A 72,089-nucleotide genomic window follows, 5' to 3' on the forward strand; every position below is an offset into this window, starting at 1 on the left:
TGAATATTTTCCATTTAAGGCGACAACTTTAACGTTTTTGTGCTTTCACTGTGACTGCAATTTTAGAAAGCGCTAAGCTAGCTAGCTTAATCAGTTTAGGGGCTTTTTAGAAAATAACAAAGACAGCCTTGTCTGTTTGGTTTTACTCTACAGACCTGACAACTTTTAGCACCATAAACAACTAGTCTGTCGGATGTATCTATCTAGCAAAGATAGCAACAAATTAATATGGATTTCGGTCCAAAATGTTATTTCCTCAATAACTGAGTTGGTGTCTGTGAGACTTAAAGCAACAAAGAGTATTTTGCTTTGTTCGTTCATTTTCTGTCAGAACTAGAAAACTATTTAACTCAAAGCATCTAAATATCTAATTCACAAATATTTCACATTTAAGGCGACAACTTTGGCAGGTTTTTGTGCTTTCACTGTGACTGTGACTAGGAAACACTAGCTTCATTTGTTTGGTTTTACTCTACAGACCTGACAACTTTTTTGCACCATGAACAACTAGTCTGTTGGATGTATCTATCTAGCAAAGATAGCAACAAATTAATATGGATTTAGGTCCAAAATGTTATTTCCTCAATAACTAAGTTAGCAGAAATTATGCTGTGACATGATTGTAAAGACAGCATTTCAAGATGTACCACATTAACTTGGTGTCTGCGGGACTTAAAGCAACAAAGAGTATTTTGTTTTGTTTGTTCATCTTCTTTCAGAACTAGAAAACTATTTAACTCAAAACATCTAAATATCTAATTCACAAATATTTCACATTTCAGGCGACAACTTTGGCAGGTTTTTGCGCTTTGGTGCACCTATCAATCACCCATCTTGCTTCCTGTCTCTTCTCTGAGCGCTCTAAATCAGTCTGATGTTGAATTCTTTCATCTCTTGTAACTTTCTGTTTTCCTTTTCCTCTCTTCCTCCAATGAGTCTCTCTTCAGTTTCATCTAAAGTGGCCAGAGTGTTGATGACATAATTCCATAAATAAAAAGAAACGCAGCTGTCACATGACGCTTTGGGATGTAACACAGAGCAGTTTCTCAGCAGTCCCTAGGATGCTGCAAGGCAATGACAGGTCAAGGAATGTACATAATGAATATGAGTGTGCCATCAAAATGAGTAAGACATGCAAATGCTTTAAACGTAGTAGTGTTGTTTCCAAACAACGACAGGTGAGCAGTCAAGATTATTAAATGGAAAACCAAGCTTAAGAATTATCAGGTCATTGGCTGCCAGCCATTGCTGTAGCAGAGAGCCCCGTGCTGCCTGCATTTAGAAGGATTTTGGCTCATTTTTCAGGACCTGCGGGATGTCGAGTTCTGCAACTGCAGATGTAGAGGGCTGATTTGGCTTGATGTGTGGATTGGTGCATCTTCGGGATGCACACTTGAAGCACATTCACATCGTACGTGGTGCACGCTCAGAGAGCACATTTTGCAGATGTTTTTTGTGCACCTGGCCAAATTCCATGTAAAGAATCTGCAAAAGTGCCAAGTCTATCTTGAAGGAATATCGTGCCTTCTCTTGATGGTTTCAGAGTTGTATGTAGACTCGATGTAAGTCTACAGCTTTTAATAGCGATGTACTTATAACTCCATGACATGAAACACTTTAAATACACAAGCAGCAAATTCCAGATTTCACCAGAGTTGATGCTTTTAGCTGCACAGGGGATTGCGGTCTGACAGCAAGGAGGTCACTAGTTCGAGCCTGGGCTGGGTGCAGGTTTGAACAGTGGCCTTCCTGTGTGGAGTTTGCATGTTCTCACCGTGTATGCATGGGGTCTCTCCAGGTTGTCCAGCTTCCTCGCAAAGACATGCATGCTAGGTTAACTGGTCACTAGGAAGGATTGCTAATGAAATGGTCGTTTGATCCTCTCTGTTGGCCCTGTGATGAAGTCCAGGGTGCACCCTACCTGATGATTGTTGGGATAGACTCCAGCTTCCTTTGACCCTGTAGTGGACTAAGTGGTATGGGCAATATGTGAATGATTGATTTGCATTTTAGATGCAACAAACAGGTTTTCAACTCATTTTCATCTTGTCTTCAGTTTCAAGTTAAAAGATGAACACTAACAGTTAAAGCTGTTAGTTAAACAGTTAAATTTTTTCCAAACACAAAAAACGACTCCAAATTTTAATCAAAATGGGCCTTTTACACACTTTATTTATGAATTAGTAAAAGGGTAAATGAGGGGGGCATTAAAGTCTTAAAGAATGATTCCTAAATGAGTCTTAAAAGAAAAAAGAAGAAGACAAATTGCTTCTTTGCACTCTTGTCTGTGTGTTAAATGTTTACACTCTGAGCCCACCTGTGAGAAGCTTGTTGATCCACAGCTTGTCCTGGGGTCCCTCCCAGACGCCGGGGATCCCCCCTCCTTCTGACTGCCGACAGAGGAGGAGTCTGAGCAGCTACTGTGGACTGAAGGAGAAACAGAGAGAGTATGTGTGTGAGAGAGAGAGTGGTGGCAGTAACAAAATATTGCATATCCTGAGGGTGTTGGGGACACAGATAGATTTTCCACTTCAGCGAGTGGAGGAAAAAAATGGCAAATAATGATCCCATCCAGCATCTGCACGTGATCTGCATGCATGGATCATTTGACTTTTAAAGCCTGTTTATGCTTTTTTTTTTTTTTTAGTCAAAACTATCAGCATCTTAAAAGGAAGACGAGGCAGAGAGCAGGCAGAGGACAAAGACAAAGAAATCTGAGTGAGAAGGATTTTTTTTTTCTCACCTCGTTTAACAAATTTCTAACACCAGGTTCTGTCCCAGAGGACAATTCAAGCAGTGAAATCTGCTCAATGAGACACCTGGCGAGCAGCTTGGGCATTACATGGAGGCATGAATGGGAAATCACTTTGCCTTAAGGGCAACAACGGCCTTTGGAGATTGAATAGAGGGTCTGGAATTTGAGGAATTATACTTCAGACTCTGCTTTTTTTATTCAGATGTGTAATGGCTTAACTATGGGAACAAATGCTGCTCTAGATGTTGTTCATGCAGCAAAATGTGTCATTTTAAGAGCAAGATCGGATTCATGTGGTCTTTTAAGACTTAATTTCCTAAATGTATACATTTTTAAAGATATTTCTCCACACATTCATGGCTGTTTTTCACGCACTTTGCAGAAAATACAAATGTTTTCTCTAAATCTGTGTGACCCTGAGCAAGTGTTTTCTGCCAGAGTGATAAAAATTTTGCAATAAAATGACACTGTGGTTACTTTTGGAGAAGATTCACCAGGACTGAGGGAGTTTAAGTCCTCATTGCAATGTCTGAAACTGGCAACAAATTCTTCCATTTTAACATAGAATCAAATAATGTGACATAATTTGAGGGAATCAGCAGAGAAATATTGCCAAACTTTGACCAAGCAACAAATTAAGGGCTACATTTTCACTTAGAATGGGGTGCTGGGTGACTAATACAGCTCAAATGAATGTAGGAATATATAGGACTATAACATAGGCTGGAAATCACCAAGTGGGTGTAAATGAGCTCTTTGGCAGGTCTGCGCTCTCCGAGTGCTTTTTTTTTCAATTCTTTGATGTCTCTTCATGATTTTTGCAGCACTTTTTTCCATGTGTGAAAGTACAGATACGAAATGGGAGGCGTCAGAGAGAATCAGTAACTTATAGTATGTGCAGTTCAGGTGGCAAGGGAGGTGGTGACAGAGCCAAAGTAGTCCTACCTAGTGTGTGCTTACACACATCAACCCAGCATGACGAAACTTGCCACTCTGATGTTGCTGTTGTCACTCAACTAATCCCACCCTGCTGGCTTGATGTGTGTAAAAACAGACCGATGTGGGTGTGATATGCCTCCGTTTGGCATGAGTGAATTACTAAGGAGCGAAAGCGGCAGGTTAACAAGGACATATTTTCTTAACATTAAGGTACAAATGGTCTGTGAAAAAAGGAAAAGGGTACAGAAGTTCATAAAATACTTGTGTAATTTCTGTCATTTCTGGAAGATTCTACAACCATCTAATGATAGGGTAAACAGGTGAGCGTCATTATTGGGTATAAAAGAAGTATCCACAAAAGCTCTTGTCTTTTGAAGCAAAGATGGGTTGTGGCTAACTGCTTCGTGCGAAACATATTTCTCAATGAAAGATTGTAAAAATAAAAACTGTTGTCTTTTATCATCTACAGATTAAAGAGGTCTGGGGATATCTAAGTGCATAGTAGCAACATCTGTGTTACTTCACAGAGCAATTTTGATCCAATCAAACGTCCAGTCAGAATAGAAAAGCATCATGTCAACATATCAGCGGATTTTTAATCCAATCAAGAGGTGTGGTTTGACCCTGTTAAAGCCTGACCTAAGAAAAAATGGCAATAAAAGTCCAATTTTTAAAACCTTTAAATGGGCCCTTTAAAAACTTTTAATGAAAGCTTTTGAGTTATTTTTTGTATTTTTTTTTTTTACCATTTATCACAATGTGACATGTCAACATTATTACAGTGTAATTTACTGCTTCATGGTATCTATTAGGGGGAGGAAAGAAGTATGAGATTGTGTAAAACAGGGTTTTGAGTAAAGTTTTTACCATAAAGTGATGCAAAATTTCTCAGAAACTGCATGTATCATATGATACGTTTACAAGGTTAAACCTTTTATAATCATTAGGAGATGATAACAATGTACACACTCATTCCAATTGTTTCTGTGTGCTGTTTCTGCGTATGCTTCAACCATGATGAGATTACGAGTTTCAGGGAAGACTTGACAAATGGCAGCAGAAAGACAGAACGAGACTGTAGTGGTGCAATGTTTTCATTCAAAACAGAAAGAGTTGAGTATTATGGAGCATTTAGGTGGTCAGAAGGTTCAAAATGACAAAAATAAAAAAAGACTTCTTTCAAACACAAGCGTTACAATCACAGTAAATGTGTCCATCGTGTAAATACTGATTGGATCCCTTTCTCCAGCCTCTACGTAAACAAGTCAGCTGGAATGTCTGATCAGATTTATTCCAGTCACATAGATTAAATATTTGTCAGTGTAGCTAATGCTTGGATCAATGCGACCTCTGACCCATCAGGTAACACTGCATGTAAAGCCATCACACCACAATGATCAATAAAGTCACCATGGAAAACCGTTTTCACTCAACACAGTCCACATCTGCATTAATGAGCGTAACCTGAAACTGCATTAGGTAAGCAGGAAGCCACACATCAAGCCAAGCTCATTTCAGATTGACAGAGAGATGGAGAATACATGTCCTGTGGTCACATGAATGCATGTTTAAACTGGCTATGGAAGAAACAGACCTTGCTTTTAATGTTCAAAAAAGATGAGAAAGTCTATCCAGGCTGTTAGTGAAGGATGGAAAAAGCCAGTGACTGTGATGATTTATTATGAGAGGGAGAATCAAACCACATACTGCTGAGCAGCTTGAATTTTGTACTCAGCAAGAATGTAGCACAGACTCTTCTTTCAAAACTCTTACAATTAGTATCTCAGTTCCCAAATGATGAAGAAGTCAAAGTTAAACATGCCTCTGTCCTTACTCTTCCAGACTGTGTTAATGGCATCAGATTTAAAAATATTTTCCCATCTCCTCTGGAAATTGGTTTTGTAATTTGAACTTTTCTCCACGGATAAAGTTTACTAAGAAGGTAAAGTGTGTCACTTGCCTTAAAAACAGTTTAAGGCGGATCAAGCAGTGACGGCTGTGCTGGGATTTGATCCTAACTGAAGAAAAATGTGTTTCCATTGTTGAGCTTCTTCATTGTGCTGTATACTCTGTGCAGGCATGTCACACCTCTTCAATGATTCTCAGTGTGAGACAAAAATCAAAAATTCATAGAGCAGCCTGAGGGTTGATGCGTTTAAAAAAACCCAAATCATTTACCACATTATTACCTAGTCACATGAGGAGACTGGAGATACACCAGGGACCTGTTTTGTTTCCTGTCTGTAATCAGAGGGCCGCATCATTTTTGGCTCAGAAAGCAAATTTAAACAATCCGATCTGATCACATAATACTAGAGACTTCCTGAGGCCACAGCTCCAAGTAAAAAAATGTTTGATACTTTAAGCTTCTGTAAAGTAGAATGTGAAGCTGTAGGATTTGAACTAAAGATATCTCAGGTTTATTACTCAGATTTCAGATTTTACCCAGACATCATTGTGTGTGTAATTGTTAGTGTCAGTAATCTATCTGCTGAGGCATTCATTTTTAGGACAAAGGAAAGTATATCTTTTATGAATTTCCACTTCTAATGCATTTATTATTTTCGTTGTACTTTTCAGGATGTTTTTTTTTTTTTTTTTTGTTAGCAGAGATTCATAGCAACACATAATATGCTACATGATCCCACCTCTATCACTCAGGCTGTAGATGGAGTCCACTTCTGAACCTGGAGTTCCTGTCGCATCCAGCAGGAGCTTACTGGAAATTCCCATGCAAAGCGACTCCTTCAGACACAACTCTGAAGAAAAAGAAGAAATCAACAATATAACCCAGATCCTATACCATATACTTTATAGAAATTCTTACTGTGATCTAAAGCTAAAGCTGATTTTAAATGATGGTGAAGTTATTTCTATTCTTGCACACACACACACACACACACACACACACACACACACACACACACACACATATATATATATATATATATATATATATATATATATATATTGTGGATACAAGCTTTGCAACTTGAACTACATTAATGCCTCCTTCAAGGATACTGCAAAGCGTCACGTGCAGGGTTGTACTGAAATCTAAGCCAACTGCAGGAAGCAATGCTCAGATACAAGGAGACATGTGATAGCCAGAAGCTTCTTGTGTTTGGAAAGCTGGGCATAAACACAGGGACAAAAATCAAACAGCAAACTGGACTGGTCCGGGTATTTTTACATGTTCTCTACTCACAGGAAGGGCTATTTTTATCCACACTAAGCTACACAAAGAGAATTCCTCTAGTCTCCACAAATGATAAACCTTAAGCATACCTCCTTTCCATTTATTCCTAATATTGATTCAGTGAAAAAGGAAAAAAAAAAAATCCTTCACAAGAACAGCATATCTGACTAAATGAACCTCTTACTGGTTTTGAGACTTCTTTCTAGATTTGAGTTAGTCTATATACAATTGTATCAGAATTAAGAAGGAATAACATGAACACGACTTTTAACTGGGAGTGAATGTGGGATTTAGTGGCATCTTGTGGCAAAGTTGCATATTGCATCCAAACTACATATTTTTACTTCCCAACATTAAACAAAACTTGAAATATGCCCAAAAAAGCCAAAAACCCAAAACCATGCTAGTATAACAAATATAGTATAACTGTATGAAGCTACCTATTAATTTGTAAATTCATATTTTGATTTCTACATGTATGATGGGCTAAAGTTTAGCTTTTTGAAACTAAAACTTACTAGTGTAGGTTCTGTCTTATTGAGTAATAAGGGTAACATGCACCATGGCCCTGCTCTAACGTTCTGGCTACTTTACCATATATTTTACTCAAAATGGGGACAAATTTCCTTAAATGAATTTTGTGCTTATATGAATAAGACAGTAATGAAAAAAACAGAAATATAGGCATATGAAGAAAATGTTTACTAAGGTAACACATGGAGAAACATTTTAATTTTCTAATAGGCAAATTTTTAAGTCCACCTGTTGGCCTTTCAAGATAATGCAGGTTTAAGGTACATCTGCATTTCCTGAAAGAAGGCTGTATTTATTGTTCCCGATTCCATACTATTGACAAAACATGGCATTGAACTCACTGGATATTTTATTTGGTACTTTATTTGGTATTTTATTATTCTACTAGTTGCTCACACAAATGGCTAATCAGCAACTCAATCAGTTGCATATACATGGTAAAGACAACTTGCTGAAGTTCAAACTGAGCATGAAAAGGAAGACTTGAACTCAGCATGGTTGTTGGATCCACTGAAAGGCAATAAAAACTCAAACATCCACTGGTTCCATTCAGGGTATGCAGACTACCATTTCTGAATGGACAACACATCCCAGGTGCCACTCTTATCAGCTAACAAGAAACTGAGACTATAATTTGCATAGATTTACCAAAATTAGACAATAAATGATTGGAAAAAAGTTATCTGGTCTGATATAGTCAGAATTAGGTGGAAACACCATGAAAGCATGGATCCTCCCTGCCTGGAGTACCACTTCAGGCTGCTATTGGTGGTGTCGGGGATATTTCCTTAGTAAACATTGGGATCCTCAGTACCAACTGAACATGTAAAATGCCACAAAGCTCCAATGGTTTCTTGAGCATGACGGTGCGTTTTCATTACACCTAGAACTGCGCAAAAACTAAATATCGCAATAAAAAAGCTAATGGAAACACCTACATTTGGAAAAGTCTCAAATATCGCTGAAAGGTTTTTACACTCTAATGAGGTGGTTTTTTAGTTGTTTCAAGACAGAAATATATCGTAAAAGTGTAATTGAAACACTTTCCGTATTTACGTGTCCCTGGACATGACGTGGGGGGGTTGTGACCAGTTCATTAAAGATGGCTTGGTGTGGAACAAACAGCAAATTTGAGAGTTTTTGAAAAGAAAATGAGGAAAAACAGCTCTGAAAAACTGCAGCAATTTCTCCACAGCAAGTAGAAAACACCAAAATATCGCTTCGTGGATATATTGCTTAAGCTGCAATTCTTGGAAAATCTCGTCACCCTAACAAGATTTTATGAGAACTGAGGCTAATCCGCTAAACACTGTTCAGTTGAAACACCTGCAAATCGCAATTGCTGTTTGTCAAAACTTAACTTCATATCGCTTTCATTTTGCAAAATTGTAATGGAAATGCAGCTAGAGTTGAATGTACTCAAAAACCTTCTACAGTCATCCAATCTCAGTTCAATGGAACAAATTGGAGTGTGGTGGAATCATCACAGATGTTCAGATACATATAAAACTGCGTGACAATATCATATCAATATAACGAAACCTCTGAGGAATGTTTCCAACCCCTCATTGAATCTATGACACCAAGAATTAAGACAGTTGTGAAAGGCGAGCTAACCTGATATGACCAAGGTGTAGCAAATAATGTGACCAGTGTGATTATTCTACAACAAACAGAATGTTTGTTTGCAGGTGGTTCTCCTCTAGTATGACCATTTTCCTTCTTTACAGCAATTGTTTTCTGGATTTCTGTACAGAAAAAGCTGCATCTGATCTGGAAACAAGGTATTCACACAAACAATGGATAGTTTAAATTGATACATAAACAGCATTGTCCTGTCCTTCCTCTTTTTTGCATTTCACACAATACAACTTGAAAGCAACAGATCTCTTTACATATAAAGAGCTCTGCTTTCCTTTGTGCTTTAAAAGACTATTTGCAACTCATTTAATCCATACACTAATATTTCCAAAGACGTGTAAAATCAGCACCTTCGTGTCATCGTCTAAAGTTGATTTTTTTCATGGCTGGAGGTGTTTTTGTACCTGTGTTATTGATGGCATGTGTCCACAGCAGATGGGCAATGTCATGTGTCCAGGCCTCCCTGCCTTCCCTGTCATGTGCTTGCATCGTAATGCAGTCTCTGGTTCTTGGAGGCTGTCGAACCCAGATTTCAAACTTCACGCCCTCGTCACCGACACTCTGAGTCAGACCCATCTCACCCGTCTGCAAGGGGAAGAAGAGAAGGTGTTACAAATGTAATCACCACACATTTGATCTGCGTTCACAGTCATTAATGAAGACAGCCTCTCCTGATGACTTCTTTGCTATATGTGTGCGTGCATGAGCATCAGCTACGAACCTTAATGCTGTGTTTGTAATTGTAGGTGGTGCGTCCTGGCCCGGCGCTCTTCTGTTTGGTGAAGATGACCACATGCTGGTAGAGGAACACATTCCTCACGCCTGCCCTCTTCCTCCGAGGTCCCCCGCATACAGTCAGCTCACCCTGTCGTACCAACTCACCACGCTCCGCCACAGGGATCTTAAATCACATCGCATTAGACATTGGTACGAGCTAGAAAAAGGCTTTAGTCAGGAAATGATTGCATCATGATTTCTATCCTAAGAAGATTGTTTGAGCTTTTAAAACAAGCTGTCTTTGAGAAATAGGTTTAAATATCCCAAAAACGTAACAAACTAAAAAGAAAAGTTTCTTGGTTGACTGTTTCAACTATTGAGAGCTAAAACATTGGCTTTTTTTGTGGAACAAATTCCACGGTACTGTCTACACTGCAGAGAATCAGACCAGCCCTTTTCCCCTGTCACCTACTGAAATCTTTGATTTTTCTCTATAAGGACTGAAAAGCCTTGTTCACAGTTCAATAAAGGAAAGGACAAAGCCGCGTTATTACTTTAGTGCCTTCAATAGTTGCATACTCCCACTTTACACAGATGCTTTTTTCTGTTGGATCTTCACTCTAAATTGGCCATCTGAGTCATGTCTTTTGTAAAAATGCGACTTTATTGTTCATGTCAATTACAGGGTTGAGGCTTTGTGATGCTGTTGCAACTCATAACAAAAGGCAGATAGACAGCCATAAAAGTAAAAAATTACATAGTGCTCTGTGAAAATTCAATACCAAACTTGCAAAGGGACAAACAGCAAACAGGGCAACATGAGTGACACATGGGGCTACCAGTTAAAGCAGATAAAAAAAAAGGGCTGGCATTTTTACCAGGAACCATCGACATACAAGTTTATTTTTGCAGCTCTGGGGATGTGTGGGTCATGGTATAAGAGATGCTTCACATACATCATGAACACCCACTTCCACACCCACTTTAATAGCTGTGCAACTACACATACAATCACTTTCACTTGGAGAGCAGTTGCGGCGTGATTTGAAGTAGCTCAGTGGAAGTGTTCAGTCGTAATCTCTCTCCTCATCCAAAGGTTTTCTGTGTATGCATGTGTGTAGGAGTTCAACGTTTGTCACGACTATCTCTTAATGATAATGCCGTATTAGATTAGCAATACATAGACCAGGAGGACATGCTTTTTTAAAAAATTCCTCAAAAAAAGAACTCTTTAAGCCTTTCGCCTATGGTTTAGCTCTCTGTTTGACAGCCAGTATGAAATGAGTACATCTCTTCAACCACAAAAGATGATTGAATATTTTTGGAATCAAGAGGGAACAGGTGTTAATTGTTACAATGTTAACTTTTACTATGAGTAATACTTGTGAAGACTAAATGAAGATGGCACATAGCACAAATGAAAAAGGTTTCAGGCTCACCTTAAAAACACTTTTAGGATCAATATGAGTATCAGTGATGGAGATGATGGATGATGCAGATGTATCTTTAAACATCTACCAAATCGTAGCACAATGTGCGAACACTGGGTTAGCAAAGGCCAATTTAGAAAAAGTAAAGCAGAACAAAATTAGGGAGGTTTTGGTACAAACAGTCACCAAAATGGCCATTTTAGTAGCTTGTCACCTAATGTTTTCTAAAAAATTGGGAGAACTCAGGTGCAACCTGTGGGCAACAGACGTCCTGTGGGCGTGACATGACACGTAACATACAGTATGTTACTCAGTGGGGAGGTTCCTCCCAAGTACATGTTATACACCATTGGAAAGTTAAGATTCCTCAGACTGATATGTGCCATTCCACGCTATAATCAGAACTGTAGATTAAGTAAAAATTTATTTTGGACCAGTTGTAAAGGAGGCCCAGCAATGGACTGGCGAGCTGTCCAGAGTGTACCCTGCCTTTCGCCCAAAGACCGCTGGGATAGGCTCCAGCTTCCCCACGACACTTCATCGGACTAAGCGGTTAGGATAATGAATGAATGAGTTGTAAAGGAAATCTCTCTTTGAAGCCATACTGTTTTCTTGTAGCAGATGGCAATGCTGCAAAAATGGTCCTTTTACATCAACAAGGGTCCAGTTAAAGTAGTCTTGTAAAATATTTGGTCCACAAGAAGTCTTTGGTCTGAAAGAAATTGTTTTAGCTAGAGAATTTGAAGATTTTAAGGTGTTAGGCAGCACTGTGTAACTTTCTGACCTTAAAAATATGTATTTTTGATTAATTTTGATGGCACAGTTACATCTTTTACAGTTGTGCTCATATTTATTCATACCATTTCCTTAAAGAAGGAAAAAAACAGTTGCTGGTAAAATAAGCTCAAATTGACTAAAGTAATTATAAATTTTTTTTAAATGAAAACCATTTCATTATTTTCCAATTCTGGTTCAATAGAAACATTTTTTTTAAAAAGCAAATAAATAAGATAATTTATTACATATTACATCACTCATAAACTAATATTTAGTTGAACAATCCTTTAATGTTTCCGTTATAGTCAGGTGTTTTCTGTTCCTCTCAGTCAGACTTCTGTACCTGTTGACAGGTATTTTGTCCCACTGTTCAACAGAAAAGTGCTCTAATTTGTCCAGAACCAATTTGTTTGTTTGTTTGTTTTTCTTTCTTCAACTCAATTAAATGAAAAAAACAGTGTCTTATATTACCAAAGTTTCTGCTAAATTACATTTTTGCAAATCTGTAGTCATTGTTCCTTTTTTAAGTCTCCAGTTATTTGAGTGACTGTTGTAAATTCAGCCTTTTCTTTCATGAAAGGAGATGAATACATATGAGCACAACTGTCTGTACGTTCCCAGAGCAATCGTTCCCCAGCAAGGTCCAGAGGCTGAGAAACTGCGCTTTGCAACCATGTGTTCCAGCGTTGAGCATCTTGTTACAGATACATAATGCACCGCATCGTACACCTGTAACTGGATGTCAACACACTTGGCATGTTGAACGCACAAAATGTCTGATTCATTAAAGATTGCGAAAGGACTTCAAGGACAGAGCAGATCAGATTGACTTTTACTCACTAGAGAGAGCTAAGAGTACAAATAGGATGCAAGATGAATGCCAAATTAGCCATCAATAAGGCATAATTTGCTGAAAAAACCTACTAAGGTCAGTAGTGCTTCTTCAAAAGGTTACAGATGCTTCAGATTTCAACAGCTGATGTGAGATCAGTACCAAAGTATGTTCTCCCTGTGTTTTTTTTCCAGACAAAAACACTTATGCCCATATGTGACATTATTTGACTATACTTTCCTCCATTTTTAAAATCTCAAAAGTACCAACTGAGAAAATTTCATAAAGATAAAAGCACCCTCTCAATTTTACCTTCACATTTTGATTGATAAAGACCAAATTCTTGTTTTCATTTTCCTTCAAGCATTCAAATAGTATTTCTTCATGCTTGCTCATTCTGTGTCTCTAGTATGAACCAGTATATGTGCCACTCTTTAATGAGAGTAAAAACCAATTTATTTCCCTTCATAACTCTAAATAATGAGTCTTGTGTAGAAAATAATAATATTTCCATTTTTTTCTGTCAGCCTGACCTCATCAAGTTTCATTCCCTCTAAGAAAAGAAAGTGGGACTTGACAGTTGCAGACTCATAAACTGGGACAGGCGTTCTCACCGGACATCCGACGATGAGGTCGCCGGCCCTGAGGTCCTTGCCGTGCCGCTGGGCGTGTCTCAAGATGGAGAGGGCGGAGTCTGAGGCTGGATTTATTCCTCCCAGCTCCTCAAGGGCCTCACAGTACTGCTGCAGTCTCTGAATGGGAGCCTGAAGACAGTGGGGGAAGGACAGAGGGGACAGGGGGGAGGCCTGGGGGAGTTTGGACTTTTAGGTTGGGAAGAAAAGAACAAAGTTGTTGGAGAAGTAAAAATCGTAGGCTTAGTATCTCCGCTGGTGTTGACACATTACATTCAGACACTTAACTGGTAGCATTAATCTTCATGTCAATTTCACACATCCATCTAAACTGAAGAATATTTTAAAGAACGTTGTGACCTATTCAATCTTTTGGCTTGGCTTCTGACCTTCACAGACATCAGTCCCACTAAAAACCAGTAGGATGTGCAGGAAAAAGGAGGCCTCACCCAGCAAATGATAAGATCCAAAGTTTCTGCTAAGGGCTTGGTGCCTGATATTTAGGGCACCTCTAAAGGGTCTTGTGGAGTCCATAACTCAAGAGTTTATCTCTTTGGTGTCACCACAGAGCCTCTGGCTCCACACTGAACATCTTATAATATTGCTAACATGACATCCCAATATGTGACCTCTACTCAAGATTTATCTTCAGTCACATTAAACCAACAGCAATAAAATGTATTTAATTATCTACTCATTTAATTCAGAATCGGATCATGTGGCATTTCTTCAGTGAAAATGAGGATTATGAAAACATTTTAAGGTAACTTTCCTTCTGATGTAGCTTGCTCTGAGAATTACCAGGTGACTCTAGAGGATTGAGCTGATGAGAGAATTCAATGTAATCCATTGGGGTTCTTAGCTAAGCTATTCGTTTATATTTATCACATTACATTCCACAGTTAATAAAAATGGGACTATTCTGGATTATGCATTTGAGTTGATTTAATTGGATTATAATTGGACAACAATGAATTTGACTGGATTATACCGTGATGATGAGATGAAGAGACGCTATACTAATAATAAAGCTGAATTGAATTGAAGTAAATCAAATGAAAGTGCACTCTGACTTTCCACATGTAGAAGTTAAATGACTCTGACCTGATTTTCTATAAGAGCTGGAAGATTATTTCAGCCTTTGGTCTGTTGCATTTCCACTGAGATTAAGGTTCGTAGTAAATTAGTGCTGATCAGAGCTGCGGACACAAACTATTAAACCAGGATGTTCACTTCATTGACTCAGATATTGTTCATGTTGTACATTTCTGCAGTGGTAGATGTTTAATATGTTGGAGAATAACTTGCGTGAAACAATCAGAAATTAATATTTCAATTCTCTGATTTGACTGCTTTCTGAGCTTGTTTGACCAAATCAGCTGACTAAAGCGGCATGATTGGTTTAGTTTAAGATGTATTGTTCCATAAAAAATCTGGGGAGTAAAATGCCAAAATACTCAAGCTGCAAGCCCCAATCTAAAGGTTTAAGGTACATTATATCTCAAAGGTACAAGGTCCACACCAGGATAATTTTGCTGGATAAAAAGTCATTTTGTTTAGGCCCTGGTCTAGTTCCTGTAGTCATAATGGTGGGTGCAAAAGAAAAAGCCTCCTTAAAAGACTCTTAACAGGAGAAACAAAATACCAGAGAATAGGCTGTACATTGTCTCCACAATGTTAATGTGTGTGATATTTTATTATATGTAAATAGAAAGTGTTATGTGATGTGTAGTCACGCAGGAACCATTATTTGTTGACACAATAGCAATTGACATAACACATTTGACATCAGGAAAACTAAGGTCACTATTTTTTTTATTTTGTTTGTTTTATTACCGTTTAGACATACCATCTGTTGGACTTAAATCTGATTTATTTAATTTTAACGTTTATTACAGTTTAAATCTGCTGCTTTATATTTAGTTTTTCATCCACTTATCACAGATGTTGTGAAAGCAGTTACCAGTGAAGCTCCTGTTTTAATTGCCATAAGAAACGTCAACATCCTCCCCATCAAACCATTGCCATCATTAGGCCATTCGGCTTTTGTACTAGTTTCATGGCAATCAACATTATCATAAATCTTCCTGTTCCTACAGTCCACAAGCCGGCTTGTGATGTGAGCCCACGCTGCCTCCTGGTGGTTATCTGTTAGAAATCCTTCACCCAGAAACAACTTGTGCAGCTTCAAAGATCTTAAGCAGCACCATGATCTCACTACATAAAGTCCTCATACTAATCTCATCATGCTGTCGATGTATTAGTTTTAGTTAATTGTAGCTTGGAAGCTCAAATTACTTTCTCTATAATCTGACTTTAATTGGCTTTTCTACTTGTATATTGAACATGTAATTAGTTTGACTGTATACAGCTCATTTTTAATTGCCGCCACTGATGAATAAAGCTACTTTAATTGGTTTGTATTTGTGATGTGCTCAAAATACATTCAAGTTGATGCTCTCGTATTACGATTTAGAAGATTTTCTGAAAAACAAATGAAAACAAGTAAAGATTTTATGAGCCCTAACACTTATTTTATGTGTAAAAACATGAGCTATGATCACAAAGAAAGCCAGACCTTGTTTTCTGACTGAAACTGTGAACTGAAATGAGTTGACAGCAGGAAACGTGGGGAAACAAGTGAAAGGTGGAATCTGTTCCACTAAAATCTTTTTGGGAATAATTTATGTTTTATAGACCCCTTGTCGTTTAATTAAACAAAGAGAAATCCTACCTTGAAGAAGTCAGAGGCCTGTGTGACTAATGGAGAATCCAGTTCGGGTTTGGACCTGATGTAGTGGGAATACTGCAGAAACTGTTCCTTCTTTATTCAAACAGACAAACAGAAAAACAAATCAAAAGAGAGCAAAGAGAGAGTAAATGTACAGGATATTTAGGGCAAATTAAATCCACGTTTAGGAATCACATGATGACTATCTTTTAGCTAGCATTTTGGTATATTTAAAGTATAACTTTGTCTTATTCACAAAGCCTACACATGTAATATTCAGTGGAAATCTGGGGTTGAACACATCTCGAATGAGAGGAAGTATCTGATTTACTGATATCACCTCCATCACTCAATCCAATATCTTTAGCACTGTCAAACTAGCATAACTTAATGTTCAACACAGTGTGACAGAATGAATAGCTTCTTGTGCCGCAAGCTAAAAATGAGTAAAAATGACCTTTTTTTTGTTCCTAAATACTAATCCAACATCAAAATACATCTAGTTTGGTTTTACTGTGATAAGTGATGGTAATTGTAGTTTGAAAACAACACTAGTGATTGCTAGCAAACGTTAGCAGTTGTTAGCTTAAGCTAGTGCAGCACATTAATTTCCGCACAAAGCAAATTAATTTCACTTTCATAGGTGTTACTTCTCCAGCTTGTTTTTCCAATAATTTTACAAAAAATGTCAAATAATTAAATTGCAATAAATAAATAAACAAATAAATAAATAAATGCCTCAGTCCTATCAGACTGATTTGAGCTAAACTAAACAGAATTTATAATTAAAACAAGTGAGATAGTATTCTTCTTTTGATCATATAAACGACAGGAATAGTGAAACCAAATTGCTATCATTGTTTCTTTCTTGATGGAATATCTACAAATATTAGTAAGGTGAGAAGTTAAACTAAAAAACATTCTTGGTAAATTCAATGAGAAACCACAGGTTTTTGGCCTGTTCCTGAATGAAATAATAAAAGGCCACCAACTCTGTGCTTATATGTAAATAGCAGGAAGGATAGGCTTGTGAATTTTGAATAGGGAACAAAAAGTCAGAGTACCGTTTGTGAAATGATTGACATTTACTCCAGATTTTGAACTTACATATTTGCTGAAGCAGTCTTGTTGTAACAAGCTCTGAACGAGCGCACCCTCCATAGCAGGGAGGAGGTTCTGTGAATGAAAGGCTCTGAGGCTGGCCCAGTTAGGGAACAGTGAGTCTCCCTTTCCTCTGATGGATGCTGGGGTGTCTGACAGCTCCAGTAAGGGGATGTATGTCTCTTCTACTCCTTTCAGGACTGTCACATACTGTCTCTCTGAGCTCAGCATCCTGCACCAGAGCAGGTACAGCTTACTGGGAGGGAAAGAATGAAATTCAGTGTGAGAGTAGGATGGGAATGAGAAGACATAATGTAGACTGAGAATATAAAAAAAAGTACATTTGCAAAAATGAAATAAACATGTTAAAAGGCTGAAAAGTGGGAGGGAAGCCAGCAGTAAGCAATGGACAGGGATCAAAGACCTGCTAATGAAAAAAACTTATCTAAGACGGCATGCTGATAAAATCATTCTGAGAGACTTCATTTGTACTTAAATTCTCCAAAAAACGACGTATCACTTTTCTCTTTCATCTCAGCCTCATCTGCTCTAATTTAATTTATTGGTTGTGCGTTGGAGCTTTAAGCCTGCTGAGATTTGCTCCTTCTTATTTCCTTACAGGCAAACTCCCACATCGCCCCAAACACAGAAACCTTACAAAACAAAAAAGAAAAACTACAAAAAAAAAAAATGAAAGCATACCTCTGTGCAGTTGATCCAGCCCTATCTGACCCCATTTCTCTCTCAGTCCTCCCCAGCAGGACATGTTGCCGTGGTGACCCAGTGTGGTCCACCACCTCCTTGCTGCTGACCTCCACTCCTCGGATCAACACCCCTCCCCCCGTTCCACTACTGCCCCATCCAGGGATGGCTGCAGCCATGCCGGTGGCAATGACCGGGTCAGCTAACGCCCGTCGCCCTAACCAGGACATGGGGGAGTTTCGACTTGCCCCGCCCACTTGAGACTCCGCAGATTTGGGGGTGGCTGTCCCTCTACGAGGTGCAAGGAGAGCCTGGAGGTCAAAGCTTGGGTGACGCTTCCTGGGGGGCTTGGGAGGCAGCGGGGCCTCTGTAGGCTGCAAAGAGATTAAAATTAGGTGCATCTGGATTGAGCATGAACGTATTTGTCAAACAGTAAACATGGTTTTCATAAACACCTGGGAACAAAATACAGATACACCCCCTTCCGATTTGAATATATAGTGATTCACATTATGCAGGCAGAGAGCAAAATTAGAATACATCTGAAGTCATGCTTCAAGCCATCTTTCTGTTTCCATCATCTCCTAATGGAAATATCTGGCACTTCTGCAGCTAAATGCTCAAATATGTTTAATGTCTCATCCTTAGACATGTTCCTAAATGATAAGATGAACTGAAGTGAAGAACATTTTTTAGAAAGATGCTAAAAAGAAGATTAAAAAGAAAGGCAAAATACCCAGTTATCTTGGCCATATCCAATGTCAATATTTAAAAAAAGTACTTTGGTGAATTCTTAGTGAATTGGATATGCAGTCACTATACTTTTATATGAGCTAGAAGTTACCCTTTCTTTGTTCTTTAGGAGAGTTAGATGTCAGATGGCAATGAGTTAGATGGCAAAAAGAATTTAAAAAAGGTGTTCTTTTTTATTGCCCATTATCAATGACCTCTCTTTTGGCTTTTTCTCTTTTCCACACTCATGCAATATTTCTGAAAAGTACATTTACATATATGTATATATATTCATTCATTTTCTGAACCACCTATTCCAATTCAGGGTTGTGGGGAAGCTGGAGCCTATCCCAGCTGGCTTTGGGCGACAGGCAGGGTACACCCTGGACAGCTCGCCAGTCCATCGCAGGGCCACACACAGAGAGACGAACAACCACTCACGCTCACACTCACTCCTAGGGGCAATTTAGAGTGACCAATTAACCTATCATGCATGTGTTTGGATGGTGGGAGGAAGCTGGAGTACCTGGAGAGAACCCACGCATACACGGGGAGAACATGCAAACTCCACACAGAAAGGCCACTGACCAAACCAGCCAAGGATTGAACCAGCAATCTTCTTGCTGTGAGGCCACAGTGCTAACCACTGCGCCACTCAAGAAAAAAAAAACCCGGTAGCCCTATATATATATATATAGGGCTGCACCCTATATATATATATATATATATATATATATATATTGATATATATATATAGGGTGCAGCCCTATATATATATATAAATATATAGGGCTACCATGCAGTGCTAACCACTGCACGGTGGCGCAGTGGTTAGCACTGTGGCCTCACAGCAAGAAGATTGCTGGTTCAAACATATATATATATATGTATGTATGTATGTATGTATGTATGTATGTATATATATATATATATATATACACATATATTAAAAACACCAACCTTCTGCAACCTAGACCAAGAAGATAACACTTATCTTGCAATCTGGAAAATCTATATTTTATTGTGAAAAAGGTTGAAATTCTTCTCTGAGTTGAGAGAATACTACAGGGAATGCTAAAAACTAAGGTCTCTCATGTGACATGCCTCAAGTACCAGCCGCTAAGGCAGCAAGAAGTATCCTGTTCTAAAAAAAAAATGACAGTGTCTTTTTTTCCTCCCATCATTGTTGGGTAATTGTTTTAATTTATATTATTTTATCTTTTAAACAAAAGATGACAAGACCGAGTGGAATAGTGGGACAGCATGCCAGAATAGTTGCTGCTTATGAAGGGCTTGTAAAGAGAAATTTAAAGTATCCTATTTGATCTGAAGTCAACGGGAGCAATCAGTTTACATAAGTAACCCAACAAACTTACAATAATATTGAAAGGTCAAGTAGTACCAAACCAGACAACTGTAATAAAACCTAGACTAAAAGTAAATGGTTAAAATGTTATTTTCAATGTGTGGCCAATTTAAAAAATAAACCAATCCAACTCTTCCCTGTTGATGTTGTTTCTTCTGAGAGCTGTGAGAGCGACAACAAAGCCAAGAAACTAGCCCAAAAGTGACAATTACAAACTTACACTCTTCTTTGCAGGATTCAGAAGGTTCTGCAGGAACTTCCCACCTCCAGCTCCTCCTGCTACACCTCCATTTTCTCCTCTCGCTGCCTCCTTCTTATTCCCTTTATCCTCCCCTATCTTCAAAGTGGAACAGGTCTGAGGTCTGAACAGCGATGCCAGGGATCCCCATGACTGCAACCCCCCTTCACCTCCTCCAGCTCCCAACCCCCAGTCACCCTCTCCTTCAGGGCCCATTAGGTCCCACAAGCTGCTGGCAGAGGGTGTTTTGGGCTTCCCGTGGTTCTGGTTCTGTGTCCTATCAGACTGGAGGAACCGGGGTTTGACCTGTGCCACGGTCCGCTGGTAGCGCTCGACTGTCTGGGTCCAGAGATCCAACAATGCCCCTCCACCCAGCTCTATGGCCAAGGACCGTGCATCTTGGAAACGTGACGGGGGGATGGGAGGCAGAGAGGCGAGAGAACAGGTAGAAGAAGAAGAAGAAGGTGAAGAAGAGGAAGAAGTCGAGGAGACTGCATCACACCACTGGGTGGCCTGTACAGGAAAAAGAAAGATCACCATTGATTTCAAATCCTTATTTTATGCATTCCATAACATCTTGTCCTGTACTACCTCAGTTAAAGTAGACAACAGCCGCTGTGTGTTGTCCAGAGTTGTCCAGCAGTCTGACAGACAGTGGGACATGTCTCTCAACTTCTCCCTGACTGGAGGAAGACGAATCTGGACATCGCTCAGGCCTGCCCAGTTCAGTTCACACCAGCCCTCCAAATCACTGAGCACCGAAAGAGTCTCGCCATGAAGCTCCTAAACAAATGCAAGAAGATCCACCGTGAAGTCCTTTCATGGAAAAACATTAATATTGTAACTTAACATACACTTTAGAATCAGGCATTTCAAGGACCAAGTCATAATAATTTGTGTATATAGGATGTTTTGTGGGTTTTATAAAACCAAACCCTTGTTGTTTGTTGGGTAAACTTAACCAGCTGGGAAAGAACTGGTCCAATGAGAAGCTTCAGCTGATTGCAGCCATACAGAAAGGGCTGAGCAGCAAAGATTGCAGTTGAAAATAAAGAAAAGATTACATTAATGTGTTAGTAGATATCACCAACTAAGACAACTGTACATAAAAGGCTGTTTAGAGCCAGAGGACACGGTACTGAAGCAGTGAGAGAACATTTGTGCGCTATTAAATACACTCAGCATGGTTTAAACTCACAGTAGGCTATCTCGTTTCTGCCACCAGAGGTCTCTAGATCAAAACCATAAAAAAGAAAAACAACCAGTAGTTTGAGGTGACAACTTTGTTTTAGTTTTTTGCAAATGTAGTCACAAACATCACGTATCAAACTTTCATTAGCAATAGATTATGAGGGTAAGTAGCAGTCCGATGCTGCTTATCAAACTTACTGAAATATTTTGTCATCAGATCAAGTTTGAAAGCAGAGCCTTTGTTGGTTTGCTGGTCTACAGAATTTGGATGTGTATCCATAAATATTGAGGTGGAAAGACATCAGCAAAGACTTGTGCAGTGCCTACAGAAATTGCAAAACACCTAAGAGCCACATCTACAGGCATTTAGTATGTTCACCGCTAAGGTTCATGATCAGGCAGTTAGTAAAAAACTGAAGAAGCAGGGCTTGTTTGATGGCGTACTCATCTCTACATTTTTGTGTGAAATGTCGGCAAGGCTTCCAGAGCATTTCCTTTGGATGTAAAAGACCAAAGTGGAATTCTTTCATTCATTCATTCATTCTTCTAACAGCTTAGTTCACTGAAGGGTCGCAGGGAAGCTGGAGCTTATCCCAGCAGTCTATGGGCAAAAGGTAGGGTAGCTCACTAGTCCATTGCAGGGCCAAAGTGGAATTGTATGGTCATAATTAAAATCACAAGTATCAAGCGCGGTGGTGGGCGGGTAATGATTTGGGCTTGTTTTACAGCCTCAAGATCTGGATTTCTTGCACCTTTCTGTCCATAAACTCCTCATTAGACCGAAATATTCTCCTAATAGTTAGGGTTTATGGAATTATTTGTAATTACAACATGTTTGATTTCAGAGCTGCTTACAATTGATGTTCCCAACTGTTTTTCATTAAAAAAAAAAAAAAAAAAAAAAAAAATACAATCAGAAAAACCCGAAGCCATCAGATAACGACTTTGTCTCTGAGTGGCACTCAGAAGGTCTTCCATCAGATTTTCGATATACTTTAAAAACAGTTTTAAGACTTTACATCTCTAATAAATTATTCCTTCTCATTGAATAACTACTGGAAATCAAGCAAAGCCCACTCATACGTGATTGGTCGACACTTCTCAGTGTCCCTGTGCACTAAATCGTGCAGAACACATTTTTTTTACATTTCTTGAGCAATTCTGTATATATTCATATGCAGATATCTGTCATTAAGACTTATTATAGGATGATGCCAAGGTCAGGTCATTTTAAACTCCATAGCACAAATTGTGGTTTTAATTTCATGACCTGATAACGGGGGTGATCTGCTGTACTGAAGAGGTGTAGTTACTAATGATGAACAATCTTCACACCCACATATGTGCTCACTGCATGCAAAGAGCTTGGTGTTTGCCACTCACATTTGCTGTTTCTCTGAACGTCCTGAACTTCTGCTGTTTGAGTGAGAGTCTGCTGAGGGAGAGAGGAGGGTCCTTGTAGTCCTCCAGCTGGGATTGCACTTGCTCAATCTCCTTATCACACTGGGAATTAAAGGTCAAATGGGAAAAAAGGGGGTGAGAAGAGACACAAGAGGGTTGAGGAATTTACAGAAAGCATACAGTTACTGCAGTCCCTACTGTATGCATTGTATGAGTCACACTGCAAGCAGGACAAGGAGGTAGGATGATTATGATTCTGGGAGGAAGTAACAAAGAAATTTCTCAGAAGAAGTATGTCTGGGAGTTTCCATCAAGTCTATTTTGGGTGCAAAGAGAGAAGTAACAGACTCAGAGAGCTAAAAACAAGACAAACAATAAAAAATAATCCATAATCCGGATGAGTAAAGGCTTCTTTTCACCTAAAGTAGCATACGTATCTGACAGCATGTAGTAGTTTGTATAAACTTTATCTTTAAATTCAACTTTTAAAAAAAGAAAATTTCAACCTACACAGGTGGAATGTTAAGATTGTTTCTGACATTGTGGAGTTTCAGGGCAAAGGTGAACCATAGACTGTATATAAAGAGATGGACGGAGCCTCTGTGACGTCACCCATAGGTTTCTGAAGAGCTGAATTGAAGCTCGGTGGGCGCTTCCTACGGTCGCCATCTTGGCAGCGTCATGCGCGTCGTCTCGCCCGGAAAATACAAATATGGGCAAAGAGGTGGAGCTGAGAGGGGCGCTGTTAGCGTCATGGTGGATGATTGACATTTAGCGAACTCCGAGCTTTCTGTAGCTGAATGCTAACCGAGCTAACCTGGAGATAACAGGAGCTAACCAGCTCATGGAGGTAAGCAGGCTAAAGCTAAGTCACGTTGTTAACTGGCTAAAAACCGCGGTTGTTCTACGTTCTTCTGACTTAAAGTCGGAGATTGGGACCTGTCAATCAAAAGGACACGCCCCTAAATATGCCGAACTTTGAGATTAAATTACTTTTAAATGGGCGAGTTAGAAAAAAACTCACTCCCCCCACAGTTGTCATGAAGGTAAACCTGACCTATTAAACCGAAAATTGATTTTTGAACCAGGCTGTAAACATGTTTATTTCTGCTGTGAAGTTGGTCTTTTTAACATGGGAGTCTATGGGGATTCGCTCTGTTTTGGAGCCAGCCCCTAGTGGATGAAGGGGGAACTGCAGTGTTATGCACTTCCGCATAGGCTTCACTTTTAACTGCCAGAGGTTGCCGCTTGAGGTGAACCCAGATCAATGTGATGAATGTTTCACATAATAAAAACAAACAACTACAAATAATAACCTTCCTCCTCTCACACACACACCTTTTCCAGTTTATCTACCAGCCCAGCCAGTCGTCCAAGTGCTTCTAGATCACGACCTCTCTGGTTGGATGCCCGGACGAGATGATGAAGAGCGTCGTCCACGCTGTCATAGAGTTTTGAAGTAGCAGCAAGAGCAGCTCTATGGGATGCAAATAAAAAGATGACTGTTTTCCCCGTTATTCAATTAACACTCCCTGACAACAGAATCTTGCCAAAAGTAATAATAATCATAATTTTCTGCAAGTAGGAACGATATAATTATGAATAAACTGCCTGGTAAAATACCAATCTGCATGAACAAACTCAGCCAAAATTCATTACTGAGTAAAACAAGAATGTCTTCAGATCATCTTTAAGTGCAGTAGAACAAAAATTATTTGCATCACTCTTCCCTCAGTTTGATGTGAAATCCCTTTTTTTCCTCCCATATCTGCTTTCATCTTTTTGTTTTTGACTGAACACAAACAACGTTTTCATCCTGATGAGGGATAGATTTAATTTAACTCTTCTTGGAAAAATAATACTTAAATAAAACACAAGTCATGGACCTGTAAATCACATTTTGGGCCTAATGACCAAGCCACTTGTTTTTTTTTCTATGTACAGCTTTTTATTTGTCATGACTTAGAGATCATTTTAATGCCAGCTGGCATGCATTATTTTTGTATATATGCACACATAGTTCAGCAAGTTAAATCACTGTGACATCACATGGGCGTCACCATAGCAATGTATTATTTACTGTTTCAGATCAGTTGGCTTTTGACAGGTGAATGAGAGAAACGCGCTGTAGCTTGACAACAGTTATTCACCACAAAAAACTACATCAAAGTTTTGTAAAAGAAAATAAACATGTCTTATTAAATGTTTACTATGTGGACAATATATAAGTGGATTTAACAACTTGAATCCATGCATTACGTAAGGATTAAACAATGAGAAGCCGTGCATTATGTGAATTTAATGCACACCGTATAGTAGTCTCCAGGAGAAAAAATATCTATCTATCTATCTATCTATCTATCTATCTATCTATCTATCTATCTATCTATCTATCTATCTATCTATCTATCTATCTATCTATCTATCTATCTATCTATCTATCTATCTATCTATCTATTTTACTTTATGACAGGTACTTTATATTATATCATACTTTACTTTAATGTACTTTATCATATACATACTTTATGATATTATACTATTAGTGAATTATGGTAATTGTACTACATACAGAATTGTCTACTTGGGTGTAGCTAACATTAGCATGATACATTTCTGTAATGGATGTATCATATCCTTTTTTTAAACTATGACTCTTAAGCTCATGTAGCAGGTTTTGTATTATGTGTAGCTTGTGTAATGAGAATGTATTTGACAAAAAGGCAGCCAATCATAAAAGTAGCTCTAAATTTTAAAACTGTAACTTTGTATGAAATTTTAAACCTCCCTCTTACACATAGGCCTACTATTTCTAGCAAGTGTGTTCATGCAGCTAAGTTATGTCCAGTTCTCACTGAGTAATACTGGGGGAAAAAACTGTGCATGTGTGAGCAGCTGTGTGGAGCGGTAAAGCTCAGAAAACTTCTCCAAGTAGAAAGAAAATGTTATCAACACTTCAACACTTACTATGCTAATGGTAACAAATGTTGACTTTGACTATGTCAGACAGATTTTACATGTCAATGTCTCATCAGCATCAAATGGTGAATATTCAGAATCTGTGGACAATTACATGACATTAACTTTGTCATTTCCGAGCACTACCCTGCTAAAATTCAGGCAACATGGTGTAAGAGTAATCATATTAAAACTGAAACTAAATGTATGACTTTTTTGTCATGTTAGCAGTTTATCGAGCATCTACAAAACTAGCCCATAATGGTAACATAGTTGAATTCTACCACAATAAAATATTTCAAGATGGTTAACTTGATGGTCATGTCTGATTATTTAACAGTCTCTTTTTTGATGAGATCAAAAAGAAGCTAATGTATTAAATAACCAATGCTCTGCTAGATAAGGTGGCTAACGTTTATTCCTCCCATTATGTGTGTAAATTTCACTAATATAGAATCATGTTGCTCAGATTTATTAGAAATAGGTTAGCTGGTTAAATCTAACTGAGCCATGTGTGAGATCATTCAATTAAAACTTAAACTACTCAATCTTAAAGTGGTATATCAGCCCATAATTAGTGTATTTCTCACCACTTGTTAGATGCTGTTGTTGTAGTTTATTTTAGTTTATTTTCATTAATGGTTTTATTTACTTTTTATTCAGTTTATTTTATTGTTTTAATTCCATATTTCTTGTATGACCTATTGTTTTATTGTGTTATTTATTTGCATTTGAACAGTTTAATTCTGTTTCTATTTTGGCTGATTGTGTACAGCAGATGGTGTTTCAACTCTGGTTGTTTTAAAGGGCTTTATAAATAAAGTTGAGTTGAGTTGAGTAGTTGAACTTGTTTTGTCAGGTTTGGTTGTGGTGGCAAAATGTCACCATTAACATGTAAGTTGCTGGTACCTGCAATCTGCTGACTTCTGTGTTAGTCCAGATGAACAGTTTGTCAATCCTGCCAGCCAGGCTCCGCCTCTCTGCTGAAGTTCAGTCAAGCGCTGATCATCCAGGACACTCGCCATGAGCTGCCGGTGTTTGTCTATGCTCTGAGGAACAGCCTGAAGAAGATCAATGTCCTTATTAAACTGGCAGTCTTTTTTTCTTCATTGAAACACACCAGTCATCCCATTATTAATGGAAAGCAATGTAAGAAACGACACAGTGGGCAGAAGGAGTAATGACCATGTGGTGTTAGACAACCTTTATATTATCTGGCATTGGCTCCGTCTCCATTGCCTGTAAGGCTTCTCCGAGCAGTGAGAGTGCACTTTCGCAGCGCTCTGTCAGACCCTCCAAACTCTGAAGGGAGAAAAAAAAATATAAGCGGAAGCAGGGACTTTAACGTTAGCATGTAATACATTTAATCAAACTGACCAAAACACAAGCAATAAGCCACAAAGGCATTGGAAAAAGATGATATAAAACCCAATCTTTGTTTCTGTTTCTTTCAGTCTCCACAAGAGAGGTCAGAAAAAGTGCAGAGAGCAGGAAAAATGTTTTCATCTTGTTTGGATAAAGTAACATAAACTGTCTGGGGAAAGGCCATTAAAGAGTCCTTGAGAGTCTAATGAAGCCTTTTCTTCTGCTGGTTAATCCTCCACACCCAGTTCTTCATGGATGTCTGAAGTCATCGACCACCATCAGAGGACGCTCAGTCGGTTTCCTGTTATTTCATATCCTTCAAATCATTTACTTTCCCTCTCCCACGCCTATCATTACAACTACTCCCTCACTTTTTGTGAAATTTAGTTTACAACGGAGATACACAAAAACTCCAACCACTTTATGATTGACCTCAGCATCACAGTCACTACTCTGTGCTGAGAGAGCGTTGCTAAAACACAACAGATGAAATGATCACATCCTAGTTCTAATGTTTCCTGTTGTGATCCTCACTACTCGTGAGATCCATGGGAAGATAAACTGCTGGTCTTGATATGTGTTTGGGGATATGTAGTCTATATTGATCAATTTTAAAGGTGAGCTTCCTTAACCCTCTGGGGACCAAGGATATTTTAGAGAAATAAACCTTGCCTGACTTTTTTTTAGTTTAAATGCTAATAAACACCACATTTCAATGCCCCATAATGTCCTATACCTTGTTTTTTTTTTTTCATTTTTTATTTTGAATCGAAATATCATAAACTTCTATGTGCTTGCTTGAAATAAAAACTATAATTTTGAAGCATGACTAAAGGTACTGAAGGAGACTGAAGCACCGCAGCTTTCCAAAATCACTGTCAGCTGCACACACTGTATCTGTTACCAAGTTATACATCTGTTACGACGCCGTCGTGTCGTTTATGTTGAAATAAACTACTTGAGTAATGCAAATGTTTGTTTGAGCAATTACGCATGGTATGCGTGCGTAAAAGCTGTTGTTTTCATAATTTATCGGCCTTGTAAATACAGAAGGCAGCTATCCGACTGCTAATGATGCCGATGCATAGTGATTGACACTGTTTGGAGGCGTTTCCTGAGGCATCATCGGCTGTGACTGGACAAACACGTGTCATGTGCCAAAGACAAAGGCTCTAGTTGGAACACCTATTTTGACACAACACTGTATCAACTATGAATGGGCTACAGTGATGCCGGAACTACCGACTGAAAGCCCGGAGTCTCCCGATTAAGAGGGGGAAAAAGTAAGTTTCTATCTTTTATGGTTTGACAGCTATGCTCTATTAAACACAACATGGTCCCTGGCATCGCAGACGTCCCCAGAGTATTAAACTTTGGTCTATATCCAAATGTTCTGGATAACAAAATGTAACAGGAATAAGAGATAAAAATAGATTAAGGACAAGTGTTTATCAGTCTAAGTAGACAAAACAAAGTCGTCCTACCAGTCTGAAGGCCAGCCAGTCTGAGTGACAGTGACTGAAATCTCCATCCAACTCTTTCGGTAGCTGTTGCTTGTCTACATATTGCTGAAGGACTCCTGTTCCCTGTACTGTGTGGACCTGAAGAAAAGAATAAGGGGAGTGTCAAATCACATAGTATTCTGGTGTACTTGAAATTATTGATACTTAAAAAATACAACAGAAGAATAAGTGAGGTTATAATGAAATCAAATATTTTATCTTTATTGCATAAAATGAACAGAGCTGATACTCTACATCTTTTTATTCAGATAAAACTTATATAAATACTCTTTGCTATGTTTTATTTTAACAGGAATAAAAAAAAAAAAATGACTGAAGAAATTTGAGGTGGGCCTACAGCAATTGTTTTCTGTCTCTGTGTGTTAAGATCATTTGGGTGGGATTTTCCTTAACATGCAATGTTCCAGGGCTGCCAGGTTGAAATCCAAACCACATGATATGAAGGATTTGAACATAAAAGTCTGCATAAACACAAGAAGTCTGCTGACACTCAAACTGCTAAATGTATCGGTTCAAGATTCAAACACATGCATGTAAACAGCTAAGTGCATCTGACACTGATCTCACAGCAGCAAGGAATATTAACAAATCATGATTTCCAATGTTTTTCTATGGACAGTCATCCGTGTTAATTTGGTTTAATTTAGCTTCACTCATTCACTGAAGGTGAGCTTTGACATGCATTGAATGGTCCCATGTTTGTGTGGATTTCAACGTTCAGACTCACAGATAAAACAGGTAAAACCATGTTAAACAAAAGTGGCAAAAAAGCCCCTACAGAAAACTTTAATGGGATGTTGATCCATTTAGTGTGAGCACACAATCTGTATCAGTTCACCTCTACTCCATCCAGATTATAAGAAGGGGATTCCTGCTGCTCTTCCACCAAAAACAGGACAGATCCAAGACCCCCAGGAACTAACACCTAGAAAACACACAGAAATGCATCTGAGCTACAAGCACATCTGCAGGAGACTTAATGCATACAAAAGAAATTTTAACACATTTGTCTTTCCCTCTATCCCTAACTCACCTGGAACAGTTTAATCGCAGAGAGGCAGAGAGCAGAGGGTGGCGAACGTCTGCTGTCCGTTAACACCGTTAGGCCTTTTTCTTTGGCTGCAGGTCTGATGAGATTAAATAGGGGTGGATGAAAGGTTAAAACAGGGGCAATCAAATTAAGAAGGGGCAGAATAACCTTTTTATTTCTTTGCATTTTCACCAAATCAAATCCAAACTAAAGTTTCTACAACACTTTTAACCTACAAGAACCTTGTGGCGCATATGATACAAACAGTTTCTAAGACATTTGGCATCACTTTATGGTAAAAAATTTGCTCAAAATCCTGTTGAAGACAATTTGATTTTTGTCTTAATGGACACCAGAAAGCAGGAGACTACATTATAAAAACTGACAAATCACATGGTAATAAAATGGTAAATATCCATAAAATTAGGCAGTTTTTTTTTTTTTATTTTACATTTGGTTAAAGGGACAAATAAAGACCTCATATTAAAAAAAAATGGGACTTACCGTTTTTTCATGGCTTGAGTTTTTATGAGTTCTAGTTATATTACCTTGTCATTCTTATGTAATCATACATTTTTACCAAAGCTGCGGCTAGCAGACCAACAATGAGTGACTGTGCTAGGTAAACTTGCAAACTAAAAGATGTTTGTTAAACTGACTTCAGTTTGTTGTTTTGCTCAGCTCTCTGGCACATGCTACATTTGCTTTACCCCACCATATGCTGCTTTTGGCAAAGTCAGCAAAAAACTAAGTTGAGTCAAATAAAATTATGAAGCACTATTGGCAGCTAAAATAATTTGGTCTGGAAGCAAATGACTCATGCCTAAATATAAATACCAGAGAATAAGGTGATCAAAGATTCTAAATAAATGGAGTAAAAGCAGGATGTAAATTAGAAAGCATTGGACATGAGGAAGAAAAAAGGATATATTGAATGTGAGATTTCTTAACTTCACATTCATTCATTTTACATATGGAAACATTTTGTTAGGTAGAAACTAAAGCAAAATCTAAATAATTTGTCAGTTCATACAAGAAAACACACAGGCTCACTCACCGAGTGATTCTGTGGTAGCAGGCCAAAATCCGGGCCATTTCCTCCACACAGAAACCCTCCTCTGACACATCTGCCTCCGTGTATACCAGAGCACGACCCAGCCTGTCCACTGTACCTGTGGTGGGTAGGCATCAAGTTATACATGAGGCAGAGAGAGCTCTCCAATCTACCGTACCACCAGCTATAGTACACTGTTTTCACTATAAGTACCGGTACTGCAAGAATGTCACTTCTGATCAGTTCTGTTCTGAAAGTATAAGTAGCTAGAGTTGTTATTTTCAGTTTTGGTTAGTTAATGACTATGAAAAGTGGTGTGGTTTTCAAATACAATTACTTGCTTGTTCTAATGTTGGTAGCTGGAGTCTATCCCCTATTTAATCACTTCATAAGTACATCCAATTCTGATTCTAAATCTTATTTATTTCATCTCAAGTCAGTTTCTAGTTTGGATTCCTAAATTTTTAAAGGTTAATGTCGGAAAATGAGAATATTTTCAATCTAAACATTCATACACATGTTAGTTTCTGTATTATTATTATTAAACCTCTTTACATAAATTAGCTTTTTACTTATTAGCTGATTTGGCCCTGTGATGGACTAGCAACCTCTTGCCCAATGATTGCTGGGATAGGCTCCAGCTTCCCCACAACCCTTAACTGGACTAAGCAGTTCAGAAGATGGAATGACTGACCTATTAACTTATTACATTTAATGCATGTTGTAATGATCTAGGCAGGTCCATCAGGTCCTGACAGACAGGTACCCTCTCTTTGTAAAATATCTGTGTTTCATGTCAGGAATTAGAGAGCCTACATAGGACTCTTTCAGGACCTGTCAATGTGGGTATGGGCATTGATTCCTATCTCAATTAAATTTTATTCCCAATCTTTATGGGTATCATGTGAAAACAACAGAGTCACAAATATTGGAGAGGAACCTATAAAAGTTGTATTTTACATAATATTTAATTATCAACTGGATAATTTTGTGACTTAAACACCTAATTTGGTTCATTTTAATAGTTTTTGCTGATGCGAATGATTAAAAAAGCATATTTAAAGGAAACTTGCCTGTCAACTGTAGCTTCCCTGTTTGGAGTAGTTCAGCATCCAGTTCCCTTAGAAGAGCGGGCTCTTTGTAGGTAACACCATTTTGTTGGTTAGGACATGTCTCTGCTGACCCAGCATCTTCAGTAGAGTGGTTACAAAGAGATGTGCCAGACTGGCCATTACACACAGGCAAAGATTCAGTTTCTGCTTCTGTAAAGAGATGGAAAGATCATTGAAAATGCTCTGGATGTAGTATGATTTAATGTAAAAAATAAAAGAGATTGTTTTCCTCAGACCTGCACTGCTTTTCTTTGCGTTTGCTTTCCCTTTACTAGTCGCATTGGGCAATCCATCGGGCTCATCGGCCTGTTCTGTTTGCTCAGACTGGTCCTCCTTATTTAATGGTAACTTGGTTGATGGACAGCAGGGGTTGGGGTTTGGTTGAGTAGCCTTAACCTGCTGTTTCGAGCCCTTCTGATTTGTACGACCACCAGACTTAGCCCTCCCTTTGGCCCCTTTTCCCTTTCTTTTCCTTCTGAAAAAAACAAAACAAAGCAGATGGTCATTGATGTTGAACATAAAACAATAAACATTTTTTTAAAAAAGATATTTTTAGATAACTTTGAAGCCATCTATTGCAGCCCTACATGCAGGTTTGTTTGAACAACTTTTCCCTTTTGTGAGGAGTTGTACTGAGGTGTAACCAATTTTGACTCTCATATAACAGTGTGGAAAATGAAAGCAAATAGGATAAGAAATGTGATTTTTTTTTTTTCCCGTACCTTGGTCCTCTGAATCCTGCTATTTTAACTTCTTTTCCTCTGGGGCACACTCTGTCCTCCATCTTTCCGTCAACCTTTTCATCTGTTTCCTTTGGGGTAGACAAACTTTTTGGATTGGACCCACTACAAGTAATATCCCTACTTCCAAAAACTCCAGTGAATGGTCTTTCTGGTGCTTCTGATGTTGGGGTGACAGCATCACTGTCACTTAGTGGTTTATCTGTATCCTCAAAAACAGAGTCTGAATGAGAGCCATGATCTGAGTAGCCCTCTGCAGCATGCTCAACTTTGTGGTTTGTTACATTGTGGACCTCACTTGTGGCCAAGTTGTTACTGCTTTGGGAATCTTTACCTTTGTGATCATCTCTACATGGTTGTGTAAAGCCATTGCTATCCCTCTCCTTGCCCACTCCTGGCCTTCTCTCTTTGAACAGGCCATCATAATAAAGCCGGTGGTTTTCTGTGCCTTTACTTATTTTATCTCCTTCATCACAGTCATGAACTGAAGGGGAGTAAGACCGCCTTGCTCTGCTAGGTTCTGCAACTCCCGGTGAAGGCTTTGGTGGCCTATCATCCTTGGAATCATACTTGGTGCCAAGAATAGCCCGAAAGCTTCCCGACTTCTCCATCTTTCCATATCCCCATGCTTTATTTTTGCGAAGTTTGATAGCCTTACCTCTCTTACACAAGGGCAAAGTCTTGGTCTTACATATTCCATGCATCTCTAGGTACCTCTGCCTTAGATCAACCCCTCCATCAGGTCCTCCTCTGGGTTCCAAAAGCTCCACATAATCCCCATCAATATGAGACTGCCTTGCAGTTCGTCCAAGCCCATCTTCACTTCGCCTTCGCCTGAGTGCAAGGTCAGAGTCCAGTCCATTTGGTGGTAGATCATCATCTTCTTCCTCATCCCAGGACCAGGAGTCCAGCTCCCCGGAAGATGAACCACCCCATCCCCCAAGGCTGCTTCCCCCTTCACTGGGTAGGCGGTTGGATATCATCCCTTCATGGTTAGCCATCAGGCCAAGCCCTTCAGATGGGTCGTGGATAAACTTTGGATAGACTACTTCTTTCCATGGAAGTCGTACCACACCATCACATGTACTGACCAGACAGGTATCGAGTCCTCCACCAACTGTGAAAAGATGTGATAAGACAAGATTTATGTCAAGAAAATATGTATATTCTGTATGCTTCAGGTGTGGTCTTCTTGCTCATAAAAAGCAATATTAGCTATATTAGGTTAGTTAGCATTGTCTTTCTGCAGATCTGTAGTTCTTCAGTCAGTTCACACTTGAATCAAACATTTACATTTCATCACGGCTTTCAAAGAAGAAAATATCAACAAAATAAAAACAAAAGTTTCCCTTACCTTCTCTCTTGTGACCCCTTTCTTTGTTGACACTATGTAGCCACTCAGAGGTGAACACAAGAGGATGCTGTGACTCTGGCACCAAGATTTCCTGAACTGTGCGACCCCCAGGGGCCAAACATTTCAATGCCAACCTGGGACACCGTGTAGAGAAGGGCACCACTTGCAGGTAGAAGTCATTACTGCGAAGAAGCCTCCAGTCCAAGGTGGAAAGCTGGACTACCACCTTCTCGCCCAAACAGAGAGGCCAGCCGGAGTGAAGGAACAAGCAACCTAGGTACTGAGACTGAAACAACAAGAAAAGGACAAAGGTAGTGTTTAACGCATAAAAGCAAAAAATTAAACTTTCCTGCATGTAAAATCAAATTTTGGGAGGCAATTCAGCTCTCTGACCTTCTTTCAGGTTGTTAAGTTCACCAACTGACCTTTAGAGTTTTATCCTTTAAGGCTTCCTCTTGCCTTATGCAATTCTGTTTGATGCACAATTATGCCCTCCCATTCACAAATCACAGCTTGCATAAGCTTGCCTGCCCGCTTCTGTTGAATTTCTAGAACACCAGTCAACACTTTTTGCTGGTTTAGCTGGCCTGAGGCCCACACCACATACAAATGTCAGACATGTGACTCACACAATGTTTTTCAAATTGTAAAACCACTTCTATGGACAGACACAATGAGAAGGCTCCGGAAAGCGGTGAGTCACACAGAAACTTGCAGATGACCAGCTCTTCACAACAGCTGGTCACTGCCTAAACAGAGGGCTGCTTCATCAGAGGAAAACACATCACATGGATTTATACAAAGAAAATCAATATAAATCAAACACAAAATCAGTATAAAGGTAAATTACCCCACAAGAAGCATATACCTAGGAACTGTGAGGGATTTTGGCAGCAGAATTAAACACTCCCGTAGTTTCCTGTCCACTACTAATCAAGTGATCTTTTAAGATAATACGCTATTCCCACCTTAATGAATGCCGTATCAGATCTAAATCCCCTTTCTTGGTGTCTGAAGAGTAAAACTTATCCGAAACCTCTTTCTGCTGTTCTGTCATGTCTAATGGACTGACACGGGGCTGCTCCCTCCCCTCTCTATGCCGCCCAGACTCATGAGACGTGATCAAATTAAATTCCTTACTCAACCTCTCTTCCATCTTCCCTTTTCCACCTCTCTGCCCTTTATTCAATTTATGCCCCATAAGCCTCCCTTTTGTATCTTTTTGTGTCGACACTGAAGTGGCAAAGCAGGAAGGAAGTGAATGATATGTGTCTGAGTGGATGTTAGAATTAAAATGTATGCATGACTTTTCTTCTTGAGTTTTGGGTCTGAATTCTGTAACTCTGAGTTCTCAGGTCTTCTTTTCTCCTCCCACTTCTTCCTCAATGTAACCCAGTGTTTGTGCCTTCTTCTCCACCTCCCTCTTCTGAAAAAAAAAATCCTCAATCAGTCTACTATAGTCTCCAACTTCCAGCATCTTCTCTTTTTTTTGCACAAATGTGTGCGCACCAACGCACACAAGCACTGTGAATAAAATCCATGTCCATTCTCTCCATTTTCTCCTCCCATCTCCCATCTCCCTGCTCTGTAACTCACTCTTTCTCTCATAGCGGTAACACACTCACATATGGAAGGAATTATTGTCATGACTCACAGTTTAACTCCTGTCCCAGGCAGCTCCACTAAGCGACAATGAAAACATAGTTTGCTCACAATCCCTGCGTATGTGTATATGTGTGTAAGTCTGGGGAAAACTGAAAGGAGACAAATGAGAATGGTCTTGCCTCTGAGCTTGATCTAAACAGCATGCGCTGTTTGTCTTTTTTAGTATCTCATAAAGTAAAATGAAAGGGATGCTGCTCTGTTTAAACATCAGAGATCTGACTTAAATATATGTTGCATCACTTAGAAACCTGCTTGTTTGTCTAGATTTCTGTGTGAGAGCCATGAATCTAACAGAAATGGAAGAATACATGATGTAGCCTGAACCACACAGCTTTATGTATGCAAATGTCTGAACATTACAGAGCTCATCTTTTTCCATTTAATGGAGCTTTTTCTTTGCCTGTGGTCAAAATGCCGATTCAACAATTGTTTTGTAGTGACCATGCAAGTTCAAACACATCTCAAATTAGAAAAGCTTGAAATATTCCCTTTGCACTGGAGTTGTCATGTCACTTTGCATTGATAAATGGGACTGAAGACTTGGGTGGCACGAGTACAAAATTGAGTCAAACTCACTTGCCTGTCATGAGGTTTGATTCTTCTTCAGGACTTGAAGACACATGACTTGACAAAGACTTGGGAACTGACTTTGACTTCATTTAAAATTGACTCAAATGTCTCTAGGATGAACTAAATCACTTGGCTCTGTGCATTAATGGATTAAGGGATTAAACAGGCCGTTGGCTATCGACCAAGCAGAAACCTCTGGAAGTAAAAAGTGATGCCTATGTGGAAGTGCGTAAAATTGTGACTCACTCCTCATCCGCTAGGGGCTCAGAAACAGCAAATCCCCATTGACTCTCATTTTAAAAAGGCCAACTTCACAGCAGAAACAAACATTTTTACAGCCTGATTGAAAACAAAAAACAAAAAAAAACGATTTCATAGGTCAGGTTTAACTTTATTGTAACTGTAGGGGGAGTGATTTTATTTTTTTCATGTAACTCATCTGTTTAAAAGTAATTTCATTTCATAATTCAGCCTAATTAGGGGTATGTCTTTTTAATTGACAAGTACCCAATATCCCACTACAGAGGCTCTATCCATTTGTAGAAATCAAATCCTTGTGAAAAATCAAGTGAGCCCATTACTTCCTCTTGTCACTACAGCCTCCCTTTTGATGCACTAACTTGCTCTTTCTCATTGATAGACCCGATAGTCAGATCAACATGTTAAATCAGCCACAAAGCAAATAAAACAAAGACAAATGAGATCTGGTAATAATGTTGAGACAGAAGTACACTAGATGTTCTAGATGTTCTGCACAGTTGATTGTCAGTTCGGTGTGTACAGGCTGTGAAGCTTTTCCTCCAACACGGAGGATAGACATTCAGGTGTAAACAAGTTGCAATATGCCTTTCTAGATGGATTATGTCATGTTGTATGTTCTTGGAGTCATACTAGGGTCAGTTTGGGTCATTTTTGTGTACCTTTCATGAAATAAGTAACAACTAAAACAAACCTTTATGCCCCAGAGATGGAAACCTTTCTTGATAATAGGGCGGGGTGATATATCGAATATACTGGAGATATCGTGGCTAGTCCCCTGTGGGATATAGGAAATGTCTATATTTGTCATATTCGAGTAACCTGTTGTCACGCAGTTGTTTTTAGCTGTGGGCGGGTTTTCTCCCTCCTCCTCGACTCTCTACACCGCTTTGCTCAGAGAGTTAAAGCAAGCGCACTTAGTTGCCTACATAACGTGAGCTATGTGCTACATCATGAGAGGCAGCGTGTAGCAGCTTTTCTAGCAGAGAACTGTGGTAGCGGTAGCAGCGCGAGTTACAAAAAATGGCGGAGGAAGAATTTGTTTTGAAGAAAAATAGTACAAGATCCATCATCTGGCGGTGGTTTGAATACCGGAGAGAGGATGTTGACCAAACAACTGTCGTATGCGAAGTATGTCGCAAAAGTGTCGCCACAAAAGGTAGTAGTACCACAAATTTAAAATTACATGTTTCTGCTACTGCTTAACTGTTCAATAAATACAGTTTTGATCAATTTGCTTAGTTACAATTTCATCCTTTTGGCATGAATGTTTAAAATCAGCTTATCTTAATGCAGTTTGAACAATTATGTTTTAAAGTCGACACAAAGTCATCTTACTGATGTGATTGTATGCACCAAAGCATTAATTCAAGGCTAAGGTAAGTATCGAGATATATATTGTATATCGTGACATGGCATAAAAATATTGGGACACGACTAAAAGGGTCATATCGCCCAGCCCTACTAGATAATATATACACTGTACATAGGTGTGAGCTGCTGGGAGACACATTTTAAATAGTTATTGCCTCCTAATCGTTGCCCTTAAAGAATTTAAAGTAAAGGTGCAGTCACATCAGCCTTTTTATATAAATCAAACTCTGTTTGCTCTGCAAGTCTGCTTCATTTAGGGTTTTGTGAGTGCACAAATTGTACTAAGTTTGGTATTGTCTGATTTATCTTTAACTTACACTACAATGATTAAAACACTTTAGGAACGCAAGGAATAAAAACCCTAAAAACTGCTTTTCCATAAGAGCTTGATTGAGTGTGTTCTTGTCTCAACTGACTTGAACTGGCTTCAATATAAGCCTTGCAAACAGAACATAAATTTTGTCTTGGATTTGTCCGAATTGACTTCAGACCTTAAACTTATACCTAAAGACTTAAATCAAAACTGCTTTGGGTTAGCCATAAAACTTGAGGCTTGACTTGTCTTGATAGGCCAAAAAAATTGACTTGAAATTGTTACTTATAAGGCCTATAAAAATAGAAAAAACTCTCACAGCACCAGAGAACGACTTTCACCAAAACAGTTAAGATTTCCCTCAGCATAATTCTTGCATAGGACAACTGATCCTGTTTCTGATTACACAGCCATGTGTGTGTTCGGCAGTGTATTTGCAGCTTAGAACTCACACAGGCATGCTGCTGGAGTTTGTGCAGGAGGTGCTTGGCAGGTACGAAGTAGTCCAGGAGGTAACGAAGACTGTCATGTTGATATGTTGATTCCAGGACTGAGAAAACCTGGAGAGGCAGTGCAGGATTGAGTAAAGACTTCAAATAAATTACAAATAAACTCCTCATGAACCGAAAGCAACCTTTGTTAGAGGCTTAAGAAATGTATCTTTGAGTATACAGACCAGCAATCACTAAATCTGGACCTCTGTCCAGCTGGCCAGTGTCCTAATAGGCTGCTGGGTTCATTCAACTCGAGTCAGATGTGTTGGAGCAAGGACACACTGAAAAACTTCAGGACAGTGTCCCAAAGGTTCCAGATTTGGTGGTCCCTAATTCCTGATTGACTGAGACTGTGTTTCATTTGCCCATGAGTGCAAGTTTCCTTCACAAGACTGTGTAATCTGATATTATGGTAAGGAAATGACAAGGCTGGCACATTTAATCTTGCATAACTATGACTCAAATGCAGAAATCATGGGCTGTGTTTGGTAAAACAAGCCAATCTGAACCACTGGTTGGAGGAAAAAGGTTTGGCCATAATTGACCACGTGGCTAGAACTTGTTTTTGTTGGCTTTCAGCAGGAGTTAATATTTCAGGAAGCCATGTTATCTGCACAAAACATGGCTTTTACCATGTTTCTTGCTGCAAATGTGTGCGTCAGAAAAAAATGTGCATGGGTGTGTGATATACCTGGGATAAGAGGGGTGGTGCCGTGCTCTCAAAAGGAGGGTAAAGGGATGAGAGGGCCCCCTGCACACAGTCTTCCATTGCCTCCGAACCCTAAAATAGACAAAGACAGTAAGAAAGGGTTAATCCATAACCGGACACTGAATCAACTCTAATGTCTGTGTTTGTGTTTAACAGCCGGCTTGTCTCAATTTTTGCTGACAGACACACATACAAATATACACACGTACTCCACTTTCAACTTCCTGCTTTATGGTCTGGGGAGTGTCAAACATTTCCTCCAAGGGCCAGCAAACGCAGGAGCCCCCAGAACAAAAGAGAGTGTTAACTCTCTAATATGAACACATGCATGCACAGCTGCAAGCACACACACACACACACACACACACACACACACACACACACACATCATAAGACTGGGCAAGCCTGTGAGGTGGAGGGTGACAGAGCAGAGCAACGCTGAGTGTTTATTTTTCTACACAGCCTGTTGGCATGGCAACCTGTAACTTTTCCCTCTCCCTACATTTCCCCTCAGACCTTCCATCAGGCCCTTTCCTTGTTTTTCTCAGTTTCGTCCTCATCTACTGGCCTCTTTTTTTTTCACCCCTCATCGCCATTTTTTTTCCACCTCCAATGTTTTACTACCATCCAACTCTCTGGATGTCATCTGACAACAATTACATCTGGATTCCTCAGCGCATTGTGCTGAATAACTACAGCAACCAAGGGGATAGACCAAGAACGATTGGTTAAAAAAGAAAAAGACTCATGGATAAGTATGGAAAAAGTAGTGAGCGGCTAGCTGAGAGAGCCAGGAATGAATGGGCTGAAGGTGGTGTGGGGCCATTTACGGTGGAGGAACCGGGTTCAACAGTATTAAGAGTTATTTTTTTGGATTTGTTTTTACATACAGAAGGGAGTTGAGGTTAGCCACAAAGGAGGACAGCGCAGGCTTTGCAAATAGGAAAGTATTGCAAACAAGCTTTAGTTTTTATGTGGCTGCCTTCTTGCACAACGTTCAGCAGAAGAGCAAGTTCGTGACAAAATGTCAAATCTTTTATGGAATTGTTTTTGTCAGATTCACTTGAGAAAAGTAAAGAAATTGCAAAGATAGTGGTAACTTGAAGCTTCTTGCTGAAAATCAAAGAGGAGGCAGTAAAACTCTAGTGTGAGACGTGCCCTGTTGAGGTTACACATAACAGATAAAACACTGTTTCCTACCAGCCATACTGGCTGTAAAGCAAATGGTCCCAAGAGTGGACTAACATTGCGGTTATTTCTCCAAAGTAAACAGGAATTTTGACAGGAGCAAACGCTTGGATCTTATGTAATAGAAAATTAAGGTGAACTACAGAGATTGGGCTGAACACTCAAAAGTAAGCTTATTTCTTTGGTTTTCAGACAAGAGAAAATCATCCATCCACACTACAAGAAAAAAAGGTTAAAAAAAATGCTCATAATAGTGTCTTTAAAGATCTATAATTCCTGTGTACAAGCAAAGGCACATTGGTGTATAAACTATGGTCAATAAAAGTCTGCCAGAGAACATATTGTAAACAGTGCAGAGGTAGTAAAAGAGGTTTATACAGCCTTATTGCTCACTGACAGAACACAGTGAGTAGAGTAAAAGCACAGCAGGGGGTTGGGGGATTGCAAGGAAAGCCAGCAGGAACTTCCTTTTAGACTCAAGTCTCATAAAGCATCCAACAGAAGGTGAGCTAATGCAACACTTAATTGAATTAAAAACATGACAATGGACTCTGATGTTGTTTCATTGCCCTTTTGCCATCTTTTCTCCAAGACTATATTTTTATACATTGCCAGACTGAGTTCATTGTGTCTTTGCAAAACCTCTGTACTTAAAATACTCTAAAGACTGCCACCATGACTTCATCTGGCTAACAAAGCCTCTTAGGGTCAAGTATGCTACTTGTGCTGGATTATCTAGACACAGGGCCGTGTCCAATGTATCACTGATGAAGATATACTGCAAGCAATCATGCAAAAATGAAAAAATACTTTCCCTCAACAAACTTGTATCAGTTTATCATGCAAAAGTCATCCGGTATCCAGCAGGATGTTCGATTAAATAACTACGGACTCAGATGAGCAAGAACACATGATATGTTACATCATGTCATCTAAAAACAAACTAACCCAAAATGCAGAAATATTGTGTGGAAAACCAAGGACACTTATTTCAATATCTTGTAGATCCACTTTTAGCAGTTAGTCAACGCAGTCATCTTTGTTATGACATTATCAGTCATATACCACGGTGAAGGAAGTTTGCGCTCTCCTTTACAATGCTGCTTTATTCTACTGAGATTGGCAGACATTTATTGATTTCTTAAGGTATTACCACAATATTCCTATGAGACTGAAGTCTGGATGTTGCTTCATTGCAACAAGCTTCATAACAAAAACAACAACCTTTTTACCATTTCTTTGGACGGTTAATATGAAGTCTTTTGCTAAGTGCTGTTTGGTACACATCTTTGGTCTCATCTTTCCAAAGTACAGAAGTCTTGTAGTCTGTTCAGATGAACATTTGCAGATCTTCTTTTTAGAAATAATGAAGTGGCTTTTCTTTCTAAACAAGTCATGTTAAATCAGAAAAACTGGTAGAATGGTTCCCGTCACTGTAGCTTACTTTGTGAGCTAGCTAGCTTGCAACAATATTTAGCTTGGATGTATCATGTGCTATTGTATGCCACCAGCAACTTTTCCTCCATTTTTTTTCGCAACAGACCAAATCTCTTTGTGTTCACATGTCTGTGCACACAACATTTCACAGGATACACCAGTGTTGACATTCAAAGAATTGAATTTTTTTCTGGAAGCACAAACATTCAGATACACTGGAAGCTAATGGAGGAAAAGAGTGATGCTTCTTATCTAACACGCTGAACTGTCAAATCAATGCAATATATAAATGTTGCCTATTTTCCAGTTAATCCTTAACAACATAAAAATGAACAATTATGTTTTCTTTGAATTAGCTCGACGCATACAGTGCTAGTACTTCTACCAAAATTGTCAATATTGACACAACGAATGGCACAAGGAGGTACTGATGTAACCTATAAATGAAAGAATTTGTCAGTAAGAATGAGACTTTATACAAAACCCAGTGTTTCACTGTCTACACGTGTAATTTGGTTACTTTTCAATAAAAGACAATGTTTTCCAGTCATTCTTTAGATGACCATACACTGCCTGCATGTAACTGAGCATGATATTGTCGCTGAAATAAAAAGGAGGGTCTATATAATGCAATTTTTTCTAGGAATTCATCATGTCCCTGAGAACTTTGCAGCAATTATCACAAAATTAAATTAAACAAAGCCAAAATAGGTACTTGTTTCTTTAAAGGTCAACCTTTTTTGATCATAATGGTCTCTTTCAATTCTCTCAGTTATGAAATACACTACCTGTCAAAAGTTTGGACACACTTTCCCATTGAATTTAACAGAAAAGTGTGTCCAAACCTTTGACTGGTAGAGTAGTTTACCATTTTTACCTTGTTGACGGACTTTGCCTGACTTTACCTCTAAAAATGCTCTGTAGCTGCAGATAGTTTTATCCTTGTAGCTTTTACCAATCTTAACAGCAGAGATACAGACAAACAAAACAGCTTACAAAGAAGCATAATAATTTATCTTAGGCATGCTGGGCATGCACAAATAGCCTTGACAACAGAAGGTCACGAGTATGAGTAAGTTAAAGGATAATCAAACCAGTGCATACCTTTCTAATATACTTTGCTGTCTTGCACATGAGATGTCTTAAGAGTCAAACTATTGGGTTTACAAAAGAATACAGAAATCCCAGCTGGTGCAGCAGCTTCAGATGCAAGTATTAGAGCTTCAAAACTTCAAACTGATATAAGACAAGTCACTTATTTTGTCCTGTTGGAGTTTGTACTGGTAATTTGCAGCATGTGTGTTTTAGCATGGCAATGAAGGCTGCCTATCAAGTTCCCCTACCATGTTTGCATGAGTTCATTCTTGCATCAGGTTTCCTTTCTTTAGATGAAAATAGAAGAAACACGTTCTCTTCTGCTAAAAGAGAACAATAGAGAGACACAAAGAAATACCTAGAAAAGAGAAAACTGAAAAGGTTTGATCAAGACAATAACAGGGAAGCCAATCAAGCAGAGAAATCTCCGTTGAGTAAGTTGAGAAACAGACTGGGAAAGTCTGAAAGAGACACTTACAAAACCAGACAGATTTACAGAGACCGAGAGCTCAGACAGAAAGAAGAAAAAAGAGAGAAGAAAGGAGGAGGAGGCTGACCAGCGGGAGAGATCGATGGGAAACAAGAGCAGCAGCAACCATGATGAAAACCAGATGGACATGGAGGACAGAGAAAGAGAGGAAAAGCAATGGAGCTGAGAGGATTTTGCAGAATGTGGAACTGATAGAGGACGACATGATTAGGAGAAAAAGGAGAAAGGCACTGACTGGGAAAGAGGGGAAAGCAGAAAAACAGAGTGGAAGTGGAGGGATTAAAGAAGGGGGGAAAGGCAAATAGGAGTGGGCTGACACTGACTTCCTTTCCTAAATCAGCCTTTAATCTAAGTAATCTAAAGGTCCTGCTGGATTTTTTTTTACTCTAGTACTTATTTTAGACAAATCTTGAAACTTTCTCAATTCCTGATTTCCATAATTGCAACAAAGACAATGAGAAATGTGACACTGAGCACAGCAATTTGTCACAGTTACTGCTTTTCTTTGTGTCTAACAGTTCCTCAGTTAAAAGCTCCAAGTCACGTTGACTTCACCAAGGAGAAGCAGCTTTTCTGCTTTTCCCCTTGTTATTGTGTAGGTGGTGCACCCTCATAAATTTGCTTAAATCCCTGTGGTCCATTGAACAGAGCTGCGGTGTGCTGAGAGTTTCCGTTTGTTGAACCCTGACCCAAGCTGACCTTTAGAGATCGGCCAATCTCCTTCGACCAGTGCCTAGAGTTAAATATGAGTTCACTATGCATGAATAAACTGGCCTGGCCAATTTAGGACCAAAAGCATCACACATACCAGATTCATGGTTGAGATCTGATAATATGTCAACAATTTAGCAATGCATTTCATATGTGCAAGATATGGGGAATCAAATATCAGAGCATTCTGACCCCGACTGTTCATAAAGTGCTGCTTTGTCAGAATCTCTCTGCATCACTAATCAGCATTTTTTTCTTGCTCCTTTCCATCACCATGTGGTAAGATATTTTTGAAAGGTGGTATTCTCTGTGTAAACTTTTAAAGGCAATTTCTTCCAACCCAAACTGTAATCTATTCTTAAATGAAGGCTTGTCATGTTGCTCCAAAATGTAACAAGGAAACTGTGTTGCCAAAACCAAACTAAGCAGTTGGTGAAACAGTGAGCGAAACTTAAATTTTAACTTAATGAGTTTTAAGTTCTTGCTTGTTATTTCTATGTGGTTTAATATGTGGATAAATAGTGTTGACACAACATTTGCTAAGGCTTTTTAGTTCGTAAAATTGAAAAACAGAGCATGGGTATACCACATGCAATAAAAAAAAAAAAGACTGTCACAATTACCATATAACCAAGTTTGTGTCAAAATTTAAATAATATTTTAAACTTTGTTACAGCAGCACACAGCAACATGTTTTGCAAGTTCACTTCTTCAGGGAGTAACTTAAAACAGATTTCAGATATCACATTTTTTACCCCCTGTGCAATGACTTTGCAAAAATAAAATCACATTTATGATGCTGTTTTAATTCAAAATAATGAAAGGGTATGAGCTAGCGTTAGCTTGTTTGAGCTAGTGTTAGCTTGTTTGAGCTAGCATTAGCTTGTTTAAGCTAGCATGGAGATAGCCATGCCTCTGCCTAACAACAAGTTAAAACAACTATTACTTTTTAAAGAGGAAATCATTCAGAAGTATCACTTTGCCAATAACATTTCTGTCACAGTGACTTAATGTCTGTTAAAAAATAAATACAGCTGAAATACAAAGATAACGTATGCAACTAGCACGCACACCAGACTTCCTTTTAGCAAGAATGTTAAGAAATAAGACCATAGCTGTCTTTGATTGCCCAAATTATTATCTAACTTCTCATTTACTACACAGGTCTACACCATATAGTGTACTCTTTCTGTTGGCGATTTGGACACGACGCCAGCTTTCTCCTCGTTGCAGATCACATGACTAACGGCTGTCACACCAAAAACTTAAAGTGGTCAAAATGCCTCAACTGACATTGTGTCATGACACATTTTTATTTTTTTTAATTAATATTTATGTTATTGTTTTACTTTCTGTGACACTTTCACCAATCACTGTGTGAACTGTTAGCTTGTCTAGCAGGCACAACAGTCTGTTTTTATCCCCCCCCCCCCCCCCGTATGTCTCCTACTGTTTTCATCAACACACTCCCACATCGACATTTAAGAGCATGTTATTCTCAAACTGAATAATCTCTGCTCTTCTTGTTGTTCTGATGTGAAGTTCCTTTGCAGCTCCTCAGGGATATGTCTGTATTTTTAGCTAGAACATGCCCCACTCAGCTTTGCTTAATTGGTAACTGTTGTTTGCTTTGAACTAGCATGCATACAGTAGGCTGCACTGCCATACTGGTGAGGCTAAACCAAAACACTGAGCTATAACTTGCTAAAACATTGAACAAAAAGGAACTGTGGAGTCAGATCTATTGTTCTTCATACAACCACATGCCTGCTTCTGAGCTGAACAGTAGCTATCCCTGCTCTGCCTGCACTGTACATGTCAGAGGCTGCAGACAATTGCAGGAAAAGCAAGATTCCTGTGATTGACAACATGATTCTGATCCCGTCTGGCTTGTTATCTCCACCTCTGTGGGCGAAATTGCTTGCCCTGTTTTTCATAACACCATTCTCTAGCTAGACTCAGACACTGGTACGTCCCTTTAGCTTCAAAAGTTTTCCATATGTGTGGAATGGAAATACCCTGTGCCACACATACTTAGCAAAGGCGTGCTGTTGTGTGCATGTTTTTTTTTAGCTCGTCTGTGTGTGAATGCAGAATACCCTGCTGGTGCATATTAACACCTATGTGCGCAGAAGCCATGTTGGTGTCTGAGTGGGTTTGTATGTGCACAATAACTCATCTACTGAAGGAATCACGCTTTGTTAAAGTGTTACCTGAGCCTGCATCTGGTGGAAAACTCTTTTTCTCTCTATTTGTGACTTTGCTGTGACTCTTTGTGTTTTTGTGTCCACATCTGTTACTGATTTCCATTTGAAGCTTTCCAAACTGGGCACAGGGAGGGATGAAACTGTGCAGCACATGTTCTTCCCTCTCTTAAGTCCATGCCATCCCTTGTTCCCCTTTCTCCTTCTTTTTTTTCTATCCCTTCTTTCCCTTTTCTCACCGATCCAATGTGGAAAATGCGGCATCACCGAAACCACCGTTGCAGCCGTCCAAGTCTCCTAAAATAAAAAAAAGTAACCCTACCCTTCTCTTTTATTCTACTCTTTCACTCTCCAGCTCTCCCTTTCTCCCCCTTTCCTCTCCTGCCACACTGCTCTACCCTGCAGAAGCTGGAATATGATCATGATCTTTCTGTTCTCATTTCTTTTTCTCTTAAATTAATTTAGGCTCTTCCATATTAGCATGTGCCTGCCATCTTGCAGCCTCTGTGTGCCACTGATCAGACCATAAGTGGGCGGGGAATGTCAACAAAATCCCAAGAGATGCAACAGAGGGCTCTTTTACTTACTTCTGCAAGTCGGCCACAAAAATCAGCGGCGTCACACAACTGAAACTCTGCCACAATTTACAGCCTGTGGGATTTGACAACTTTGCTGGCAGAGTTAGAACTGATGAGTTATCTTCATCTCACATAAAACACGGGTCTTTCTGAGCTGTGAGAGATTAAAGCATATGTGGGGATTTAGGCACATTTAACGCAGTCTGGCTGACAAAACAGGTAACAAGAACCTGGAGGAAATGTTTAGTTCAACAGTTTCCTCTCAGAGAAGTGACTTTATCTTGAACATTTTCAATACAAACTTGCCTTAAAAGCTGTGGACTTACCATGACTTCAGTCAGGAATTCCTACATAGGGTTAGGGTTCGCTCCTCAGCTCCTTTCCTGGCTCCGCTTCCTCTCCACATTCTCCATAAAAGTTTCTCTTCTCACTTCTGATCAGCCTTCATCGGATTTCATCTCCAGTTTAGATCATCCTCCCCTTTCTTCTGTTTTTCCTTTTTTCTAAATTTTTTTTAAAAAAATCTGCATGTAAATCAAACACTAGTCTTCCTCCTCTCTTCTCCTCAACAGCCTCTGTTGTGTTTCCCAGCCTGGGAATGTCCAAGCTCCCTCCTTTTTTTTCTTTTCCCCTCCTCTCTTCGGCAGTCCCACACACTCCCCCCCCCCCCCTTCACCTAACAGAAGCAGTACAGTCCCTCTTCACTCTCAAACTTTCCATTTTTTTTTAACTTCCCTCAACTTTTTCTCAAATGAATAGACAATGAAAAGCGCTACCCCACCCAGCCTGCGACTCCAAAGAAACCTCTAACGTTTTACTGTCAGACTATATTGACGCAGTCACACATTATTTATCCTTAACAAGAGATAGTTAACTTGGTTTGCAATTAAACTTCATTTTATAATAAGAACTACATCAGTATTTCATTTTGCTTAAATATAAAAGCTAAACTTAGCTGCTTGTATTTGTTTTCTAGTCACTTTGCATCTCTTAATGGTCACAATGCACCAATTCTTGTTGTCATTTGAAGTCATTTGTTTCTTTCTTGGGTGTTTATGTTGATATTATATATATTATAAACTTGTTTGTGCCATTTATTTGTTATTTTTTATGTTACTTTTTCTTTAAAAAACTCCTTTTATCTGAATTCTGGAGTAGTTTTGTACATCTATTTGTATTACTATAAAAATGTTTTGTCTTTTGTTTTTGTTGTGTTTTAAAGCCATTAACTGTATTTATCAAAACTTCTTGTTGTTTATATTGAATTTAAGCTTTCTTTTTATTGTTTTCTGTGTCTTTAGTTATGTTACATTATTCTATAGTTGTCATTTCTGTCATTGTTTGAGATCATTTTGTGTTTCTCATAGTTCTTATCTATATGGATGCCTGTTGTTTTCTTTTCTTTTACACCACATTGTAGTCATTTTAATTGATCTATCATTGTTTATCCAAAAGTCTTCCATGCCATATTTTAAAGGTGGAAGTCACAGGACTCTACCATTTTTTAGCTGCTTTCTGTTTTCTCTAAAACTTCAGCATTTCTGCTTTGGTGAATAAATTCAACCTGAACAGTAACACTACTACTTCACGCTTCTTTGAATATCTAAGCATTTACCTGCCGTGTGTTTGGTAGAGCAAATGTTTCATGACTATCAGAAATCCCATCACACATAAGTGAAAATAAACCTGATTGATTCATCTCTGCCACTTGGTTCAGGTATGTAATACAAATAGTAATAACACCATTTTGTTATTTGGGTTCGGGTTATTTTCTACCATTTTCTTGACTTTCATTCCAAAAATTACTTTAAAAAAAAAAACAACAACATTTATTCTTACTATCATTATCCAATATGAAAAAATAAATGCAAAGAAGACGTCCAAAACTGTTTGTTGTTTGTTTTGTAGTCCCAGAAGAGAGGTCTCTCACTCACAGCCATTGTAGATAATAAGTAGATACAGTTAATATATATTATTATTATATAAGAAAAGCATTCATACCTTCATTGATACCATAGCATTGATACTGCAGTAGTATTGAAATATTAAGCATCTAACAGATTGTAGAAGGTTTAATATTAAAAAGAAAAATATACATAGAAACGTTAATGCTTCTGTCATGTTTGGGTTTGCACAAAATGAGCAAACTTTGTTATCAGATACGATGATGCACTGAGTACCCTGCTGGTGTGGAAGTGGGGCTGTTTATTGCAGTCTGGTGGGAAAAGCCGAGTAACACAGCAAGGTCAATTTGTTGGTCAGTTTTAACCCAAGATCTTGTAGCCAATCAAAGACCAGCACTGACTTAAATCCCACCCAGGTGTTTTTTTTTGTTGTTGTTGTTGAACAGACTGAAAGCAAAGCAGCCAAGGAGAAGGCAACTGAGGGAAATGTTTGAATTACCTTAAAGTTTTCAAAGAAATCTTTATAAAAGTCAAACTTCAACGCCCAGAACATTTCAAATTTAGTTTTTTTGGTTGTTATTTTTTCCCTGTGAAATTAACTTTTTACCCATTTACATTCTCCTCTTTTGAATGCTTTTCCCATAACCTGATGATGCAAGGTAATTTATCACCTGGATTTGCACCATTTGCTAGTTTTCAATGAAAGCAGAGAAATATCAAAAACCATTCAAATGGTTCTGAAAATAATTTCTTCTTTCCTTTTAGCATGTCGTCTCCATTAACATGTGACTTATCAGTCATAATTATAATCCAATCAGGGACGAGCCCATTGGCAGCACAAAGAGGATCGATGGGTTAATCAGATAAATTGTTCTCTAAAGTTAAACCTCAGTCTGATTAAATACAAAAATATACATCAGTGGATAAAACATTTACATTACACTATAATAAAATGTCATATTTAAAATGTTTTAGTTCAGAGGTTATCCATCTATGAATCTACAACTCTTTACTCATGACATGAACACTCTTCAGTACCACCTTCCCTGATTGTGAGGAAACTGGAGTTTAGAAGTATTGTTCTACAGCGCCCCCGTGTGGTTGATGGTAGACATGAGCTTTTTCCTCAAAGCAGAGTAGAAAAATGCGCTTGTTTGAATTAAAATAAATACATATAATATACAGTTGTGCTCATATTTATTCATACCCTTTCATTAAAGAAGAAAAAAACAGCTGCCTGTAAAATAAGCTGAAATTAAGAAAAGTAATAATAAATAAAAATTTCATGAAAATCATGACATTATTTTCCAATTCTGGTTCAATAGAAATATTTTTTTAAAAAAAGCAAACAAATAAGATAATTTATTACATATTACATCACTCATAAACTAATATTTTGTTGAACAATCCTTTAATGTTTCCGCTCCAGTCAGGTGTTTTCTGTTCCTCTCAGTCAGACTTCTGCACCTGTTGACAGGTATTTTGTCCCACTGTTCAACAGAAAAGTGCTCTAATTTGTCCAGGACCAATTTGTTTTTTGTTTTTTTTCTTTCTTCAACTCAATTAAACGAAAAACAGTGTCTTATATTACTTAATTATATTTTTGCAAATTTTTAGTTATTGTTCCTTTTTTAAGTCTCCAGTTATCTGAGTGACTGTTGTAAATTCATCATTTTCTTTAATGAAAGGGGATGAATACATATAAGCACAACTGTAGATACATATAATAAAAAACACTATTCAGAGACATTTCTTTTTATTTAAATGTAAACTTTTCTATTCTATTATATTCTATTCTATCGAGGCCGGCTTTAGGCAGGGGCAAGAGGGGGCAATGCCCCCTCAAACAAATACTCTGTCCCCTCAAATAAAATCCCCCCAAACTGCCCGAATTACCTAAACTCTCTCTGCACAGATCTGCGTGCCGGTTGTACAGCATTGCATTACCTGACCCCCCCCTTCTGCCCCAGTGAACAACCAATCAGCATTTAGTATGCAAATGAGTTGACAAGCAGCCTGATTGGTGGGTGTCAGGTTTCTCCCCTCGCTGAGGCGCCGCAGCGGTAAAATTATAAAGAAGTGAAACTCAGTTAAATACCTCGTAACGATTTATATCGTGAGATAGGCTACTTAATAACTAATTAACAATAAATACAGTAGTATATACCATCTATATGTTGTGTCAACAGGTTATTGTTGCTTTTTTAAGTGTGTAAGCCTGTCAGTGGGAGCATTACTCCATCACACATGAACACTGGATGCGTGGGCATGGTCTGGCCTGGGCATTCCCGGCCCGAGCCCGAACATTTCTCATCAAGCCCCGAAGGATTTTTCAGCCCAGAAGAAATAAGTTTACATCAATTCAGCCGCCTTATAATATTAAATAAGAAGGTAGTTTTTTAATTGCCTGGCTTCAGTGAATGCAACACAGGTACAACAATGTGACCAATCAGAGATTGGGGGACACCTCCGTGTTTTATTGGCTGATAGTCCGGAGTTTTAGTCCTAATCTCAACTCTGCTGTTATTTTGATTTAGGGTGGACATCATCAGGGGTTAAAATACACATCAGATGATTCTTTTAAAGAGAAGCAACTCTTGGCTTCCAGTGGACAGCCACTGGGTCTCTGGGTCAACACATGAAGTAGGTAAACAAACTACTCATTTTAATTAGTATGTCTTCAAAGTGACATGAACATGAAGCAGATCATTCATGACAGTTTTGATACTTCCAAGGTTAAGCTAGCTATGCTAAACCATTAGCCTGGTATTTGTCTGTTCCATACATTTGCATTAAATCCAGTGGGGAAGTGTGTGTGTGAGACTGGAAAACGTCCCGAATTTCCCAAAACCACTGAGGAGGAGGAGGTGCTGCTGGGAGAGTGCATGTGCGTGTGTGCACGTGCGCGCGTCGTTTTGTAGTAGATAAAAACAGCTTTAAAATCAGTGTGGAAGTTTTGTTTCTAGATGCAACTTCAGTTCAGATGTAGATAGAAAACAAACAGCTTTATAATAATATTTACTCATTTGTTTACCTGCAGGTCTCTGGCTGTTCAGTTACAGTCCAGCTGTTTGGTTGATGGATTTTACATCTTCTGTTGCTTTACAATATATTTGGAATAGAAAACCAGTCTTATCATGATCTCAGCTTTTTGGGTGGTTATGTATTAATGAGGATGGTGGTTGGTGTATGTGTGTGTTGCTCCAGGATGGGCTGTTGGAGACTGGGAGAGACACAGTAGGCCACTAGACTGAGCTGTATTTGATGTTTGCAGTTATTCATGTAGAGATTTGTCAATATGATTATTACCTCTACTACGACTGTCATTTAGCATTCTTTGTATTTTAACAGAGGTAATATTGTGGGGTGGGGGAAAAAAGCCTGTTGCATTACATGTCAGCAGTCCACCAGCACCTCCCTACGATGTCCTCTGTTTGATTTCTTGCTTGCGTTGTTCTCAGTATCAAAAGTAACTCACTTTGGATAAAAGCATCTGATAAATGACAATAGAATAGAATAAAATAGCAGACATGACATAAATAACACAAGCAGTAAATCAAACAGGAGGGTGGATGAGTGCTGGTCAGACTGATGGGAGTCCAGTTGGACACAGGTCCTGTCATGCAGTGTGAGAGGATTTTTCTTTTTGTTTGTTAAGATGAGGCTGCCTGATAGAAATTGTCAACATTTAATTTAATTAATTTGATTTACTTTGAATACTTAACTACCATATAACTGAGTGACCTGTCCTGTCGCTTTGCATTCCAAGATTTACTCTGGAAAATAAAAGGCTTTTATTAAGTTTGTATTCTAGATTTATCATATACACAAATATTTTCCTGCAGGCATAATATCCAACTATCCAGAAAGGATAAATTTAATACATTTAAACTGTTGAGTCGCATATTTAATAAATATACTGGATTATTGAGCCTATATCCCCAATAAATGACACTTGAGTTGTGGGCTCAGCCCCCAATGTAATTATTAGTTAGTTTATTCGTGATTATTAGTTAATGTAAAGTAGGGACTGAGTTTTTAAAAAAAAAAAAAAAAGTGGAGAAAGTAAATAAAATTAAGAAAAAAATGTAATGTTCTGTGTTGGTTGTTTTTGTTGTTTGCTGTATGCCAGCTTAGTTCTATATGTTAGTTTATTGTTATTTGGCTGTCTAATGAGACATTTTTTTATGTTGTTAGATGTTTAAACTTTGATCTTTGGTATTTGATGTATCTAATATTTGTATATTTTGTTTCCCCTCTGAGGGAATGCCATCTTATTGTGGTTTGATGTTCTGCCCTGTTTTTGTTGTTTGTGATAGGCCTAACTATTTCAGCTTAGCTTAATAGTTTAGTTTATTGTTATTTGGTTATCTAATGAGACATTTGTTTTGTTGTTGGTTGTTAAAACTTTGATCATTGATATTTCTCTTTTTTTTAATTTTTTATTATTTTAATGCATCTATAATTTTTTTGATTCCTTTCCCCCTCTGAGGGATCGCCACCGTATTGTGGTCGGAGGGTTTGCGTGCCTCAGTGGCCCTAAGAGCTATACCAGCAGGAGCTTTAGTTTCTGGTGGGACACCCAAGCTGGACAGGTCTTTGGTTCGAGGCCTGACAAAGTGCAATCCATTTCTTTACAGTGTCAGACTCTTAACAGTCCCATTAAGAAAACACTTACAAAAAACAATAACAACAAAAAGAGCACAAGCGTGATGTGCACACATGATGCCCCCTTCACATATCTGCCTGCCCCCTCAAGTATGCATTCCTAGAGCCGGCCTTGGTTTGAATTAAAATAAATACTATACAGTTGTGCCCATATTTATTTATACCCTTTCATTAAAGAAGAAGAAAAGAAAAAAAAAACGGCTGCCTATAAAATAAGCTGAAATTAACAAAAGTAATAATAAATAAAAATTTGATGAAAATCATGACATTATTTTCTAAATCTGGTTCAATAGAAATATTTTTTTTAAAAAAGCAAACAAATAAGATAATTTATTACATATATCAGTCATAAACTCATATTTTGTTGAACAATCCTTTAATGTTTCCGCTCCAGTCAGGTGTTTTCTGTTCCTCTCAGTCAGACTTCTGCACCTGTTGACAGGTATTTTGTCCCACTGTTCAACAGAAAAGTGCTCTAATTTGTCCAGGACCCATTTGTTTTTTGTTTTTTTTCTTTCTTCAACTCAATTAAACGAAAAAAAACAGTGTCTTATATTACTTAATTATATTTTTGCAAATTTTTAGTTATTGTTCCTTTTTTAAGTCTCCAGTTATCTGAGTGACTCGTAAATTCAGCCTTTTCTTTAATGAAAGGGGATGAATACATATGAGCACAACTGTAGATACATATAATAAAAAACACTATTCAGAGACATTTCTTTTTATTTAAATGTAAACTTTTCTATTCTATTCTATTCTATTCTACAGTCATTCAGCAGACGCTTTTATCCAAAGCGACTTACATATGAGTGAGAACAACACAAGCACAAAATCAAACAGTAGAGGACATCGTAGGAAGGTGCTGGTGGACTGTCCACTTGGATGCAGATCCATGTATCCAATGTTTTTTTTTTTTTGTTGTTTACTCCCTTCCCACCATATAATGTCACCTATGTTACAATACAAAGAATTAATATCATAAAGTTTGTTGCAAAGAACTGGGCTAAGTTCTCCAACTTTCTAATAAATACAGCTATACTAAGTGTTGAAGTGCTCCTTGAGGAGCTGAGTCTTAAACTTATAAAGCTTTCCATTAATAATCTGTAAAACCCCACGAGGAGCAGACGTGGTGCTGTAAGGAGCAAGACGATAATAAAATACACACATTAAATGTATGTATATCAATCCATTCACATGCTTTCTTATTTATAATTGAATAGTCATTCTTTTCCTTTCCATCTTACTTGTGTCATTTTTGCGAAACATAAGCTGTCAGTCAGAAGCTGGGTGTCTTTTTCTTTCCAGCCAAAGAAACTTTGAGGAGAAGGAAGATTTAATGTAAACAAGACAAGAGATCTTCTGTCAAGAAAAAAAAAAAATTAAACAGATCTTAAAATTAGAAAATTACAACCAAAGAATAAAAACAAAACCATATTTATGGCATCATTATTTGACAAAAATAGACAAATTGTGGAAGTAATGTCTAAGAAACTAAGGAGACCCAACAATTCAGCCGAGAGCCACGTCTTACTTGACGTTCTAGTTTTCAGCATTATGTTGTGCATTTCTGATTCCATGGAAAGTTTCTAGTGAAGCCTGTCAGGGTTGCACATGTTATTCATGCTGCCTACACAATGTGCAGCTGATGGATCGCTGTTAGATTCATGCATGCGTTCTTGTAAAAATGTACTTTCACAATCAATCACCACTTAGGTGATCATGTTATTATTCAGTTTTCATACATTGTTAACAGGACAATAGGAAACCGTAGCAACACGACCTACTTCTACAGGTCTGGCTGTATGACTTTGACACATTAACAAGAAACACAAGCTTTATGTTTCCTTTCAGGGTGTACAAATGACCCATGCAGCTCAGCTTCTTTGTAATCCCATAAGGACAAAGAAACTTGTAGCACTGCTCCTATTGGCTGAGCCCATTCAGACTCTCCTAGCTGGAAATGGTGCTGTTCTGGATTTTTTGTCAAATTATTGCTTCATCTTAGTGCTTTATGAGACCTCTCATCATGAGGCCAAACACCAACTGGAACATAATGACTTGCACAGATTTAAGAACAGAGTTTGTATACTATAATCTCATTCAGGCAGTAGATGTAACTGTAATCTATAATCTGAGTATTTCTGTAGATGACAGTGTTTGTAAAGAACAGGAAAGGTGAATGAATGTGGTGACTCAGTCCACAAAAATGTCAGCAAGTGGCCCAGGAAGACCTAGCAGAACCAGGTAAGTCACTATGAACCTCATGGGTGTGAACAGTTGGCCCTGTTTATTTTGCACTTTTGTTAACCCTGTTAAGATTACTGACCCATTAAATCTCTCAACAGACGGGATTGTTCAGCCACACCTTCAGCCCCACTTATTTCAACATATGTGTGCCTTATATACTCCTGTAAGTGTAACACTTTACTATTGATAATAGTAATTTAAAGGGTTAATTATGCACAATTTTAGGATGGGGTGTATGTATAGCTGGAGGGGTGAGATGTTAGTGGTGCATTGTCTGTAATTAATCTTAATCAGTTCCTTTATTCATTTCTACACGATTTACTATAACCTGACTATAGCACATCACGGCAAATTTGCTCTATGTTGAAATATTTTTTATGTTTTTTTCTTTTTTTTTTACCTCGTGATCAGTGAGACAATACAAAACATGGAACTGCTCCATTTCCCCTCGCCACTATGTCTTAACTAAGTACAACCAAGGAACATTGTCAGTGTAAATAATGTCTGGAAGATTTGATCAGAGATCTTTAAGCCCTTTCTGTCATTAAAATGTAGCCTGGAAAACACATTATTATGTTTTCTCATCTCGCATCAAAACTGAAAAGTTTGATTTGTTAGCTGGGAAAAAAAACGTGTGTAAAAATTGTAGTAAAACATCACTAATTTGCAATAGTTGTTCCTCTTTTTTTCCCTCTTTTTCTAAGCAGACTATGTGCACAAGGATGTTATTTTCTCGTGCAAATTTGTTGTAAATGTATGTAAATTCTGAACAGTACTGGTGAAATGTTGATTCAGACTATGACGGTCATGCATAGCACATGTGTTATTATAATTACTATTGAATTACATTTTGGGGATTAATAAGGTGTTTTTCATTTAATTTTATTTAATTTCATTTCATTTCTTTCATTCATTTAATTTAAGACTGGAGAAAAGTTTTATTTTCATCATTGCTATATTTTAGATTCAACATTTACATGCATTAATGATGGTATTATAACTTGTTTGACATCCTTTAACTGCTATGCTGGTGAGAAAAACAGGGAAATATAGTCGAATGAAGTAACATAACAGAGGAAATTTGGTGCTTTGCATAGTATATCGTGACATACATCAGATAATATCTTTATGCAAAATTTGGTGAGGACACAGGCTGCCGTTTATACAGTTGTGCTCATATTTATTCATACCCTTTCATTAAAGAAGGAAAAAAACAGCAGCCTGTAAAATAAGCTGAAATTGACTAAAGTAATAATAAATAAAAATTTTATGAAAATCATTACATTATTTTCCTATTCTGGTTCAATAGAAATATTATTTTTTTTAAAAAGCAAACAAATAAGATAATTCATTACATATTACATCACTCATAAACTAATATTTTGTTGAACAATCCTTTAATGTTTCCGCTACAGTCAGGTGTTTTCTGTTCCTCTCAGTCAGACTTCTGCACCTGTTGACAGGTATTTTGTCCCACTGTTCAACAGAAAAGTGCTCTAATTTGTCCAGGACCAATTTGTCTGTTTGTTTGTTTTTTTTTTTCTTTCTTCAACTTAATGCAATGAAAAAACTGTGTCTTATATAACTAAATTATATTTTTGCAAATTTTTAGTTATTGTTCCTTTTTTAAGTCTCCAGTTATTTGAGTGACTGTTGTAAATTCAGCCTTTTCTTTAATGAAAGGGGATAAATACATATGAGCACAAGTGTATACACACACACACATATATATATATATGTATATATATATATATATATATATATATATATATATATATATATATATATATATATATATATATATATATACATATATATATATATGTATATATATATATATATATATATATATATATATAGATATAGATATAGATATAGATATATATAGATATAGATATATATAGATATAGATAAAGATATATGAGAAAAAGAAAACTATAGGATTACTGAGGGAAACGTGTGACAAATGAATGCGAGCATTCACAGCTAAGACAATTTACTGATTTATATATTTTTTTTGTGATCAATGCACAGAAAATACCTGTATATTTCCAGGTATATAGCTTGATAAAACTCTCGCCTTTAATGCTCATTTGGAAAGTCTATTGAGTAAAAAACAAAAACTCATTCCTGAACCTCAAGTGATTAAAAGTCACTGAAAAAAGAGGCAGAAAGGTGTTTTCAGACATTTATGGGTCACCAGTGTCACAATACTTTTAATTAATTGTCATTGAGTTCCTTTTCATCTTAATCCAGTTTCCAGTGTTTCCACATCACAAAGTGCTGAGAATGAGTGCTTACCTCACTTCATTGTCTCACTGCTTTTACACATGTGAAGTGCCAGAAGGAGGTTTGATCAAACCTTCATACGGGCATTAAACTGGTATCTGTGCACACATCTTTCTTCCTGAGAACAAACTTTGACTTATGTGTTTTTAATTTGCAAAGCACTTTGTTCTGCGTAGAACTGTATGAAAAGTGCTATATAAATAAAGTTTAGATTGAATAACTGAAGCAGATTGAAAGCAGTTTTCTAACTCATCTTTTTGAAATGTTAACATTTTGCTGTGGATTTCTTGAAGACATTTCGTCAGTGTGAAAGTACAACTAGTGAGGTTGTATAAGGCTGTTAACGTAGCAGTGATAATGTAGTTACATGGCAGCACTAGATTCGCTTAAAGATGCTCTACAGGACTTGAAAAAGACAATCTTATCTTGACTCTTGTCTTATCACCTGTTTGTTTCTTCTCCTCCTATGGTTGTGTCTTCTTGTCTTTTTTTGTTTTTTGCCTAAATGAGCAGTGTGTTTATATAAGCATGTGGCTCACCTGCATTATTTACCAGCAATTTTTTAGTGACTCAGTGGGGAAAAGTTGTGCAGCGCAGTTTCACAGCCTTAGGACGCTACTGGGCGGCGACGGCTCCAGAAATGGACGTTATAAATGTCACCATGCCAACAAACAGGTCAGGAACACACAGTTTGAAAGTAGGAAAGTGACATAGTGTATCTTTAAGACAATGTGGGGGGAAATCATGTGGTTGTTTTCAGTTTAAGACCACAAATAAACTTGTTTAATCAAGATTTTCACATTGTAACTGGAAATAAATAGTGAAGAATTCCCAAAGTATTTCAGTATCAACGTTGCTCAGTGCTGACTACAGTACAGCTACATGATCCAGGAGGCTAGCTAAGGTGCTAGTTGATTTTAAGGCAAACTACAATATAAACATGGTGATAAATGCAGTCTGTGATCAGACTTATGTTAAGGAGGATGAGAAGAAAGGCAGGTATTTCTCACTTTTTTGTAAAGAAGAAGGACAAAAGTCAGTCCATCTGTCCAAGTTAAGCTCTACCACTGCTTTCATGCAAACCTCTATGGTACCACCTTAACCTCCTGGACTTCCTGGACAAAAAGGTCTCGTATTTTAGAGGAAACTCATCCTGGTAAAAGAGACCAATTTATAAGAAAACTGACCTGATCATGCTTTCAAAAACTCAAGCGGCAAGAAGACGCCAATATACAGATAAACTAAAGCAGCTATGTTGTGGATCCTGGTGTATTAAATGGAAAAGCTTGAAACCAATGCAGCATTGTGCATTTCACTGAGAATGCACACCAAACGACACCAATCTGCTGTATCTTATTACATTTACCAATTATATACGGCTGAAACAGCCAATAACCCCTGGCTGCAGCCTGGAAAACGGGGCGGGGCTGGATATTGGGCGGAGTTAGATGTCAAATGGGCGTGGTTGGATTTCAAATAGGCAGGGACGGTATTTGCTATGGGCAATGTGGGTGACTGCCCAGGGCACAACCGTTTTGGGGGCACACGAGCGCCCTTAAAGAAAAAAAAAAAAAAAAAAAAAAAAAAAAAAATCAGCAGTCCTCCAGACAAATACTGCGCATTTCCACATCAAGTTCATAAGCGCTGGACGCTGAACGCACTGCTAACATGTCAACTTGCTGCTGAGAGTCACGTAAGCCTGTACAGGTTGTGTGTTTGTCAGAAGAAAAAGGTAGGGGGGACACTGGAGAGGGATCAACTCACAACTGCAGAGGTTGTGAGCAGGTTTGTCTCACTCACAGAGGACAGGCGAGAAGGGGATAGATAGATAGATAGATAGATATATACACACGTGTGTATGATGTTACATTTATTGGGTTGCGTGAAATGTTGAAAAAAAAAAAAAGAAAAAAAATCATCACGTGACATCAATCTTAGCTCTGGCTGTTTGACGGATGGAAAGGTGATGATGTTTAGTCAAGTCAAAGGCGTCGTATAAAGGACCAATGACCAAAGAAACCATGAGGCGCCCAGTTCAGAAAGAGAAGGAAATAAGAGAAACGCTCTAAAGATAAAGGCATGCAGGTCCCTATGAGTGACGTTATTATTCATGTAATGAAACACTTTATTATCCTCTTGCTAATATGGTGCTACTTAGCCACAGAATATATTAGTTTGTGTTTGCAACACAACAAGCGCAGGTTCACATGTTAGTCTGGGAATGTGGTAATTAACAGTACCTCCTGACTGGACTGGTTTAATGCCATACATGGGTCTCTGCTAACTTAAATAAGTTAGGCTATATAACATACATGTGATGTCAATATATAGAATGAAATTACATTTATGTGATGCATTTGGAATAATTTTTTGTGTTATGCTTAGTTAATAATAGGATGTTAACAAACGATGATTTGTGCATTGTTATGTTTTTTTATTTTATTTGGGTAACTTATGCATGTTAAGTGTGATCTAATTTTCATATTGTATCTTAATTGTAAATTCAGGGGCACTTCTGGAATATTTTAGAGAAGCTCCCATTGGCCAAATATGTCCAATATGTCACAGGAGTGTCTCTCTGGACTTGCCATCATCAGCATCAATCATACAATTGCACAATAGATATCATATTATGATGTAAGTGATGATTTTGCATCATCAAACGTCAGAAAAGCCAGGTTTTAGATTACACTTGCTCTTCCATGTGGTCAAGCACTGCCTGATGACCCAAACACGATGCAAGTTGTAAATAGTTGTAAACAACTTTTGCATTTAAAAATATATTTAATAGAATAACATAAATAATATAATATCCTTGTGTTGTGTATGTGTGTGTGCCCAGGGCCCAAAACTAGCCAGAACCGCTTCTGCATTTATGTATTTTTGCCACCTAACAATTAACTATATGTATTGTATTGTCATCTCAATCCCAGTCCAAACACACGCTGTGAGGGAGTGTGCAGCCTAGTAGCTGCTCCTTCTGATATAAAGGATAACTTTCTCCTCTCATATATATAAAATTATGATTTAATTTTAACAGAATTGTCTTGAAAAGTGCGTTTCAGTTATCATGTAACAACGAAATTCTGAAAAGTAGAGGAATGGTGCACCATGTGTTGGCTTTGTCCCATCCTGCAAAGTATTCAGAAACTTGCTGCATTTTGTGAAAATCATTTTGATAAAACCACAAAGAAAGGTAAGCACAAACTCTCCGCATGCTGCAGCAAAGTATGAATCCAGTGTTTGCCATTAGTTTTAAATGTAGCCAGTCACTGCGGTGCATAAGGTCAAAGGCATTTTCACAAAAGGAAAAAAAAAGTAAACAAAAAACTATAGCATGAGTTGTCATGGGGCTAAAGAATGCTATACACACTGTAATGGATCAGATTACTCATTTTTAGCCGCAGCTTTGGTTCCATTGTTCTTATACAAGTTTTTTAACGTAGATCTCTTCACTATTTCAAAGCATTGCAGGTGGTGAAAAAGTAACAAAGTGATATTTACAAGTTTTGAGTGCTGATGGATGAGTTCTGATGATAAAGAGAGACTTACACCCTCTCCTTCAGTTTCATATTCAGTCCAGGTGTCCTTTAAAATAAACCAGAAAAATGATGGCTCCTTTTTGCTGTAAAAGTGTTAGCCATTGTTGTTGTTGACCCTTCTGCAAAGAAACACTGAGGATAGTTTAGAGGTCACAGTTGGTGTGTGGTTGTAACAAAAACAGGCTGTAAACATTCATGTTTTAACAATCATAAATGAGTTGAGCTGAGAAAGTGGTCAATTATTCATCCATTTATTTTAACTGCTTGTTCCAATTAAGGCTCGCAGGGAAGCTGGAACCTATCCCAGCAATCATTGGGCGAGAGGCAGGATACACCCTGGACAGGTCGGGAGTCCATTTCTTAAAGACTGCAGGCATTTCAGCCATATTGAAAATGTAGTATAAAGGATGGCAGCCTTGACTGAAATGTTTAATTGTCATCAGACGAATGATGACTAATTGGGACACTAATTTAAAATTAGAATCAAGCTTGTGTTGTGACATCGGTGACCCATACTCACCAATTTCCCCAACAGCTTTGTGTGTTTATTGACATTTCTGTCCTCCTCCAGTGACCTTGGCTGTCCAGTCAGATCTAAGAGCTAGCCAGAGCTACCTTGGCCATCCCTGTAGTTCTGCCCTGCTTTGTGAAATGAGCAACACAGATAAATGTGCTGATAGCATCACCTTGAAATGTGCCAAATCCCTTTTGATATTCTCCTGTTGGGTATGGACTTTTGTTTTGTCAGGTGTGTAACAGATGAATGGCTGGCATCTGATTGGCACCTTTGTGACAGACAGACATGAGGGAGAGAATGATTCTGAAGCAACCCCAGACCAACTCCATCACCCAGTGTGTCCCATGCAGATCCAGGATTATCACATAGTACCTCCAGGTTTTGGAAGTGAGGAGGATAGAGTGCCATGAGTCAAGACCTTATCCTTATTGAACACTGAGGAATCAGCTTGGCTGTGCTGTAAACACCATTCTGACCAACACACCCATGCTGGCTGACCTTCAACAACTCAAGATTGAGGAATGGGAAGGCAGGCTGATGATCAGCATGAGAAGAAGGTACCAAACTGTCGTAACAGTGTATTGATCTTCCAGATACAGTGTTTAGTCTAGAAATTCTAACTGTGTCATTTTCTTTACTTTATTATTTACCTAAATGTCCCACATGCCTTGTTTCTCTGTATACTTGTGAGAGAGTACAATCATCCAATCATTCACAAACCAATGGTGGAATATAGCCAGGGATTATAGGACTTTGGGTCACTGCCCATATTTATACTATAAATTTTCTTTTAAATAATTAATCAAATCAAATCAAGTTTTATTTTTAAATAACAATATAAATAATCATGTACATATAATAAAAATAGTTGTGGGTTCAGATTTAGAGCATTTTCTTATTGTCTAGTTCTTTCCATTTGCAAACAGCTTACAACAAAACATTAAATTAATATATTGGCATAAAGCCTTTATTTGAAAGAAAAAAAGCAATGGAACCTCACAAAACCCGGTTCTTGCAATGTGCAAATGTTTCACAATCACTTTCACCAATATTTGGTATCATGTAGCATTCTTTGTGAGTATCAGACTTGCAAGAACACAAGCAAGAAAATATCAGCCAGTGAAGGCTTCATTAAACAACAAAGAGCAACAGCACATTGAGATAATGTAAAAATACTTGTTTCAATCAATATTTGCAACATTCCTGATACTAGAAGAAAAAAATGGCTAGTGCATCACAAAAACATTACTCTTAATTGTCAATGAGTTTTAATACACAAAAAAGATCAAATAATCACCTCTTAAGAGAATGAAAATCATAATGATAAGGGGAGAAAAAATTTAGCCTGCAGTGGGCTTAAAAGGTTACCAGACCTTAAAAAGCCAAATTTGAATAAACAATTAAATATGCTCGTAAAATAACATGTTGTTTAGTTTCCCTTATTTCTGCTCTATTTTCAGATGTTTTGAAGATCGCCCATGCTGTGACACAGAACAGAAATCCAGCAGTCCTGTGGTTAAATATACAATTTCATTGCCTCTTTGACTCTGATGAAAGCAGTCCGAAAACTCCTCTCAGCTACGCTGAGTCAGCACAAATCTGGAGCCTATAAATCTGGAGGGTAGTGTGCATAAAAAAACTTGTAAGATTTTTAAATATTCATATTCATTAACTGATGTGTATGTATAGGGAAGCTGTAATTTTTTTTTTATTTGTGTCTGAAATTAGTTTCTTCCCTGCATGGTGAAAAGCAGGACAGCCAGGGTGACCAGCAGAGCTACAGAGGAAAATGAGAAAATAGAAAAACAGACATTAGCACTGTGCACATTTTCTGTTTCTTTAAACTTGAACAAGTTGCAGATAACCATTAGAAACAACTGTAACTGGTAAGGTTACCTGGTATTAGTGACTGCTGGTGAGTGACTGCAATCCCGTTGGACGTGGTTGCTGGGGAAGAGGTGGTGTTGGTGGAGTTAAGCACATTGATGAAGGTGGCATTTGGGCTTGTCAGGTCTATTACATTGGTTGTTATCTTGGCAGTGGGGAGTCCAACAGCACCAGAGGCTGTGAGAAAAGACAAAAACAATTATGTATGTGAAATATTAATCTATGTGGCAGTGCGACTCTGTCAGCTGTAGAAGATGGTCCCTTACTGGCGTTGAAAGCTCCAGTGGCGACTGAGACTGAGAAACCTGCTGCTCGAGTAGTCGAGTCTGGTACCATGGTCTGGATCACACACTGGATTTTGCCGTTACCGGCGGTGCCATTCACAGAACTAACATTCAACTGCAAAGCAACAGTTTTTAAAAAGGAAAGAGTGTTAAGCAGTGTTTTACATACAAAAACTGTTTCATTTGCTCAGCATTTGACTGGTGGAACAAACAGCCTGCATGGACAAAGACAATAATTTCATTATAAATGTATTTTAAGAGTTGGTGACTCCTAGGAGTCCATTGAGATTTTGAGTCATATCAATAAATAAATACATCCTCACAACCACATTTTAACTCACCATGTTATTAGTCAGCTCGGTGTTGTTGAAGTTGGCGGTGAACAATAGGACTCTGCCATTTGAATTGGCACAGATGTAGAAATTGTCATTGCCATTCCCCTGTGTTGCAAAACCAGACATGATAATGGTATTAGTTTGCACAGACATCTTCACCTGAACAATGATTAAATCAGGGTTAGATTCCATGGTGCTTTTATCTTGAACCATAAATCTTGACATACCAAAGTGGTGTCAGGCGACAGAACAGCAGCAACATATCCATCTGACTGTCCTGAGAGCTCCAAGTCGAATAATTGACCGCTCTGTTGTTTGGCAGAGAGAAAGAAACATGAGTTTGCACTGGACGGGTCGCACTGTGAGGGTTCAGCTACGCAGAGCTTCTGGGAGCCACATCCTGTCCTGGTGATATTTATCTGCAAGGGAAATAAGAAACATTTTAATAACAGTGCTGTTAATTTACCTCCATCTTCTCTTTTATTCCACAATATTATTTTATTTGTAGTATTTTGACATGTCTCACAGTTAAATTTCCAGCAAGGGTGGGTGTCAGAAGTGAATTTTGTGCTTGTGTTGTTCCATTGTTTCCTGCTGTTGTTGGTGCAGAGGTTGTGTTGACAGCAACTTCATTGGTGACATTGACACGTGGATTTCCCAGGTCTACAATGGGGGTCCTGATTACGGGGGTTGGAGCTCCCAAAGTGCCAGCAGCTGAGAGAGTTGTTTAACAGTAACAATGTTACTTATGATGTTTTTGCTCTTGGGGAAATTTGAGCGTGTTGTCTGTGATGCTCTCTGAGAAAGATCGGTTTTAGCTGAAGGTATTAGCTTACTTGCGTTGAACGGCCCAGTGGAGACTGAGAGGGAGACCCCTATTGCTCTAGTTTGTAGGTCTGGGAGGGTGGCAAGAAATGAGCACTGGATTTTTCTTCCACTGACTTTTCCCTTCACGTTTGTCACTGAAAGCTACAAAGCAAAGACAGTTTAGGAGCTCATCCAGAAAATTCGAACGGTCCTCCAGCTACGACAACATATGATGCTTAAGTACTATCCTGCTTCTACATCTAGTAGGAGGGAAAATACTAATCATAGTGGAATTTTCACTTTGGGGGAAATGTCATTGTGGAGTATTTCTTTGAAAGTTGTAAACTCATCGAAAGGAGGAAGTAGTGGATTACAGGTGGATTACATGATTATATACCACACTTCCCCTAAATACTTCTTTTACTTCCTTATTGGTAATAGGCTGTCATTATCAATGGACACAGAGACCATGCTTAAAATGGCAATATAACATGGCTGAAATTTTATTATAACTTCATTAAAAAATTAATAAAATTTCATATGCAAATAAAAATATGTTCTTTTTGCAAACAAACACAAAACTTTGTTTCTTTATTTTTATAGTTAGAGTAACAATAAAATCAGACTAATAAAAGTCACTGTTATGTGTGGCATGAATAGAAAAAAAATTAAAATTTCAAAAGGAAAATTATGTCAGTAGAACTCACATTTCTCTCAACAAGGGTTCCATTTTGGATGACAGTGGAAAAGAACCTAACTACTCCATTGTTGTTTGCACAGACGTAGTTTGGGTCATTGGGTCCCTGTTAGGCAAAAACATTTAATGGCTCTGGTTTGCACAGTTTGTTGTATTCAACTGAGTGATAAACACAACATACCGTTGTGGTGCCAGCTGAAACGGATGCTGCAATGTAGCCATCTGACTCCCCAGAGAGCGCAAAGTCAAAGTTCCGGCCACCCCGCGACTTTGCACCAAGAAAGAAGCAGGACCCTGCTATGAAGGGGTCGCAGCTAGAGGGCTCAGCTGCGCAGAGCTGTTCTGTACCACACTCAGTCCTAGAAAGAGATGTCTGTAAAACACACCAGATCCATTACAATGGGTGCGTAATGAAGTTAAATTATAAAGCATTCTTTTCTTGATTATATCTTGCTTTTTATTTTAGTTCATGTCACTCACCTCGAGCGCAACCACTGTGATGTTTGGTGACACTGGGGGAGGAGTTGTGGTTGCAACTGTTGTAGCTGTCAAGCCTGTTGTAATGTTGTTGCCTGTTGTCACGGTGCTGGCTGTTGTCATGCCTGTTGTAATGTTGTTGCCTGTTGTAATGTTGTTGCCTGTTGTAATATTGTTGCCTGTTGTCACGGTGCTGGCTGTTGTCATGCCTGTTGTAATGTTGTTGCCTGTTGTAATGTTGTTGCCTGTTGTAATATTGTTGCCTGTTGTCACGGTGCTGGCTGTTGTCATGCCTGTTGTCATGGTGTCGTTGCCAGTTGTGCTGGTAGAAGTCTGTGCATAGGTACCCATAAATCCCCAGCACATTGTCACAAATATGACACTGAAGACCACTCTGTTGTCCATGCCTACAAAACACAATCATATTTTGAAATATTTTCATTGGACTCTTTTGCTGCAGTTAACTCTGAGATCGAGGAAATCACTGATTAGGATTTGCTAACAAAACAAACAAACACAAAACATTACACCGTCTTAAAAAACAGTATCAAAAAAATGCATTTCAGACTCTCTTGATGCAAATAAAGTGGGAGTCTTTTCACAAATGCTGGTAACATGTTTATGCTAATACGACAAACCTCCAGCAGAAAATGAGCATCTAGTGTTTTTATTTCTTTTGTTACTAATACTGTACTTTAACATATTTAAACGTAGTCAGACAAGCCCTTTTGGAGTCTTTTTTTTTTTTTTAAATCAATACTTAAATAATTGGGAATTTTATATACTGAAGAAGCTGTCTCAGATTTAGGTTATTTAACGTGGATATAACTAAATAATTAACCAGATAAATAAAAAAATAAAGTGATTTACTTAAAACTGAATAAAAATGTGTTGTTTTTACTTTTACTACAGTGCTGATAATAAAATCAGTTGTAGATATTATCCTCACATAACTACTAATTGCTGTTAATAATTCCTAATGAGTTAATGAATCAGAAACAGTCCAAAACAAAATACACCCTTTCCGACGTGTTAACGATTGCCACAGCCTACCTGTAGCTTCTCTGGATTTCAAACTGTTGATGAAAATAATTTAGCAGTCAAAAATAAAAAGTAGTTCCTTGTAATAAAGATCTTGTGCAGTTTAATTCTCCGGTATTAGTGATATATGCAGATTCTCTCTGATGTTCCCAGCTGGCTTCCAGGTGAAGTTGGGACACCTGTTGAGTAGGTGTCACTATTTAAACCAAGGGGAGGCAAAGACAAGACGCATCAGAAAAAAAAAAATCCTCCAGCATCACTCATGTTTCCAAAGGGTGGGGCTTGTGTAAACAGGTTAAGGTATAACGTAGTGAAAGAAGCATGCATGCATTTTGGCACAGCAAAAGCATCTCTCTGGATTTTTTTTGCATTCCTTCCTTGACACGTCACAATGCTTGTAATTTGCATGGTTAAGATAACAAAAAACAAGGAAACAAATGCCGCCTTAATTTTTCGTTCTGCTTTTCCTGAAAGGTAGCCTTTATCTGATTCAGCGGTCATGTAGCTTGGTGAATGCCACCATGGCGCCTACATATTTTTGAATAAAATGAATGACAGGTTCGCTGCTTTTAGTTAGATTTCTTTGCAAAAACCTGTAATTATGTCATTATGTTGATAAACGCTTTCAAATGTTGTGTTTAGTTTGTTTAGATTTAGTTGTTTCAAATGGAAGTGACAAATTTCAACCGTCATTTCAAAGCTGTTTTATAACATCCTACTTCAGAAGTTATTTATGCAGCTTTAATCAAACATCAATGTTCCTCATGAGAAAACCTCTTTAAAGTGGAAAAAGGCTTATTACATAACATAGTTTAAAGGAACAGGTGTATTTGTGAACACTTGTGTTTCACAACTGGCCCCACACAGCTATGCTCCACATAAACCTGCACCAGTTTAAATGCTTTTAAAATGTCTTTTAGCCTTAAGATGTAAGAACACAACAAAGCAGCGTAGAAGTACATGAAACCAGTGACAACAATGCAAAGAACTGGTTTGTCTGCAGCTGATCAAGCTCTTGTCTGCGTTGTCATTACCACCATTGTGTTACGTGTGCTTTTACCCCGAGGCTGGCAAGTCTGGGCAACTCTGACCTGTAGCTCTACTATAATGCACATGGTATTTACGCACCTTTTTAAAGCCTTGCAGTCAGAAAACCTTGACATTTTTTTATAAGTTTGATATTTTATAAGTCAGGAGAACGATTATAAATACAAAATTTATTCATTCATTATCTGAACCGCTTAATCTGATCAAGGGTCGAGGTGGAGCTGGAGCCTATCCCAGCAACCTTCAGGCAAGAGGCAGGGGACCCCCTGGACAGGTCCCCAGTCCACCGCAAGGCTAACACAAAGAGACAAACAGCCATTCACACTCACTCCTATGAACCATTTTAGATTAACCAATTAACCTAGCACGCATGTCTTTGGACGATGGGAAGAAGCCACAGTACCCAGAGAGAACCCACGCATGCACAGGCAGAACATGCAACCCCAGCTGAGGATCAAACCAGTGACCTTCTTGCTGTGAGGCGACAGTGCTAACCACAACACCACCATGCAGCACCATGTGACAGAGTGAGTCAACAAATGGTCAAAATCTTTATCCAGCTCACCACCAATAACTTTGGTGGTGATATCTATGAATATGGTCAGGTATTCATTACTCAATCATTAAGTGTGATATTAAATGCATAGACTATGGCTTTAATGGCAGTCCACAATGGAAATCAGCAGACACACCTTTTTAATAAAGTCAATTCGCATGAGAGACTGCAAACATCAAAAAGTGCTTTGAGTACTGTACCATAAGGTTTTTATATTTTATGCCTTTTTGTCTCTCAGAAGCTCCGTCTGAATGCGAAAAGACGTGTGAAATCACTTCAGTCATGTCAGAAGTGTGTTAATACAGCTAAGATATGTTATTTTTAAAGAAGACATTCTTGAGAATTTTCGAAAATTTTCTATGTTTCTACTTGTCTCAATCATTTTCTGTTTCTGTTTCTCTGTCCGGCTTCCTCTCACCGTCCATAGACATGGGTGTTAGGTTAATTGGTTTAACTAAATTGTCCTTAGGAGTAAGTTTGAACATAGGTGGATGTTTGTTTCTCTTTGTTGCCCTATGATGAACTGGTGACTTGTCCATGCTGTACCCTGCCTCCCACCCAATGATTGCTGGGATAGTCTTTAGTTTCCCATGACTCTGAATTGGACTAAGTGGTTAAGAAAATGGATGCATGGATGGATGGATGGATGTTTCTCCTCTGAGGAGTAACTTCATAAAATTAAAATGTGTTTTGTGTGTTTGTGTGTGATACATTTTTCCCTTTTTTAAACATAGTGTGAGTACATTGTGACTGGATAATACAGTCATTTACTGTTACTTAAGTGCAACTCAAGTGACAGTAAGTGCTTGTGTGACATGCCAGCTTCAGTCATGAGTGTGATTAAAACCTGTTTTGTTGCTCTGTTACAAGAGGATGTGTCTTCCAATAAACTAGTCTTGTGATTTGGCCATTTTTCAAACCAGCTCACATCTTAACATACGTAAAACGGAAATAAAACTAACAATAGAATGCTTTATTAGCATGTGACCATGCTAATGTGACAACATGGCAGCATAGTGTTGTAATATTATAACAATGACAACTACAGTCTTATTTAAAGTATGAGTAGTTGCCTTGTGTCAACTGAAATAGGCAGGAAATAGACTAGAAATGTTTGTTGTAGGGGACAATCCAGTAAAGGAAGTTTAAGGCTAGACAATAGTAGGTAACAGCTCAAACGATTTCCCACTAAAGCTGTTGTGAGGGTTGAATCTTATGCTGTTCACATCAATAACCTAAAGTTACCCCTTGTCCCGTCATCAGCTGATAACTTCCTAGATTAAGGGGTTGTGTTTACTTCCTTTTACACGCAGCTACACTGTACTGTTTATCAACAGTACAGTATTTTGCTTCAGAAATAAGTTGCCCCTAACAAACATGCTGCATAGACTCTTAGGATTTATTTCTTCGTTGTTTTGCCATGAATTTTTCTTACTGCCTATTTTGTGTTTCCTCCTTACAAGTGATGTTTGGATAGAGTATTAATCTTGTGGACAGAAGTAGTTCCAGTGTAAATAACTCGTTTTTATTTGCTTGGGTGCTCTTTTGGAACTGATACCAGGGCTTTAGCAGCAAGCTGAAATCGACTTTGCTAAAACAGCACCGGAGGAGCGAAAATCATACATACAGGGCAAGCAAAAAGCCTGGAAATACATACTATACTCATTTGACTTAATGGGTGTGCCCAAACTTTTGACTACTACTCTATGTGCACATAGTTCTCTCTCTCTCTCTCGCTCTTTTAAAGGCACTATATGCTTCTGCTGTATTTGTTTTTGTTTGTTTGTTTGATTGTTAATAGACTGGTTTATATTTGCTAATTTAGATGTGGAATGAAAATGGACAGGTCCAAAACTCTCTCATCTGCCATGATAATCCCTCACTAAAAATGCAAGGGTTGGGCATGATGTATCACTTGACACGCATAGGTCTATACATAGGTCTATATATTATTTCCACTGACATGGAAGGGTTGTCAAGCGCATGTAAATAAATACATTTAAAAAACAGAAAAAAGAAAATCAAAAGTTTTAGAAGAAGGTGATGTGTCTGTGTTTTGGGATGTGTGTTTCATAAAAACATGGCAGCCCTCTGGTCCAATGAGTCGAATTTCCCACTTCAGTTTTTTTTTTTTTTTTTTTTTTAAATGGATCCAAAAGAACTTCATGATGAGATTTAGAAATAAAAATATGCATTTTTGAAAGAAATAACAAACAATGTGATGAACGTTGAAAAGGAAGTTAAATAATTTGAAGCTTTAATGACTATCGTTGAATATGCCGACAGACACACTTTGGCTTTTGACCAAAATCTTTCCAAGAACTTCATTTGGTTTGTTAACACATCTTTCAATGATTAGATTCAATGGGATTAAGTAGAATTGAATTTAATCAAATTAAACTGTCAAATATATTCATAAGTGACATTATAGCCTATGTTAGCCCAATGTTAATTTAATTTAATTTAATTTAATTTAATTTAATTTAATTTAATTTAATTTAATTTAATTTAATGTATCATAAGCCATAGTAGTTTTCACACATAAAATATGTGACGTCAAAAGGTTCATAAGTGTCATATTCATGATGGCCATTTTTGCTCCTTGTGTCTTCAGTTATCCAGGCTTATGAAAGAATGAGCAGATGTGTCAG

At 38.2% G+C, this 72,089-nt stretch overlaps 1 protein-coding gene across 1 annotated transcript; it reads right to left on the minus strand.

Moving 5' to 3' along the window:
• Positions 1-1,858: 1,858 nt before the first annotated feature.
• Positions 1,859-47,561, minus strand: arhgef40 (Rho guanine nucleotide exchange factor (GEF) 40; the record flags this gene model as incomplete). Its single annotated transcript, XM_079257752.1, has 26 exons — positions 47,467-47,561; positions 39,420-39,509; positions 38,687-38,794; positions 34,055-34,340; positions 32,683-33,817; positions 32,197-32,435; positions 31,922-32,110; positions 30,852-30,966; positions 29,798-29,891; positions 29,603-29,689; positions 28,726-28,842; positions 27,080-27,178; positions 26,786-26,937; positions 24,257-24,395; positions 22,901-23,020; positions 20,918-21,109; positions 20,309-20,839; positions 17,991-18,364; positions 17,295-17,544; positions 16,191-16,280; positions 13,439-13,645; positions 9,790-9,969; positions 9,473-9,653; positions 6,343-6,453; positions 2,318-2,427; positions 1,859-1,969 (listed from the first exon to the last, which is right to left on the minus strand). Exons 1-26 carry the CDS (start codon positions 47,467-47,469, stop codon positions 1,859-1,861), a joined length of 5,310 nt encoding a protein of 1,769 aa, XP_079113878.1. The 5' UTR covers positions 47,470-47,561.
• Between the last annotated feature and the right edge of the window lie 24,528 nt (positions 47,562-72,089).

This window comes from Telmatherina bonti (assembly GCF_933228915.1).
Source record: "Telmatherina bonti genome assembly, chromosome: 18".
In the NCBI taxonomy this organism is placed as follows: Eukaryota; Metazoa; Chordata; class Actinopteri; order Atheriniformes; family Telmatherinidae; genus Telmatherina; species Telmatherina bonti.